General features: G+C 42.6%; 1 pseudogene; it reads left to right on the top strand.

The window, feature by feature from the left end:
• The first annotated feature begins 17,015 nt into the window (after positions 1-17,015).
• LOC121437515 lies at positions 17,016-70,149 on the top strand (annotated as a pseudogene).
• The last annotated feature ends 1,940 nt before the right edge of the window (positions 70,150-72,089 follow it).

Below are 72,089 nucleotides of genomic sequence, written 5' to 3'. Positions count from 1 at the left end.
GGCAAGAACTTGTTCCCTTCGACCCCCACATATGTGGTTGTACTCTAATCTCCACACATGCAAGCTTGCGCATGCGCGCACACACACACACACACACACACACACACACACACACACGTAAACAATAGTATTGAGATATATATTAGGTCTCAAACTTAAGTTGGCTGGAGGACTAACATAAATTTCTGGGTTCATTCTTAAGATGTTGTGATTGGGTAGGAATGGGAAGTGTTTGGAAAATCTGAATTTCTAACCATGTCTTAGCCAATGCTAATGGCTCACTATTACAATTTTAAGCCTTGAGATAGCTACCCAATTATTCTGAACTGACTGCCTGCTCTTTAGAATGACCAGCTGAGTCAGGCGGTGGAGGTGCTGCCTTTAATCCCAGCACTTGGAGAGGCAAAGACGGGTGGGTCTCTGAGTTCAAGGCCAGCCTGGTCTATAGAGTGAGTTCTAGGACAGCCAGGGCTGTTACATAGAGAAACCCTGTCTTGAAAAAAAACAAGCAAACAACAGTTGGTAAAGAATGAAACCAGTCACAAGAAGCTACATATTATGTAACTCTAATCAGAACTAGTACTTAGGGCTGATGAAGTTTGGGGAAATGGGGAGGTATAATAGCTAAAGAATTCCTTTGGGAGGAGTGAAATGTTCTGAAATTAGAGACTGTGATGGTTGGATAATATGTTATAAACATACTCTATACAACAGGATTGTAGCCTTTAAAATGGTTGACTTTCTGGGCTGGGGATTAACTCAGTTCTGCTATTTGCCTTGTGTGCCTAAGGCCCTGGATTCAATTCCTAGAACAGCAAAGCAATTTTAAAAAATTAAAAGGATGGATTTTTATGGTCTGTGCATTCTGTCAATAAAAACCCTCACCAGGTAATAGCCAACCCAATCTAGTAACTGGCACTATAATTGTGTCTGCTGCGTTTTCTTGTAGCATTACCTGAAGTGACTATGATAGTCAAGAAATTTAGAAAACAGCCTCAGGTGATAAGGAACAACTAAAGTTTTCCTCGGTGTATTAAAAAATATGCCCCCCCCACTATGGAAGTTCCTCAATACATTAAAAATAGTACTGTCGTATGACTCAGCTGTCACTCCTGCGCATATAGTCAAAGGGCTCTGTTCTGTCACAGAAATGCTTGAGTACCCATGTTTATAACAACATGCGTTATTTGCAATGGCAAGGGAATAGGAATGGCCAAGTAACCCATCAACAGAAGAGAGGCTAATGAAAATGTGGCATATGTACACAATGAGATATTATTCAACCATAAAGAAAAAAATAAGCTTATGAAATTTGCGGGGAAATGAATGGATCTGAAAAGGGAGATGACCTAGACTCACAAAGACAAATTCCATATTCTCTCTCATAGGCAGACCTTAATTTTGTTTTATTTCTTGACTATTGCACACTCCTGAACAGCGCAATTTGATTATATTCACTCCATTACCCTCTGTTATGCCTCTTCTTTTCCCTATGAAACCCTTCTCACCTACCCTGACTCTTGGTGGTTACATTAGAAAGTGGCATCCTATCCTCCAGTAACCATTAACGGTTGCTAGCCCCTCACCACTGGATGGAGCTTCTTAGGCATCTTCTGTACTTTGATGGAAAAATGGGCAGACCCTAACCTTCAGAGTTTCTATCTACGTAAATAAGAGGTCGCAAGAGGGTATAGATTATTAAACTAGATGGAGGCCATGCAAGGGGAACAAGAAGTGATGAGGAGAGGGAGAAGGGCAAAAGGAACCTGAGACATGAAAGTGGAACTGTTATTGGGAGGGAGAAGGGTAGGGAGAAAGGGGGAAGGACACAGCTAAAATAAGTTTTGTTTGAAAAATACCATCATGAAACCTAATTCTCCGTACGCTAATAAAATAAAATAAAACAAACGCTATTTCCTGAAATGTTTGGGTGTCTTATTAGAACACATTTAATTTAATCAGAATCTTCATTTATTGTGTTTTTCAAGCAGCAATTAACTGTTCACATGTCTGATCTGCTTTAAACAGTAAGAAATGGTCTGCCTACTTGGTTTTTATGCTTTGTGTTGTGAGGATTTTATTTGTCTGTTTGTTTTGAGATAGGGCCTCACACTATAGCCCTCTCTGGCCTGGAACTTGCAATGCAAACCAGGGTAACCTGGAACTTTGTGGTGAGTAACCTGCTCTGTTTCCTCAGTGCTGGAATTAAAGGTCTGCAATCTCCATACTCAGCTAAGAGTTGTAAACTGCATTTGATGTTAGGTCTAGTTATGGATCCATAGTCCTTGTGGTTAGCGGATGGGAATTTATGTGCAATGCACATGTCTAAATGCTGTCTCATTGTTTGCCCCATTCTATTCCTTTTCCCTTAATACCCGTGGAGCACATTCCTGACATTTAAATCATTTTCTTGGCCTTATCCAATATCAACATCTGTTGACACTATGGAACGTGCATTTTCACACATTTTTTGATACAGATGCACAAAAATTGAACACCAAATGTCTCTTCTATCTCTTTCCACATAAAATGGTGAATACTTTTTATTTCAGTCCTACCTTATCCTAGCTAACAACTAAATGATACTTCTTTTTCATGTATAAAATATAATTTATAGCATGCCTTCTTTTGAAAAACTTAAGTTGTAATCCACCTTTCTCCCATTTTTTGCCTTTGGAATACAGATACAAACATTAAAAAACAAAACTATGAATGTACTAAGAGAAACTATTTAATGCATTTATGACACCAAATTAGGGAGAGCTTTTAACTTCTGACAAGAAATTCAGAAGCCATAATGAATATGAGAACCAAACTTAATGGGAGAAAAATTAAAAATTGTTGCTGGCATTATAAGCAAAGTTAAAACATGTATTAATAAATTGGATTAGATCGTTACAACATACAGGAACAATAGTGTTACTGTATAACAAGCTCATGGAAAATATTTTTAAAATTCAAACTTCAATGGGAAAATGAATAAAGGATATGGGTTACTTTACAGGAAATGAAATAGAAGTAGCCCATAAACTTATGCAAGCTGTTTGGCTACACTAATTAAATAAATACAAATTAAAATAACGATGTAGCAACTTGAACTTTGCATATTAGCTTTGAAAAAATTAAAAATAATTAATGGTACCTTGTTTGGGCTTAATTGTGGGAAGAGAGTTCAGACGCTGTCACTCCAATGAATTTGATACATCAAAAGGAGAATTTTGGAGCCAGGTGTGAATCTTGTAAGCTTCAAAACTTCCTGAGACTTATTACTTTATTTTCTGATCCTTCGTGAGCCTCCTTCCAAAAGGGAACGTTTCTATTTGTAGGATATAGCTATATAACGTTTCCAAGACTTTAGCCTAAATGAGTAAGTCAGTCAAGATATTGGAGGCTCCATTATTCAAGGGTGGGGAAGTTTTGTATTAACTTCTCTCAGGGAAAATGTAAACCAATGTCTATATACTCACCTCAGATAGAGAACAAACTAATAGCTCCATGTGGATCTATCTGGGTGAAACGCTGTTTACTGAATTTGCTACAGAGTGTGCATGATTTCCTAAACAGTCACATTGAGTCTCTCCCTACTATAGGTGACAATTTCCCCAATGGCCATGTAGATGGCGCCTTCCCTTCAGTTAACCTTGTACACTGTACACCCTAGCACCCCCTGAGACCTTAAGATCATGAGCAGCTTGGGCAGAATTATAGTCAACTGGGAGGGAGGTGTAGGAACACACGACTGGAATCTCCAATGGGTGTCTAATGACTCTCCTGTTCCTCTCTCAGGTCTGACTTAGTAGAATGTCAATAGGCCTGATCTCGAGGGTCGCTTGTGAGTAGAGCAGCTACTCTGATTAAGATGGCAGTGGCCCTTACAGTCCCTAGGATAATGTCCCAGAACAGGAGGCTGCATCAGCAATAGTGAGGGGTGTGGTTTCCAAATGCATGCTCTAGCTCTTAAAGACTCAGTTTGTTTTTTTTAAAAGGAAACTTTAAACAACTCAAATGGTTTAAGACCAGGCTGGCCTCAAACTCAGAGATTTGCCTGCCTCTGCCTCCTGAGTGCTGGGACTAAAGGCATGTGCCACCATTGCCCCACTAGGTTTATCTTTTTGTATGGGGACTAGAGTGAGTTGATACAGGGTCTCTCATGTAGCTCAGGCTGGCCTCACACTCACTATGTAGCTTAGACCGATCTTTCTGTATCTCCTGAATGCTGGGGTTCCAGGCACATATAATATATAGTATATATAATATATAATCACACACAGTTTAGTGCATAGTAGGCATGATCAGCTGAGCCAGGGTGCCTTTGCTTGCATGTTTCCTTAACTGAAAGTAGATTCTTCTCTCAGACAAACATCCCAACCACAGTTTTCTCTTCCTTTTGCTCCTCTCAGCCTTCCTGTATCTCTCCTTTCCCTCAGACCTACTTCCCGTTTCCCTTCAGAAAAGAGCAGGCCTCCAAGAGACAATAAGAAAACAAGATATAATGAGACAAGGCAAAAGCCCTCTTATTAAGGCTTGACAAAGCAACCCAATAGAAGGAAAACAGGCCAGAGAGAGTCAGAGACACACCTGTTCCTACTGTTAGGCGTCCCACAAGAAGACCAAGCTAACAGCCATAACGTACAGAGAAGACTGGTTCAGACCCATGCAGGCCCTGTGCCTGCTGCTTCAGTCTCTGTGAGCCCATGTGAGCCTTGCTTAGTTGATGTGGTAGGCCGTGTAGTCTTTGTGTCCTCCATCTCCTCTGACTCCTACAGTCTTTTCTCGCCCTCTTCCATGGGGTTCCCATATCTCTGAGGGGAGGGACCCAATGGAGACCTCCAGTTCACACTTTCTCCACATTATGTCTATGAGTCTCTGTACCTGCTCCCATCCACTGCTGGGGGAAGTCTCTCTGATGACAACTGGACAAGGCACTGATCTACGAGTGCAGCAGAATAGCATTAGGAATTATTTCCTTGACTACTTTGCCAGTCATGTTTGGTTTTACCCTAGCTCTGGGTCTCTGGGCTATCCAGTCTCCTGTACCCAGCCATCCAGGCCATATCCAGTATGGGCGCCCTCTCAAGGCATGGGCCTCAAGTTAAACCAAACATTGGCTGACCACTCCCACAAGTTCTCTGCCACCATCTCCCAGGTCGAGGGTTTTGTGTCTAGGACGCTATCCAGGTTTCTCTTTCCATAGCCTGCAGAGTATCTTCTTACATGAAAGAGACCAGAACATAGGGGTGAAGGCTCCATGCAGGTACCAGCTTGACCTCTGTACATTCAATGAGCTGTGAGGATGTTGTCCTTGTCATTTGGGCCCCACTGTTAGTTTTCAGAGAGCAACCCTATGTCCCAGCATCAGCCTGGGTTTAGTGATCTCCATGGGACCCCATCAGCCAATAAAACAACCAAATGCAACCCAGTCTCTCCACTGGAAGCCGTGCGTGGCTACAAAATAGTGCTAGTTCAGATTCTGTATCCTCCATTCCTAGGAGTCCTCATTAGGGTCACCTTCATAGATTCCAGAAAGTTCCCACTGCACTAAGTTTCCACACTGCCCCCCCATGTCCCCCAATTTCAACTGTCTCTCCCTGCACTCTCTCCTCCAAGTCCCTCATCTGACCTCTCTTACTCCCATCCCCACCTGCCCACAGTCCAGCGACAAAATCTATACTATTTCCCCTCACCAGGGAGGGCCATGCATCTCCCTAGAGCCCTCTTACCTAACTTCCCCTAGTCTGTGGATTGTAGCTTGATTATTATTTGCTTAACCACTAATATCCACTTATGAGTGAGTACACACCATGTTTGTCTTTCTGGGTCTGGGTTACCTCACTCGGGATGATTTTTTTCTAGCTCCATCCATTTGCCTTCAGATTTCATGATGTCATTGTTTTTAACATCTGATTAGTACTCCATTGTGTAAATGTACCATATTTTCTTTAACCGTTCTTTGATTGAAGGACATCCAGGGTCAGGGCTTTTATACTCTGGCTTTTGCCTGATCCCTGGATTTAATCTCCCATCTAGTCTTTGACTCACCTCGATTTCAAGGTATGTTAAGTGCACAGACGTTTAGTAAACACACTAGCTTCTCTACAAGCAAAGCTCAAGTTAGGGATTTGGCTTTTAAAAATTTGCTACAGAAGAGCCTTCAGGAAGAATGGGGTAAAGGGAGAAGAATAGGGCAGGGGAGAGAGCTGAGCAAGAATGTAGGTCTCAGCTGAATGGCAAAAGCAGATTAATACCACAAAAGCAAAGGGGCCTTGCTAGGCTGTCATTGCCTTCAGGTTGGGTGGGAGGATGTGGCAGGCTGCTGATGTAATAATGCTTAATGATCTCCGTGCAAGGCAGTTACCAGTCCTCCGAGCAATTTTCCAGAGAAGGGGATTCAGGCCACCTTCCCAGCAGCTGTGGGAGGGCGGGTCCCCTGGTTAGGAAAGGAAAGGGCAATTTCATAGCCTAAGACCTTGACTCCTCCTACTATTTCTTTCTTCCTGGGAGATGTTTATCTCTTTGGTCTGTTCCAAATTCTCCTTTGTCTTAGGACAGGTTCAGGTACCACTTCTTTCAGAGGCTTTGCATGAAAATGGTCAACTAAGTCCTACCTTCATGTGCCTCGTTTGGTTGGAAGTGTCATCTCAGCCCCTAACATCCTTGTCAAAAAAAAAAAAAGTCTGGAGTGACACTTTCAACCAAACATCCCAGACTTTTTTTTTTTTTTTAGGGGCTGAGATGACACTTCCAACCAAACGGGGCACATGAAGGTAGGACTTAGTTGACCTGTCTCGAAAAACCAAAAAAAAAAAAGTGTCACTCCAGCCCCTGACATCCATTTTGGAATGTTGGTTGGGAAGTTCCATTTCAAGCCCCCTCCCCTGGGATTTGCCACAGTCCAGACTCCACCTCCAAGAAAGCCTGCCAAATGGCGACCCCTCCGCAGAGAGGGTCAAGACCACTCCCACAGGCTATTTAAACTGTCCCCCAGAGTCCAAACATGTGGTCTCTCTCTGGTTCTCCTCCCCCCCTTCATGGTTTCCTGGTCTTCCTGGGGCGGAGGGGGGAGGGGGGCCTGAAGGTTTAATTTGGTCTGATTTGGATTATTGTGTGGGCAGAGAGGTTTGTTGGGCTGAAAAACTTATTACCCCTCAGTATGTATTTATGTACCCCTTCCAACATTTACCATTTGATCTGGAAAATGATCTGCCCAGCCTTCTCCCGTGGAGTAGGAGCTTCCCAAGACATGAATCATGTCTTGTTTGCCCCTTACCCTGAGCATGTAGCACATGCCAAGGAGAGCAGTCCTAAAGAAATATCTGATGAACCAAACACAAAGTAAGTAACTTCCTGGGTGGCCATGGAAAGACAAGCAACTCTATTGCCAAGTGCACTTCTGTCTCCAAGTGACAAGCGAGAAAACAGAAAGACTACATTTGAGACAAAGTAAGTGACTTGTGACAAACTGGCCAAGTCACAATTCTGTTCTTGTCCCATTTAAAGCACATACCATGCACTTTAACATAACAAGGAGTCAGAGCTGTTGATCTTTAGAGTAGCCACAAGGAAGAGAAAAGAATGATAAAAGAAGCAAAGTGAGCTGGGCGGTGGTGGTGCACGCCTTTAATCCCAGCACTTGTGAGGCAGAGCCAGGCGGATCTCTGTGAGTTTGAGGCCATCATGGTCTACAAGAGCTAGTTCCAGGACAGGTTCCAAAGCAACACAGAGAAACCCTGTCTCGAAAAGCAAAAAAAAAAAAAAAAGAAAAGAAAAGAAAGAGAAAGAAAGGAAGGAAGAGGAGGAGGAGGAAGAGGGGGAGGAGGAGGAGGAGGAGGAGGAGGAGGAGGAGGAGGAGGAGGAGGAGGAGGAGGAAGAAGAGGAGAAAAGTGAGCCAGGTGGTGGGGCACACCTTTAATCCCAGCACTTGGGAGGCGGAGACAGGCCTGTGAGTTTGAGGCCAGCCTGGTCTACAGAGTGAGTTCCAGAACAGGCTCCAAAGCTATAGAGAAACCCTGTCTCAAAAAAACCCCACAGTGATTAGTGGAAATACTTTGGTGTAAGAGTTGGTTAAGAACTTTTCACACCAGTGATTTTTTTTCCCCCCAGAAGTTAAAGAGGAAAGCAACGCTGTGTCAACACCAGGAGCTCAAAAACAGCAATCAGAGGCAGGGCCTTTGGAAGGTGGTCACAGAATGAATGAATGAATTCATCTATGAATTCATAGCATACTTAGCCATAGGGGAAGGACTTGGTTATAACGCCCCCCCACAACACTTGTGCTTCCTGTCCACCACGTGACGAGGCTTTTCCTCGCTACATCCTCCACCATCATGTACTGCCTCCACAGGCTTAAACCCGAGTAGACCGAGGAGCCCCTGATGGACCAGGTGGGACAGAAACCTCAGTCAGCGCCCAGACTGACACCTGTAACCACTAACCAAATGAATGTTTCCTCCTTGTGAGTGCGTTTCTTCCACACATTTTGCCACAACAATGCAAATCTGTCCCAGCAGCTTTGTCTCTTATGAGGCGATGCGAACAAATGTGTATTCACCTCTGACAGCGTACCAGTGGCAGACCAAAGGTAGAACTCTATCCAGATCCGGCATAGTGAACCAGTGAAGCTATTAGGGCTCCTTAGAACAGTGTGGACACACACAAAGGCAGCTGCATCACCAGAGAAGCCCGCTCCAGTGTGAGTGACATTCTTCGAGCTCTCTGCATGACTTGCACGTAGCTCAACTGGTCAGAGATCAGCTGTTCAGAAACCAGAGGACAGAAGACGTTCCTCTGCCAGCAAGCATTGCTAGTTGTAAAACTTTGGGGCGGGGTGCTTTGTGAATCTCCAGAATCTGTGGTTCCCAAGCCTCATCAGCATCTTTTCAGTCTCCCAACTCTCCCTAGGAGGGAATGTTTCATGCCGAGTATATTGCTGCCCAGCACTCAACACTCCAAGGATGCAGCTTTCTCGGGTGGTTACCCATGCTGGGGTGGCCTATTGGTGTCTCATGTTCCTTTAAGTAACTCCTCACTGAGACTTCTGTAAGGAACCTGATAAACTCGCTGGGTCACTAAGACTTGGGTGGGCTCATTTTTTTGGCCTGTTGCCAGAACCTTATCTGGGGTGAGTGGACTTTTGGTTCATATCTCTCCAGGAAATGTCATCCAGCAGAGGCTGACTAAAGCAGGGGGCGGGGGGAGGAGAGCGAGCGACAGAAAGGAGATGAAGTTGAAAAATATCTAAAAGGCAAACATCTGGCAGGATTTGATAGCCTTGTGCACCAGGGGCAAGAAAGAACCGAAAGAAAGTTCTGGGTTTCTGGAAGCAGGAAAGCCCAAGGCTGTCTGGGCCAGGCCTCCCCACCAGGACTTAGACTGCCAGGTGTATCCTGGTGCCATCACCCACAGAGTAGGATTCTTTTCCCTTCTGTGTTCCTGTCCCTACGGACCACAGGGGGCATGCTGCCACTGCCTCTGGGTATGAGCTAGAAAGAGAATGCCAGAGTAGGTAGGAAGAGGCAAGATGGAGATTTCAAGGGTTTTGCCCAGGGGCTCCTAAACCGTACTTGTGACAGGAAGTTACCCAAGTGGCAGAACCCGCTGGGAAGCTTGTGTCGGGACTGCACTGGGCCAGCTTTCATCACCAGCTATTTTTATTTTTAGCCTATGCCACATCTTAGAGCAATCAGGTCTATAAATGTCCATACAGCTTGCCATGCCTGGGCCCCAGGCAGAAGGGAGTAGCTAAAAAGGGATTATGCTAGGCCTTGTCATGGGCTCTTAAATGCACTTGATCAGCAAATGCCTGGATCTTGCTTCAAATTTCCGGGCTTCCCGTCACCATCCCCAGCCAGCTTCCCATCGGGTTTCAGAAAAGAGGGTCCTAGGGGAAGGAGTAGATGGACAGGTGTCTACAAGCAAGTGAAACCAAAGCCAGGTCCCAGTGGCCTACAGCTCCAGGGCCTGTTACTCTGACTTTCCTGGACTACTTCTCTTTGGAGCTTCTTGGGCTGCATTTTGACTCTTCCCGGCTATTTGTCCTATTGCTATTATTAAAGAGAAGGGACACTTGGGTTCTGAGAGAGACAGCTAGCTAATCAGCTTAGGGGCCTCAAGTCTCCTCACCTTTACCTAAGAGGAAGGACAGGCCTTATCCGACAGGACTATGGAACTGAGCTAAAATACACAGACACGGAGGGCAAGTGCCTTGACTTGCGTGTGCTTAAGAGATGGAGCACTTTCCACCAGTTTGATCCCGCCAGGCGCTTTATTCATTTTCTGAATCTTATCTTTACACTTTGCTATTCTAACTCGTTTCCCGGTTATTTCTACTTAATTGGCTAACAGAGAACTCAAACACACCTTGCCCACCTCACACAGACTAGCCCTCTCTACCTTACCCAGCTTTTCCTACAGTTTTTATCTCCAACTAATAAACGAGAGATCTCCTTGTTTTATACTATCTGGCCCCAAAGGCTTTGACCTGTTTTATCTGTCGATGAATGTCTATCTAAGTTGTAAAACAGTTCAGGGAGGGGGCCCTGGAGAGATTACTCGGTGGTTATGAACATTTGCTGCTCTTTCAGAGGACCTGCTTCCAATTTTCGGCACCCAAGTGGTGGCTCACAACTGTCTGTAACTCCAGTTCCTGGGGGATCCAATGCTCTCTTCTGGCCTCCTTGGGCACCAGGCACTCACATGATGCAAGCATACATGCAGGCAAAACACCCGCTCACATTAAATAAATAAACAAACAAATAAATAAACACCCCAATGCTGGGCACATAGATGTTGCTAAATGTTTGCTGAATAAATCCATTTATTGCCTTAGTCCCCACTTTAGCCCATTTGTTCCTATTGCCCAAGCCAAACTACTGTTTGTCCTTCATCCCAAGTTTTTTTTCACACCCACGTTCAATCCAGAGTTAAGACTTTATCATATTCTCCTGCTCCAGTGCACCCGGCACCCACTCGCTCCTCTCTAATCCTTAGTCATAAATCTATTGCACCTACATTACAGAAGTAATGCTTAAGTCTCCTGGATCCCGCTTCTGTTCCCATACAGCTCAGTCACCATACTGCAAATATAATGATATTACCAAACCGTAATCCGCGGATCACTCTTCAGTAGGCCCTTCACGCCTCTAGGACAGCAGTCAACTCCTAACCAGGCCAGCTAAGCCCTACCTCACCTAGGTCCTGCTTAGTTTTCCAAGTTCATTTCTACTTCCTTTCTCCCTGCTTCCTCAATCCAGGCTCCCCTACTCTGCAGCCACACAGAACTCTCGTGTTTTCTAGATGTCCATTTGAGTCTCTCGTACCATCTTACTCCTCTCCCCCTTTTCTACCTGGAATCCTATCCTTCCCTTCTCTGCCTCCAGTGGCCTTCCTTCATGGTCTATGTTCATGTCAGTGACAAAGTCAGATTCTTCAGGAAACCTCTGCTCCCCACTGCCACTTCTAGAGTATAGGCTCCTCCTCAGTGCTTCTAGAACATCTGTACTTCTTCTCATACAGCACTTGCTATAAAAGTGCATCTGTGCTTTTGCTTATTCCTCCACTAGAATGTAAGCTTTATAAAGACACGGACTATATCTATTCTTGCTTTTATTGAATCTGTACATAGTATAAACTTTTTATTATTTTTCCAGTACTGGCAACTGAACCCAGTGTCTACTGCATGGTAGTTCTCGATTACTGAACTATATTCCCAGCCCATTTTGTGTTTACATAATTTTGAAAAAGGCTCTCATTAAATTACACAGGCAAACTTAAAACTCTTTCTGTAGACCTACAAGGCCTTGTATGTGCGGTCATCTGCCTCAGACTCCCAAGTAGCTGGAATTACAGACCTGAACCATTAGATCCAGCTATAAAACCTTTTATAAATATTAATTCATAAATCTCATATGAGGTGCTATTATGATTAGCATTATATAGATGATGAAGCTGGAACAGACCAAAGCCACATATTCCAAAAAGTTGGAATAATAACTCAAAAATCCAAGCTCTTATAGCTACAGTTCTTCCATTGCCTTTCATATAGAAGGCCCATTCAAGAAATTTTAAGTAAAACAAAGAAATAATGACTACGTGAATAAAGATAACAGGAATAACACAGTTGTGTGGGGGGGGCAGTGGGAAGAAAAGATGTAGGACAGAATAAGGGAGACAGATTATGTTTATGTGTCAGCCATGGCAGAAAACCAAACAAACAACTTAGTCAATAGCACAGGATGACGGTAGAAGAAATGGAAGGTGATGGATCAGGAGATATCTCAATGGTATAGTACTGCCCCCGCATTTACTACTATGTCTACTCACTAGTTCAACCCCAAAGTACATTCACGAGCCAGGTGGGGAGGGGAGGGGAGCTCAGAAAGGCAACGGGAAAATAGTAATGTCACCAACGTAGGACAAACCACTGGACTTGTTCAGAAACAGGCCCCTGAGGACAGCTAAGCAGTTTCCCATGGAGTTCTAGAGAAAGGAAGCAGACACTATGGGCTTAAGGAATGTGAGGATATAGAGAAAGCATGTAGGGAGACTTTATTCCTCTCTGAGCCATGAAAAGCAGACTTTGGAGAGGTGAACTCAAATCTTCCCAAGATGTGATGACTAGGGCATGCTTAATGGCATGGAAAGTGAGAGGTGAAACAGGCTTATACTGGACCAAGCCAACACTTCTAGGGGGCAGCACACATACTGTGCCCAAGCTTGTAAAATGTAAGTGTGCCACAGGTCAGCTAGCTTTTCCGTAAAGGGAACAAGCAGTATTGAGTCAGGAATTCCTTCCTAGGACGCATCTGGTGGTACCAGACATGAGCCAGGAAGATCTAGAACGAGGACGTATGAGAGCCTATTAGCAACTAAAGAGCACACAATGAACGGAGATGTGAGGAAATAGGAAATGATTTTCAAGAGTGCACGAGTTCAAAGAGCACGAGAAGACTGAGAAGACTGGACGGGCAATACAGTTCTCAGAGACACAATGGAAAAGATCTGTTTAGTTTCCGGAAGGCCGGCAATTAAAACAAACCTGAAATTGGTAAAATAGTAAATATTTGACAGAGGAAGATAACCAGTGTGCTATTGACTCCTCAGAACGACTTTGTAAGAGACAGAAGGCCAGCTGCCAAGGTAACAATTGAAGGGTTTGGTCTGCAGACGCCTTACTGGGGCCCAAATGCACAAGGTTCTAGATCATAAGGACACCCCCCTCAGGTGGAGGGTGGAGGGGAGAGGACAGTGATACAGGGCTGGATGGCCCTAGGAAAGGATATGGCAATAGTGCCCAAGCACTTGAGAAGACAAAGAAAGAATGAAAACTAAGAGGAATTTTATAATTTATTTTAAAACAAGCATTTATTGAGCAAGTACTTTGCACCAGGTGGCAGTCTTAGGCTTTGAGTGTTCTCAAAATGTTTATGCTCTGACAGGAGGGACAAGTCCATCCTAGGCACTTAAAGTGCAGCCTAGGAGTGGATGGCCTGTAGCAAGGAAAGATGCGGAAAGGACCTCTAGGGGCTTAGCACTGATGTGCCGCACAGAGGTCTGCACAGCAATAGGGTTCATACTGAGAAAGCCAGTTGAGGTTTTGGCTTCTCAAATCTGAGTAAGTACATCAACCCACTAAGCTGCTACTGTTTGTGTGTTGCACTTCTGCATTTTAGAATGTGATGTGCATGGTTTTCAGAGTTTTAGGTTTGCATCACCGCAGTTAAAGTTGGGCTTATGCCAAAAAAGAATACATAACATGCCCTGTTTGAAGGGAAGCAAACACATTATAAGGAGTTTGCCTGTGAGGGAAGACTCTCTACCCTGCAGGACCTGCATGTCCTCAACTGCTGGGAAATTGTGTGACTGAAGCTGTTTGCGCTTTGCTAATGTTGGCAAGTCACTTTCGAAAGATCCCGCAGCATTCACATCCGAAGCCCTTTTTGTAAGACTAAATGTGTGATATTTTAAAGAGAGATCCTTTGTTGATTAGAAAAGTAAGGCATAAGCAAAGCTGGGAGAAATGCAGAAGAGATCTTTTAAGACTTATTTTTATTTTGAATTTCGTGTATGTGTGTGTTTCTGCATGTGGGTGTATGCATATGCGTACAGCCGCCAGATTCCCAGTAACTGGAGTTACAGGGGCTTATAGGCCTGGACTGAGTGCTAGAAACTGAACCCAGCTATTCTGCAAGAGCAATAGAAGCTCTTACCACTGAGTCATCTCTCCAGCCCTGAGGAGATTTTCTCAAAGTCATCTTTAAATGCCATATGTGCACTAGTACACATTATGCCTCAATAGTCCTATATAAAAATGAATAAATAATGTCACAGTAAAATGTAAACTCCTCATGAGTAGGACTGTAATTTATTCAATCAAAAGATGATAAATCAACCCAATACATTTATTCGGCTAGATGAGAGTGACTTATTAATTATTATTAATTATTATCATTATTTATAAATGACTTTAATGAAAATACTAAATCAGACAAAACTAGTTCCTAGGTCGTGTTCCGTCTTTGCCCAAAGTTGTGCAGAATTCTCAGATGAGCCCTAGGATCTGCACCCGTTCAGTATAAACTCTTTCCCTCGGACCCGTGCCTCGCTTCTAGTCAACAGAAATGATAATGAATGTCACTGTTATGATTATGTTACATTATATAAGGTTCTGTGTCAGCAGATTGGAGAGAGAGCTTTCTCTGCTGGCCCCGAAGAAGCAGCTGCGTTGTGAACAGGTGATGGAGAGGGCTGTGTGGCAGGGGACATTAGCAGCAGGCAGATCTGTGGGTGGCCCTCAGCCTATATGCGTACAGTCATAACGAGATGAATGCTGCCAACAGCCTTCCTGAGCTTTACCAAGCTGATTCTTTCCCAGTTGAGCTCCCAGATGAAATGTGGCCTGGCCAATACCCTGCCCACAGCTCTGAGACGGAGCAGGAAATCCAGCTAAATCAGACTATGAGATAACACTTTAAGTATGTGTTAAGCTGCTGAATTTGTGAAAATTTACTACACAGCAATACAAAAACTAGCACACAGGCATCCACTGGCCATAAACTTTTATGTGCACCCTAGCCCATGTAGACACTTTCTTCAGCAATACTTAATGATTTGTTTTTATTTTCAATTACATGCGCACATGTGCATGCCTGTGTGTGTATGTATGTCTGTATGTATGTGTGTGTGTGTGTGTGTGCGCGCGCACATGTGCATGCTCCCCATGAAGGCCAGAAAAAGATGTCGGATTCCCCAGACCTTGACTAGGTAGTTGTGAGTCACTCCACGTGTGTGCTGGGAACCAAACTGGGTCCTCTGCAAGAGCAGTAAGCATTCCTATCCAATGAACAATGTCCCCAGCCCCCTTTCCAATATTAATTAAAACAATGAAAATGGGGGCTATTCGTATCTTTCCACTCTTATTTCCCCAATAATTCTCTGTATTTCAACACATTGGCCTGAAATATGTCATGCATAGTATGGCCTCTGGTTCACTTTTGTCGACCCCATTCTGTCTAACCCAGAATCCCTCCTTTACACCTTGTTCTTTGTCCATGAAACCCGAACTTCTAGACCAAGGACAATTGTTTACACAGTGTTTTTACTTGCATTACTTTTTTTTGCAAGTGGATTATAAACTATCACGAAATCAGTTCTGAAATCCTCTTTCTCAGAAAACATGATATAAATATATGTATATATATATATATATATATATATAGAGAGAGAGAGAGAGAGAGAGAGAGAACATATACATAGGATGGTTACAAGCAATATAGGAAACATTTGCAGATATGTGTGTGGCCTTCTCATTAAAATTGTACACTCAGCCGGGTGGTGGTGGCCCATGCCTTTAATCCCAGCACTAGGGAGGCAGAGGCAGGAGGGTCTCTGTGAGTTCAAGGCCAGCCTGGTCTATAGGAGCTAATTCCAGGACAGGCTCTAAAACTACAGCGAAACCCTGTCTCGAAAAACCAAAAAAAAAAAAATTGTGCACTCATTGAATCCCAAGATTCCAACGTTTACAGCACATCGCTAGACATCCTTTGCATCATCATCACCATTATTATCATCATCGGTGCTGGGGAATCAAACCCGGGCCTCACATGTTCTACTGTGATTCAGCCCTACCCAAAAATAGTCATAGTAAAAATAATGTCACAGAAGTGGTTGAAGTATCACAGGCTGGCCAATGTTTCAAAGCCTGAGAAAGCCCGTCTTTACAAAAAGACAGCTTAGTGGAACCGTTCCAGCGGTAGTATCCTTTTTAAGTAGCTACATGCCGAATACAGCTGAGAAAGCGACACATAAACACTGATCAGGAATAGGACTAAGCTAAAGGAATTCGAGCAAGTCTGGCCAGGAACGAAGTTTGCTGCTACTGAAATGTTTTGGTCTTAGCCACTGGCAGGATTGATTGATTGTAGTTAGCACAACGTTTCTGTGCAGCCTGCCTAAACATCTGTTTCTGTACAATTGTTGCTCAATTCTCTCTTCCTTTCGAATCACCATCTTTGAAGCACAAAAGAAAATCCATCCAAACGACCAAACAAATTACCCTTAACGGCTTCCCAATCCTTTAAAGGAGAATCTGTGCTTAAAGAGGGTCATTTACTCCCCGCCCCTTACCTCCAGCAAGGGTTCAAACTTCAGCTCAGAGGCTTGACCCAAGTCCCTCCCCTTACCCTGTCATCTAATGAATATGCAAATTAAACATAATTGGCAGCCAATGGCGTGGGTCCTGGTCACATGGTACTGATGGTAGGTGAGCAGACAGAAGTTGTGTCAGTGCACAGAGAGGGCTCTCAGTCTGGGGCGAGCGCTCTAGTGAGCGTGGACGGATGCTTTGGCAGTAGTCCTGGCAGCGGCAGCGGCAGGCAGTGGTGGTGGCAGAAGAGGGGAAGAGGGACGGCCCCGAGACCTACACACACTCACACTTTCAAGTTCCCTTGGAGGGAGAGGAGTTGGGGCTGCAGAAAGAGGAGGCCAGGAGCGGTCCCATCTATCCCATTCCATCCCCCCCTTCCTCTTGCTCCCTGGCTCTGCGAGAGTTCAGGATTTGGGTAGCCATACGTGGCAGCGAGGGCAAAGGGACCGGGAGAGTGGGGACCAGAACCAAAGGTGTAGTGGAAGATGCCCATCCTGCTGTTCCTCATAGATACGTCCGCCTCCATGAACCAGCGCACTGACCTGGGCACCTCCTACTTGGACATTGCCAAAGGCGCTGTGGAGTTATTCTTGAAGGTAAAAGGAGGGGAGAGGAGAGATGGGGGGTCGCTCCTGCGGGATGGGGGGGTTGGACTGAGGTGCTTCTGTAACGTTTGTATCGCTTCCCCTCGTTTCCTACGCGATCCCTCCGTCATCCCTCGCCCCGCAGCTGCGAGCCCGGGACCCAGCCAGCCGCGGAGATAGGTACATGCTGGTCACCTATGATGAGCCTCCGTACTGCATCAAGGTAAACAGGCCAGCGGGGGAGCGGCGGGCGGGAAGAGTGTGCGCGTCCGCCAGCCTGAGCTGCTGATCCCCTTTTGCCTCCGCCCGTGGCGATTCTGCGTCGCCCTGCGGGACAGGCTTGGGTGCCGGGCGCCAAAGGCCAGGGGGCACAGGGGCGGTCAGAGGCGGCCAGGGGGTCGCAGAGAGGGGCTCGAGAATGGGCAGCCCGTGCAGAGAAGGCACAGGAGGGCCGAGCTCCTAGAGCGACGGCCGCGGAAGATGGCGGACATTTTGCTTTTGTATGAGGCAGCCGGAGGCAGGGTGAGGGCGCTGCTGAGATGGAAAGGAGGGAGGGGAGGAGGCCAAGGAAGGAGGGCTCAAGGCCCTTGGTAAGGCTGTGGCCCCTTCGCCTGGGACTCCGCCCCAACGTGCTCCTAGCCCAGCGCGGGCTTTCCTGCTGCCCGGGCTCCTCCTCTGGACCCTCCTTCCATCCCTCGGCCCGCCCTGCCTGGGCTTCCTCTCCCTCCTCCCGCTCTCGTCCGCTTCTCCTCCACCCCATCTTCCCCTCCTCTTCCTGCCCAGCGCAGGGTGGCACTAGAGCGGGCCTCTGGGAGCTGCTCCTTTGCATTCGAGCCCGTGGACCCCGCCCCCGCCCCTTCTACCCCTCCCGCTCCCCGGCCCCTCCCGCTCCTCCTGCGCCCCCACCCGTTTGGAAATGGTAAGCCTATGCTGCTCCCAGCTCCCAGACCCTGCCTGCTCCTTTCTGCTCTCAGCTCAGTCAGGTTTAGTCCGGCTCTCAGTTACCTTAGCGACCGTTGCTGTTTCATTGGAAATTCCTGCAAAGAAACCACCAAATGTGTGTGTGTGTGGGGGGGGGGTGTCTGCGCAGAACCTTCTTAGGGAACTGGTTTAACAGGGGCCAGAGGTTCAGGGAGCTGGCCTACCTATTTGCATCCGAAATTAGGTTTGCTCTTAGCTGCATAGGGATTTGCCAAGGGCACGATTGGACTCAGAGCAGATGCACTAGTCAAATTCGATGATTTGATTCGCAGGGGCTGACCCTTAGCCTCCGTCGGGTAGTTTTTTGTGTTCCCATAATGAAGAGATAAAGAACGGGTTTGCCTGTAGTGGCTTGATAAGAGGGACTCAAACTGTTAAATCATCCTGCATGAGGATTGAGCTCGCATGTTGAAATTTTAGAAGGTTGTTACCATTATCCCTGATGTCTTTTGCCAGTGCGTGTGTCCTCTCTCTCCATCCCAAATCATCTCAGTAAATTAAGAGGATGTTCAGTCTGGATGTGTTGTAAGCCTTGGTCTAGTGGGTTGTTCTAATGAAAAATACCTCTCAAGGTGAGTAAGTTAGTCAAAGAATATTCTTTCAGACATAATGAAAGCCAAGAGACTTATTTGGTAAGTCTCAGCTTTGATTAAAAGTTTAATTTGTAGGCTCCTCCTAACCCTATTCTGGCTTTATTGCTTTGTTTTCAATTTTTGTTTAGCTACCCCCCCCCCAAATCGAGCTACTAGACATCTTGCAAAATGCCATATGTCTTTAGAAAATGGCAGCTTTCCAGGCCAGTCTGGGCTAACATAATTGCAAGCATAGGGTTGGAGACCTAAGTTTCAGTGACGGAGGGAGCACTTACAAATAGGAAGCTTTGCAAACATTCTGTCGTCACCAGAGAAAAATAAAATCTGATCAGAGTCCGAATGTTTCCATCTTTTGACAACAGTAAGAGCCTATGCCATTTGTAGTGTGCCTATTTGAAGATATACTCAGTAATTTGAAGCAGTGGAGGGGCTAAGCTACAAAACTGTGGACCTATCTTTTTCTTTTTGTTTTATTTGTCAAGACAGGGTTTCTCTAGCTTTGGAGCCTGTCCTGGAACTAGCTCTTGTAGACCAGGCTGGTCTAGAACTCCCTATCTTTTTCTTTAAAGGTACAACTTACTGAGCATTTTGTGAGGCCTCATAACAGTTCCTAAAACAGTTTTGGAGTTATAGGAATGACATGACTGCCTGTCATGGTATTGCATGCCTTTAATCACAGCACTCAGAAGGCAGAGGAAGACAGATCTTTATGAGTTTGAGGCCAGTGTAGTCAGTGTAGTCCACACAGGAAGTTCTAGGTCAGCCATGGTTATATAGTGAGACACTTCGAGAGAGAGAGAGAGAGAGAGAGAGAGAGAGAGAGAGAGAGAGAAAAGAATTACATCACAGTTTACAGTCTTTCCTTCCCTTGAAAGGAATAGACTGTTTTGCTCCACTTTGACAGCCATTCTTGTATCTTGTTAAGTCTAGCAGTGGAATCCCGTGGTCCTACTAGTTTCTTCAGTGTGAGGGACACAACTCAGGCCCTTCTGAGTGCTAGGCAAGTGTTCTGCCCTGAGCTACATTCCCAGCCAGTGTGCTTAGTTATACTCTGCTTTCCCTACTTCTTTTATGTAGTGAATTATACTGAGTTGCCACATACTTTGTTTGTTTTTTGGTTTTTCGAGACAGGGTTTCTCTGTGACTTTGGAGCCTGTCCTGGAACTAGCTCTTGTAGACCAGGCTGGTCTCGAACTCACGGAGATCCACCTGCCTCTGCCTCCCGAGCGCTGGGATTAAAGGCGTACACCACCACCGCCTGGTTTACGATGTACTTTTCAATAGCTGTGTATCTTAGGCACTTGTTTATCAGTATTTGTATATGGAACAGAAGAAATTGTTCAATATTATTTTAGTGAAAATTTCTCTTTAGCTCTTTTTATCCTACCACTTTTCATTTTCATTTTTTGCCTTAAACAAGAAGCATTCTCTGTAGACCAGGCTGGCCTCAAACTCACAGAGATCCCCCCGCCTCTGGCTCCCTAGTGCTGGGATTAAAGGCATGAGCCACCATTGCCCAGCTCTCCTTTGATATCTTTTCCCTGTAGGTCAAATGTGAGAAGATACTTAGTATACTATGTTTAATTATTAATCACTTCATCTTAGTCTTTATGCCTTCCCGAGCCTTTTCAGGGTCTTCATTTTATCCGGGTGAAAGGAAAGGTTAAGAATCTAATAATATTCTTGTCCTTCACCAACATTACTATTGATAAATCATATCTGGGTAAGAGTTTTCTGAATTTCTCTTTTGGACACTACCTCCTGCCTAGCCCACCTCTCTCCTCTGCCTGTAAGAACTTAGCTCTTTTGCTTTTTAGGGTTGTAGCTGGCTTAGAAATTCATAAACCTCAGAGCTTCTGGTGATATTTTCTTTGCAAAGTTCAGTATAGATTTTCACTTGCTAGTGCCTGAGAACCCTGTAGGTCTGTTTTCTCTCACACCTGCTAACAAACAGGTCCTTCTCTGATTGTCAGCAGGCATTTTAGTTCCTCCTTGAAACTTCACTGTTTGCTAGGGGCCGGAGGCCCGTGCAGCAAAGTGATGGTTTGCTAGTGTTTTATTGGTAGCAAATTGTTCTGCAGAATAGATGGAGTGAGTCTTATTTTCACGGTCTCCGAGGCTGCAGAAACAGTGTAACAGTTTACTTCTCAGATCTGGATTATATCCAGCTTTGAATGCCTCCAAATGACTTTTATTCTGCTAGCAGGCCCTCTTCTGTTGCAGCTGTAATAGGCATGAATGGTGCATTTGCTTGGGAGATTTCTTTTTAACAGGCATGCAACTCTTCCCAGTATATCCACTTACAAGCTTTGAGACCAAATCTGTGGGAGAAATTATTGCAAGAGTAGTTTTTCACTAACGTGTGCTGTTGGGTATGTAATATATAGCATTTCACCAAAGACGTAGTAACTTTGCATTGCATACCTCTTGGCACATAGCTGTCGGCTCTTTTAATATTGCTCATACCTGTTCCTTTTGCAGCACTCTGTCTGTGGGTGGAATTAAGCTTGGTTTAGGGACCACATAGAATTGAAAATATCGTGTGTTAAATCTGTGTTAGTGTTGCTTTGTAGACATGTTTCATACATTGTGTTACAAGTATTAACACTATATATATATATATATATATATATATATATAATGTGCAGTATATTTTCAGTGTACATCGCTAGGATACCACTGTTTAGTATTTCGTAATTTCCAGTGTGTCCTTAGAAGAAGAATATAGTACAGGGCTGTAAAAATGTTGTGTGAGGGGTTTTGTGGCATAGTTCTTAATGGTCTTGGCTGAGATTCTGCTGTCTTGTATGTTTTGTTTTGTTATGAATCATAATTTCTGTTTATTCTGTGACCGAGAGAGGCGGGCTTGTCAGAGGCAAGCAAGCCATTAGCCTGAGCTCTCTCCTACTAAAAGTATTCAAAGTGGTTTCATATTGGAAGCTACTTTATTAAAATTATTTTTATTTATAGGAAATTATTTTTAACATAACCCAGAATCGCTTTTCCCGAAATAGTTGAAATACATGTATAAATAGTGGTCAGAAGTATGTTATAAATAAGAGGAGGTAATGTTTCAAAGAAGCCCTCTAAAGCAGTAATTAGAAAACATACCCCATTGAAAAACGTGAGCGACTGTCTTGGGTGTCGCTCTCTAATGCATTGGGTAGCTACTTTTGCGTATTGGTGTCTGCATGCCTTTGTCAATAGGAACTGGAAAGCAGAAGAATTCTGGCCTATAGACTAAGGAAGTAAACTAAAGTTTTTAAGAAATGATACCTGTAACAGACATTTCTTAGGATTTTAAGTAGGTGATTACAGGATCAACTCTTTTTTTTTTTGCGGGGGGAGTCAATATGGAGTTTCTTTGTATAACAGTCCTGGCTGTCCTGGAACTCGCTTTGGAGACCAGGCTGGCCTTAGAATTCAAGAGATCCATTTGCTTCTGACTCTCAAGTGCTGGGATTAAAGACGTGCAGCACCGTGGCCTGCCTAAAGGGGCATCTTTTAAGGGAGTCCTCTATTATGATGACTAAGACTCTGTAGAAATGTTTTTGGGGGTGAAATAGCAGCAACCTAACCTGTGAGAGCCATCTTAGGTAATAATGCAAGACACTTTTCAAACTCAAAATCCCCAAATGCTCAAAAGCAGCACACACTCACTTTGGTGATGAATTGTTGGCCCCATGATTTTGTTTGCCCCTCCCCTTTGGAATAACATCTTTCTCTATGTTGCCCTGGCTACCTGGAAACTCTTTATGCAAGACCAGGCTAGTTTGGAACTCACAGAGATTAGCCTGCCTTTGCCTCCCAGGTGCTGGGATGAACTGTATGTACCACCATGCCTAGCTTGATTTTGGCTTTCTGTCTCACTTTCCTTCCTCACTAGCCATGTGAAACATTTGACAGTAGTTATTGTGAAACAAGAAAAAGAGAGAAAAAGACTTAACTGTAGAAGACTACATCTCTGGCAAAGGTGTAATTTTTAAAACACAGCGTTCAGATTATGGATCAGCTGGAAGATTCTAGGAGAAAATGGTGACATTGTACTAATTCATCTGCATTGTATCCCAAGCCTTTCTTGTGTCCATTCATTGCCAGCACTTGTCACCTGGGTCACTGTGGTAGCTAGTCGTTCTTCCCCTTTATTGCTAAGTTTGTTGGTCTTTAAAGAAAATGAGCTAGTCATTCTCCTATGAGAAATCCGACAGACATTGGACATGGTGGCTCATGCTTGTAATCACAGCCTGACCTACGTATTGATACCTTTTCTCCAAACCCAAACCAAACCCAGCATGGTGGCATACTCCTGTGAATCCAGCATTTGGAAGGCTGAGGCAGAAGGATTTACATGAGCTCTCAGCTGTCTTGGATTGCATAGTGAATTCCAAGATAGCCTGGGCTACAAAGTGAGATACTGTTTCCAAAAACTTGAATAAAATAAGAGAAAAAAAGTGTTTTCAAATCCTTCAGGATTCTATATTAGATGTCAGAATAAAGCACATAAACCTTGAGCTAGATACTAGCAATGGCCTTGATCTGGACCTGTGTTGCTTTTCCAACAGTGTCTCTCCGTTTTCTTCTTTTCAAACCAACCCAGGCTCCAGTCACCAGGAGAAAGGAAGCTCTCGTCCCCAAGCTCACTTAGCTCTCACTTCCATGTCATTGCCCATGTCATTCTCTGTAACTTGGACATATTTCAACTTCATTTAGTTCTGTTTGATCCAGGGTATCGCTAGGTAGCCCAGACTGACTTTGAATTTTGAACAGTCCTCCTGCCTCAGCTTCCTGAGTGCTGAGATTACAGGCTTGAGGCACCTTATTGGGCTCTGTTTTTCTCTCTCTTCTGTCTGCCTCAGCCTCCTGAGTGCTAGAATTAAAGGCATGTCTGCTGCCTGCCACTCCCAGTCAATGTCCACCCTTCAATGTACATTCTCCAAAGTGATCTGGCTCCTCTTTCCCACTCCCTCTCCAGGCACTCTAGCAACTCCCCTTGTGATTCCCTAACTCTGCTCCCTTAATACTTTCTCCTTAGCTGCCTTCTGCATTTAGCACTGTATTACTATATGTGTGTATGTGTGTGTATGTGTGTGGTGTGTGTGTGTGTGTGTGTGTGTGTGTGTGTGGTACGTGGTGCTGTGTTGGTTTTGGAGGTAGAATCCAAGGCTTCATGCATGCTAGGCAAACGTTTTGCTGCCAAGATACATCCACATCTCCTAGCATGTTAACTGTGTTAGTGTTCATCTTGAGCTCCCTAATACGAGCATTTTAAAGGCGTGTATTCGAACACAGGGATATTTGTACCTCTAGTACTAGAGAGGCCCTAGGTCTTAGTAGGTACTCAAACAGGAAAGAATATTTCTGGCAATGTGTATACACAAAAGCCTCCTCCTCCCCTCACCCCCATCTTTGAGACTTCTCTCTAGATAGTAATCACCATTAACAATGCTAATTTCCCCTCACTGCCCGCAGTCCCTCTTTCTTCAGGGAAATGCAACTTTTATCACTGCTGTGATACCATCAAAATGGTGCTTCCCAAGGATGGTCTGACAGTGCCTCCCCACTTCTGCAGTCTCTGCGTGCATTTAGAGTTATTGAACAACCTCTGTGCACCGGGCTTTGTTGTACAGACCTAGGGTAATACCAAGAAACAGCCAGCTCAAGGGGAGAGCGGGAGTCCTAGAGTGCTGGACTCAACCAAAGGGCTGGAGGTGAAGGAGTGAGGGTGTGTAATTCTCTGAGAACTCAGGTGGTCTCATCCGAATTCTGACTCGTGCAGACGGAAGGCATGCGAATTTTAAAAACTGACAAGCGACTGTTTGTATATTTCTCCTGAGAAGAAGGTGTCTGGGGGGGATTTGGAGAAAAGACGGGCAGCTGTGTTGTCTGCCTCTGTTTGCTTAGTATTTCACAGCACTTGTCGAAGCAGGGCCAGCGTGGAGAGGAAGTGGCAAGGTGCTGTCATGCAGGAGGTTTAGTTGAAGTTGCCTGCTTTTCAGTTAGTGCTGGCTACTGGAAAGTATTTGATCTCGGCACTGGGATCGGGGATGCAGGGGCCAGGTGCAGGTAAGAAGGCAAATATTTTCCTTTTCAGTTTGTCTTCGCTTCTGGAAGAGAATCCGAACTGCCGAGAACACAGGGTTCTTAGTTCCATAGTAGCCAAACAAGGCATCTGTTCTATGTCGTGGGGGAGAAATGTGCTTTCTAGGGAAGGGCCAGATTGAAGGGGCCTCTGTGGGGGTGGGGGTGGGATCGGAATAAAGAAAACATAACTCCTTTCATTTAGATCTTTAAACGGGAGTCTCCTGTTCCCTTAGAGATCTAGTCCAAGCCCACGGGTAGTTGTTGGAAGCCTGGTATACTTATCTCTTGACTACAGGGTTGCCTGTGATGGTTGACTTCCCAGAGCTTCCTCCCCAGGAAAGCCTTTTAACCCATAGAGGTCTCTCGGCCATAGAACTATTGTATTTATTCTTCTTTCTTTTGGTAAATGAGTTTGGGTTTCCAGCTTGATTTGTTAAAAACACATCCATTGCTCCACTCCCCCTTTCTTCCTCAGAGCTTTCTGTCAGGGCTTGGCTCTTCCAGTGCTGGGTGAGGATTTGGAAAAGGCTCCAATAGAGACAGCAAGGGGCTGAGATGGCAGAGGCGTCGGCATGTCTTTTTCAAATATGCCAGCTAGTCCTACTTTTTACAGTGGCTTATGTGTTTTTCTGTTGGCCTTGTTCTCATTGGCATAGGCCACCCTGGTGCATGTGTGGAGGTCAGAAGGTGTTGGGTCTCCCCTTCCACTGTGTGGAGGCAGGGGTAGGACTGTGGTCGGCAGGCTGGGAATAAGTATTGACCCATGTCAGTGGCCCAAGATTTTATATTTTTCTGTTGTTCAGCATAGCGTCCACAAGCCATGTGATTGCTGAGCCCTTCAAAAGGGATGGTTTATAAGTGTGCTGGACAATGCAAATATATTTTTCTTCTATTTTTTGTTAAATAAATTCCATAATAATCCAGTTATTTTTTTCTTTTTTGGTGTGTGTCTCAGTGTGTGTATGTATGTGTGTGTGTTCTTACCATGTTGCTTAGGCTGGCCTCGAACCCCTGGGATCAAGTGATTTTTCCTGCTGCTAACTACCTGTTTAGAGGCCTTTAGAGACTGATGTATAGGCACATATCACCATCCTTAGCTTTCACTTTTTTTAAAAAAAAAAAGTGGCTGCCTGGAAATATAAAGTGACGTACATGACTTACACTGCATTTCCGTGAGCAGGGCCGCTCTGTCCTTTTTCTGAATGTAGTTTCTGGTGTTCAGGCCCTGGAAATTGTTCTGAAGGGGAGGATCCTTTCTCTCAGAGTCCTGTTTAAAATGAACACCATCATAAAGGCCTCATTTATACATGAAAGGTTGTCTTACAGTTCAGAGTTGACGGCTCGATAACCCTCAGCCCTGGGGCAAAATATGAAAGCATCCTATTCTTGGCTGTACCAAAAGCTAGTTTGGTTGCTTAGGTTTTTGGATGCAGTTGCTGACCCAACTGGTTGGGTTAGAATTTTTTTCCTGGGCTAAGTATAATGTAGTACACATGTGAACGAATCTAACTGTGATAATTCAGGATTCCATTTGCAACATGTTTTCGTTGGTGTCACTAAACGTTTCAGGCTTTCAGTGCTGTTAAAGTATTTATTAAGGTCTTTACTGTGCCCCTTATTAGAGTTCCCTAGCTACTTGGCTTCAGATTCCCCGGGAAAAGTATGATAAAGAATCCACTTTTCAGCTCAGCATAGTGCAAACCTAAAAAACCAAAGGGAGCTTGAATTGTTTTCTCACGGAGGTTTTAATGCTCCTTGCACAGCCCTGTCTTCTCATGGGAAGTCATCAGAGGTCTGAAAGGGGAGTGATTCCTAGTGGTGGGGTGGTCCACCTGGCAAGAAAGTACCTAGGAGTTTTGCCTCCTGGGGATTCGACTTCCTAATGGGGTTTCCAGGGCCATCTGATTGCATTGTTTCTATAAAGGCTCCAATTTGAAGGATAAATGTGTAATTATGAGCCCGCAAGTACAGATAAGCCTGCTAATAACATGCAAAAGATGTGGGAGGAGCTAGAGTGGGGCTCAGTGCTGGATTAATTGAGTGTGTGAGGCCCGGCACTAGAAGGAAGAGTTTAGAGCCAAGGTTTAGGTCCTCCTAAATCCTATCTTATGGTCAAATGTGTTGTTTAGACCGTATGGCATGCCATATAGTTTAGATATGAATTGACTTGTATCTGCTTCCTTGGAAAAGTGAGCACTCAAACTCTTGCTTTCTAATAATAGCAGCTGATGCCTACTGAGCAAGGCTTATATACAGGGCAGTTTGCCAGTGAATATAAGGTGTTTATTTAGTTTATCTCCCCTGTCAGCCTGTGTCAAAGGTATTATTATCAGCACTTAGTTGATAAGTCAGAGACGTTTATCTGGGGCCCAGAGAGGCTAGGCAACACAGCTGATAGCCGCGTGCCTCCAGTCCAGAGACTCTTCTAAGATGATAGAGCGTAGGAACCACCCAGCCAGGGGAAATGACTGCGGCAAATGTTATTTTTATTGGCTGGCTGGTTGGCTACTTCTAGGTGACTATTAGTGTACATATTCTGCCTTTGCTATCTCCCAGCTGGACCCCTCTTTAGCACAGATGTGGAGTCATTCGGATGCAGAGCGGATGGAGCTTGAGATAGGGTACATTATGTCTATTCTGGCAAGTGGGGAAGCTGAGGAGGCCCGGTAAGAACAGCAGCAGGTTGGCAAACTGGCTTACTCAGAGATGGCTAGAAATGACTGTTTCTTTGCTTTACCAGTAATGATAAACATTACTGTTGTGAGGGAAGAAAAGCATTTAGTGCCCTCCACAGAAGACGCTTGGTAGACGTCTTCTAATCTGTAACCTGTAGTTGAAGCAGGATTTTTGTTGTTGTTTTGCTTTTAAAATTTATTTAGTTATTATGGATACAGCTTCTGCCTGCATGTATGCCTGCACACTAGAAGAGGGCACCAGATCTCATTACAGATGGTTGTGAGCCACCATGTGGGTGCTGGGAATTGATCTCAGGACTTCTGGGAAAAGCAGCCAGTGCTCTTAGCCTCTGAACCATCTCTCTCCAACCCCAGACACTTGTCACTCTGCCTCCCCTGCTGGTCCTCCTTTCATCCAGATCTCCCATGCTCCTCAAAGCGTGCACCAGACACAGCTCTCTCTTACTTATTTAGATGACCTGCAATGGAGAGGAGGGTTTCAAAGAAGAACCAACGTGGCAGAATGACCACTGAGGTCTTGACTGGGAAAACACTACATGCAGACTTTTGTGGTAGTGTGCCACAGGCTCACAGAAAAAGCAGAGCTTTGTATAAATTCTCCTGATTCTACAATTCGTTACTACTTGCCATGTTTTAATTCAGCGGTTCTCAACCTGTGGGTCTCAGCCCCTTGGGCAGAGAGGGGGCGAGGGGGGCAGCAGTGAGTTCACTGGGCTCGTTTATCAGATATCCTGCATATCAGATATTTATATTGATTCATAATAGTAGCAAAATTACGGTTATGAAGTAGCAATGAAAATAATGTTAGGGTTGGAGGTCAGCACAGCATGAGGAACTGTATTAAAGGGTCACAGCATCGGGAACCACTGTTCTAATTACTCACATCCTGCCCCTTGGCTTGAATAACCAGGTAAACTTAGTACCCACAGCCAAACTCTGGGATGTGAATGCTCTTGAACAAAAGACTCAGCAGTTTTATTTGTGCAGCCAAGAAATACTACTGTTGAGAAAATATGGTTTATTAAAGCCTTAGGGTTTCTTTCCTTTAGAACTACTTGGGCAGGGCTGATGAGATTTTATTGGGCAAAACCACTGACGTCACAGGCCTGGCAACCTGAGTGTGAGCCTCAGAAGCCACTGAAGGTGGAGGGAAAGAACTGACTTCACAAAGTTGTCCTCTGACCTCTGCATTTGTACCGGGTCACATGGTCTCACACACATGCACAGTAATAAGAAATACAAATTAAAAAAGAATGCCTTGGGGGCTGGAGAGATGGCTCAGTGGTTAGAGCACTGCCTGCTCTTCCAAAGGTCCTGAGTTCAATTCCCAGCAACCACATGGTGGCTCACAGCCATCTGTAATGGGGTCTGGTGCCCTCTTCATACACACAGACAGAATATTGTATACATAATAAATAAATAAATAAATAAATAAATAAATAAATATTACAAAAAAAGAATGCCTTGGGCTTTTGCATTACTTCCCAAGGAGTTTACTAATGTTTCTTCCCCTTGCCCTTAGCTAAATTTAAAAGTAGCTGCCTCTTCTTTCCAGAAACTTGTCACTTCCTCTAGTCTGCTTCTCTGCTTTTCTATCTTAGCTCCTAAGTTTTTTCTTTGTGGAATGAATGCATCCTGCTCTTTCTTTCTTTCTTTCTTTCTTTCCTTCCTTTCTTCCTTCCTTTCTTTCTGTTTTTTTTTTTTGTAGACCTGGCTGACTTTGAACTCACAGTTCAAAGTCAGCCAGGTCTCCTCCTGAGTGCTGGAATTAAAGGCACGCGCCACCACCGCCTGGCGAACATCCTGCACTTTTCATAGTTTCAGCCATTCTGTCTGTACGGATGCTTCCCACTTTCTGTTTTTCACCCAGGTCTCTCAGCTGACTCTGATATGTCTTCCGTCACGGGTAGAGCATCCACAGATCTAAACCTTCTGTACTCCCACTTTTTAATCACTTAGGATTGACAGCAAACCGTGATGCAGCTTTGATTCTTTCTTTCCATCTTTTTTCCTGTGACCTAGCTGGCATCCCTTTGAAATACCTCCTACACGCCTGTCTTAAACTAGGTTTTGCTGTCATTACTTCAGTCCAAGCGCTCAATGTTTGAATGCTTTGAACATTATACCAACCGTCGGATTGGTCCACCAGGGGCCTCCCATGGTCCTTCTCTCCACTCACACCGAATGTTAGCTTTCTTTTAGATTTCATTTCATCACATCACCCTCCCCAAGAACCTTCAAAGACTCTCCATGCCTACAGGGTCACGTCTAGCTTGCTTGGTTTTTTAGAGCTCCCTGGTAACTGCTCCGTGTGTCTGTCTATAAATTTATACGTCACCATTTTGGGTCTAACACGCAGCCAGAACATCTCTTAGACCTGCTGAGTGTGATTTGCCCCTCTGCTCACAACTCTTAGCTTCTCACTTAACAAAGGAGCTAGAGATTCACAGCCAGGCAACTGGAGGCCTGGGGTGGGGGAGGGAGAGGGAAGGAAGTGAACTGAAAGTATCCCATTAAGGGTGTGACTTGGGGGGGGATGATGTGACAAAAGGTGCTTTTAAACTGCTCTTCTAATGATGGGGGAGAGAGGCTGCTGAGGGAATGGGGGAGGGAGTGGAGTATGACCTGTAATGGTTTGTTAGCCTGAACCAGACCAAGATGGTTTGCTTTATATTGGCCCCCGAAGTTGCCTAGAAGCACATTTGTTTAGTGAGAAGCCCCAGTCTCTGCATTTCTGTCTCCATGGAAGAGAGCCTGCATAACTAGGCAATAGACTGTGGGATTCTTGGGACAGTATCAAACATTTAATTCAGCCATGGCATTGGACGGTAAGGAATCCCTTCTGCCTATTTCTCAAACAGGGATGCCAGTGATGCACAAAGCAGATCTTTCATTCCCATGAGAACTTTTCCACAGGTATATTAACGCTGTAAATTTCATTTTTTTTTGAGATAGCCTCTCTCTATAGTCCTGACTGTCCTGGAACTTGCTACCCAGACAAGGCTGGCCTTGAACACAGAGATACTAACCTACCCCTCCCTTCCAGGTGCTAGACTTAAGTGTGCCACCATGCCCTGCGTAAACTGCATTTCAATGTGATGCTTTTACATTATATGTTAAAAGTAGATTCAGTACCTAGGTATCTTTATATAAAGCAAATTTCAAAACCTGGCCATAGTACATCCGGCCTGGAAAGCAACGTTTTCCACTGCCACGATTTCCTGCAGTTCGTGCCATTTTAGTCGTGTGAACATTGCTGGGCGGGAAGGCATGAGACCTAGGTTTTTAACTTGAGTCTGCTACTAATTACACCCATGATCCCTGGGCAAGTCACTTAACCTTTTATGGTGTCAGTTTTTTCATCTGTTAAATGAAAGGATCTGACTGGATTATTTCCATGGTTCCTTCCTGAGAAGGCCTGGAGAAAACTGTAGGACTGGATGGCAGGAAATGGAGTAATTGAGGAATTCCAGGTGATTTAGAAATTACTTGAAGTTTTGGAAAGTAGCTCCTTGGGGTGCTTAATGTGTTCCACTGCACACTTGTTTAAGTTGGCAAGTGGCACCCCAATTTATACTGTTTCTGTTTGCTGCTACAAAGTTTGGTTTTCACACGACTCCTATCAACGATTACTTCAGAATCCAGGTGGTGAAGGTCGATTGAACAGACTCGTTTTCTTTTTATGTGTGGATTTTCAACAATGAAGACATGTTGCTTTTATTTTGTGCAAATCAGTTTATAACTTTTTTGTTATATATTTAAAAACAAGTAGTCCATTGGGAAGAGATGATGTGTAATATTATAAAGTCATAAATGACCGTTCTGTTCTGGGCAGCTGTTTTGTTATGTTTGCTCAGTCTCATTCCTGACCATGTGTGTTTTCCCCTAGGCCATTGTGCATTTTTATTATGTATATGTGTTCCATAAAAATGTCACTGTAGCTAGGCTGGATGTCACATAATTGGCTTTCTAGTAGTCAGAAGGCTAAGGCATATGGATTGTGAGTTTGAAACTAGCCTGAGCTATATAGTGAGACTCCTTGGAAAACAAGTCTAATATTGAAAGCAATATTGAAACAAAAGTACATGCAATTTGCACAGTAGTTTTTAAAAATGTTTACTGATTTGTTTCTTTGTGTGTGTGTGTGTGTGTGTGTTTGTGTATCTAAGTGCAACTGCCCACAGAGGTCAAAAGAGGGTGCTCGATCTCCTCAGCTGGAGTTGCAAGGGGTTGTGAGCTACCTGATGTGAGTTCTGGGAACCAAATTCACATCCTCTTCCCAAGACAGGGTTTCTCTGTGTAACAGCCCTGGCTGTACTGGAACTCGCTTTGTAGATAAGGCTGGCCTCGAATTCACAGAGATCCTCTGCCTGCTGAGTGCTGGGATTAAAGGTGAGTGCCGCCGCCATCTGTTTTTTTTTTTTTGTCTTGTCTGAAGCACGTGGATGGACATCAGTAGTCGTACCCATGAAATGATAGCATTCTGTGTTCTCAAGCAGAGAAGTCATTTAGTGAATTAGAATGAACTTTTCACATTTTAGCAAGTTCGAAGACACAGAGGCCGTCAAGAAGTAATTCAAACAAAAAGGAATCCAAGAGAATTGCACAGTCCGTCCTTAAACAAGTATGTTGTAAGAAAGAGCTATACTAATCAAAGAGTAACCAAATGCACTCTTTGAGCCTCCTAAAAGTATCAGTACCTTGAGTCAAATGCAAGAGCCAAAGACTGCTTCTCTGTGACTTTGAGGCTAGCTTCTTCTACATAGCAGGTTCCAGGCTAAAATCGAATAAGAAAAAAAAATGAAAATCTTCACAAAGAAAACCAAGTTAAATAGCTCAGTGTTGAAGGAAATAATGTGTCACAGAGGGTGGCAGAATGTCACGTGAAATGAGACTTTTAGGAGGAGGTAGGTTCACAAAGTGACAATTCCGTTCTCGTGATGATCTTGTGTCTTCCCAATATGGGCTTCCTAAGTTTAACACCTCCCTTCATGGGTAGCTTAGATGAAAACAATTCAAGTGGCTATTTTAGTGATTTCAGCTGCCATGGTGTTCAGTTATCGATACATCTCCTATATAGAGACTGGAGTCCAAAAACAGTTCTGGGTCTGTCTAGAAACTTCATGCGCTTCAGAAGCTGAGGCTGGAGGACTGCCATGAGTTTAAGACCAGCCCACTCTATATATTGAGTTCCAGAGCAGTTTGGGCTATAGAATGAGACCCTGCCTCATAAAAAAAAGCTAAAAGTGGAGCTGGAGAAATGACTCAGCAATTTAAGAGTACTTGTTGCTGTTACAGAGGACCAGAGTTCAGTTCCCAGCACTCACAGGGCAGCTCCCAACCATCTGTGTAACTCCAGTTCTAAGGGATCTGAAGCCCTCTTCTGGCCTCCCTGGACACCACATGTGCATATGGTACCCTACACACCAGCACGCAAAACATGAATAAGATGAAACAAATCATTTTCCTTTTGGGTTTATCGAGACAGCGTTTCTTTGTGTAGCTTCTGGAACTTGTTCTGTAGATCAGGCTGGCCTCGAATTAACAGAGATCCGCCTGCCTCTGCCTCCCGAATGAGCGCTGGGATTAATGGCACATGCTGCCATCACCAAGTGCAAATCAATATTTTTACAAAAAGGACTTTGAACGCCCCCGAAAACAAACCAAAACAAGCCCCCAAAGTGGGGGTGTGTGAGTGGAGAATTGAAGTGTTAGAATCTATTTTAATGATGAGGAGAAAATTCTTGACACTGAAAGTTGAAGTATTTGGCATAAAGCTAAGGGCAGGGACCAAGAGAGAATCCATTTGTCTTCTGGAGAGAGAAGGTTGCTTGGAGAAGCTGGGCAGATCATTTTTTACATCAATCCATCCTTCTCATCAGTTCACTGACACCGAAACTGTTCGTGATGACAAAGATGATATAATATCAAATTGAAGAAGAAAGTGAATTGGTTAAAAAATACTGTTGCAATTGATTTACTCCAATTGTCTGGGTTGCTGCAGAGCAGCTTTCCCTAAACTTATGGAGAGCAGATGGAAAAAAGGAAAACTGTTTATCTTTCAACAAGAGAATTGATGGCCCTGCTATATTTAGACTCTGTGGCTTTAACTTGGGACATCTGGGAAAATACTCAAATCCGTTAATCATCTAGTTTGTAACCATCTACAAAGACGCACAAAGTCTAGAATAGCTCTTTAGCATACCCTTGTGAAGAACAAATACTAGCAGGCTGATTTCATTTCCTTTCATGCAAAACAAAATGTGCGCCTAGGAGGGAAAGCACCGTGTATTGTCTCCCTGGTGTCAACAGCAGCTCTTGTTGTTCGGTCTCTATGAAGGGCTCCCCTCAGCTGGGGAGTCTTGGACCGGACCAGCAGGAGAATGTCAAGATAGGTTGAGGAACGAATGTGCCCCCACATGAGTCAGTGCCGTGGCCCAGCATTAAGCTGGGGGTCATTGGAAGCTGTGCTATTCTAGAGAGATCACTGCCTGCTGTGTGACAGAACTGTAACACGTAAGGGTTTTTTCTTCTCTCTGAAAAGTTTCACTGCGGGTACCTTTCAATAGCTAACCATACTAGAGAATCTCAATAATCTATTTTTATCTTTATAGCTGCTCAGTTTACGCACAGTCTGTAAGGGACACTTCCTACATGGACATTTAAGTGTAGCTGGCTTAACAATCTTTATACATTACTTTGGATGGGAATGTTAACAGTGTTGATTAAACTTATGAATTATGCTAAGTCAAGCAAGGTCACCGATATTTTGGAAAAGGCTTACAAATGACCTTTAGAAATGGAACAGACGCTTTGAGACAGGGCTCTAATGCCACTCCCTCATCCCTCCCCTTCAAGCACAGTTGATCTTCTAACTCCTTCACTTGGTTATACTTGCTGGCATGGTTTAACAGAGGGCAGAGTTCCTCTATTACAAACAACGCTACCTGAGAGAAATGGACTCTGAGAAGTGGGATGCAGTTCTGGATGGGGAGATTTGAGGGTGGGAGGTGAAGGCTGGTAAATGTTTCTTTTTCCTCCTCCATTCGAAGCCAGTAGAGAAGTAGACACAAGAACCAGTGAGAGTCCCTTGGTTGTTTGTTTTTGAGACAGGGTCTGGCTAGCCTCCAGCTAAGTGTCCTCTTGCCTCAGCCTTCCCAAGTGCGGGGATTACAGACATCAGCCATGACAATCAGCTCTGAGTTCTAAGTAACACCTTTATTCCTGATTCAAATATTACATAATGATACCCCCTCCCCTGTTGTTCTGTTTAGGACTCCCTCATAAGTATATCATATCAGAGAACAAAGAAGGCAATTAAAAGAGGCTTTAGCATATCTGGGAAAGACAGTACTGGTTGCTGGGTGGTAAACCCAGCAGTTAGGTTAGAAGGCAGAGAAGATGTCGGTGAGAAACCTCTTAGGCTTTCCAACTCTAAGGAGATTCTCTCTGCTGTGTACTGGTGTAACTGGGAATAGGTGGCTAGTGACCAGTCAGGCAGAGCTGAGAACAGAACCGAGGTCACTGATATGCAGAAATTTTCTATTGATATAAAAAGATATTTTGAGTTGGCTATGCAAATTTAAATTAAATGCCTAAATTAGCATACTTTATAAGACAGCAGGTATTTTCCTTCTATTGGTCAGTTTTACTTAAATGATTATTATAAGACATAGAACTATAGGGTTAATAAATGTTTATAAGGATTGTTATGGGGCGTGATATTATTGGATATGAAAATCAGAAGGGATGTTAGTTTTTTTGTTTTGTTTTTTGTTTTTTATTTAAGACAGGGTCTCACTGTGTAGCCCTGGCTGGCCGGGAATTCTCTGTGTAGACCAGACTGACTTCAGACTCACTGCCTAGATGTCTCTTCCTCTCGAGTGCTGGGGTTAAAGGCGTGTATTATCATGCCTGGCTTAGCAGTGGTTTTATAGCCCTTTCATTTCTTGGATGAAGAAACAGTGCCCCAGACACTTATTCTGGACCATGCCAGGTTAGTCAATGACAGGCTAGACCAAGGTCATATACTTTTGAATTTACTGCCCCCACCTCAAGTGTTATGTACTTAGCCATTAGGGAAAATGAAATTTGAAAACTCTACTAACCCTGAACTTAGAAGTTCATCTAGCAGAGCCTGTCTATGGGGTCGCATATAGAATATGTGAAAGAGTATGTAGTGGCTTCTATGGAGGGAGATGCTCTAAGGTTAGGCTGTCTTGCTTCAAATCCTGGCTTAGCCTGGATGAACCTCAGTGTCTTCATCTAGAAAATGGACATAATGATACCACTCACTGGCCGGGCGGTGGTGGCGCACGCCTTTAATTCCAGCACTCGAAAGGCAGAGGCAGGTGGATCTCTGTGAGTTGGAGGCCAGCCTGGTCTACAAGAGCTAGTTCCAGGACAGGCTCCAAAGCTACAGAGAAACCCTGTCTCGAAAAAAAAATAATAATACCACTTGCCTTGTGTGTGCTTCTGAGGCTAAGCTAAGAATGATATGTATATATGTATCATATTCTACACTTTGCATTTGTGTGTTTCTAGAGAATAAATACTGGTAAATATTATCTGCCATTATCCACTGTAATTATCTCTGAGACAACTTTAAAACTTGATCTGTGAAGACTAGGAATTCTTAATTTTGGATTTCATCATCCCAGGTTACTTCTTTACCCGAAGCCTCCGTTCTCTAGGTCTCCCAGGATAGGAACGCTGTGGTCCTCTTCCTTCCCCTTTTAGGCCTGGCCTCCATTACTGAGTCATGGCTTGTGCATTTGGTATGGTTTTTCAATTTACTCTGCCTCTATCCTGTTCTGCTTCTGTCCCTGATTGTGCCAGGCCTGGATTGCTATATAGTTTCTTTTTCTGACTTCCATTTTCCTTTCCTTTGGTCTGTTTTGGTTGTTGCTACCAGACTGGTCTTTCAGAGGCATTGTTTTATCTGGTTTCTCCTGGCCCTGCAACCTGTAATGACTCCATTGTTTGTTCTCTCAAAGGCCAGTCCTTATGTCTGACCTCCAAGTCCCTGGCAGATCGTCGGTGACCAAAAGTAATAATACATTGCCTGCCGTATAAAATTTAAAATAGTCAAGTAGCAGCATTTAAAAAAAATCCCTTTGTGGTGGCATGTACATTTAGTTCTAACACTTGGGAGGCTAAGACAGAAAGAACAGGAGCTTACCTGGATTATATTAGACTATGTCCTATTAGCTTTGCTAGTACATTTGAAAATATTTTATTCTTCAATTACATAAACGTGTGTCTATATGTGGATATGTGCCTATGAGCCCATATGCCCTCAGAAGCCAGAGGGGGACGAGCCTGCGGAGCTGGAGTTACAGGTGGTTGTGCACATGGCTGTTGGAATCCAGCTTGTATCCTCTACAAAAGCAGTATGCGCTCCTAACCACTGAGTCATTTCTCCAACCCTTTATTAGTTTATTTTAACCGAATGTGTCTCAGAGGGTATCATTTTAATACAATCAGCATAAAATGAATACTGAGATTTTGCATTATTTGCTGGCGGAGGCGCTGTTCTCAAAACCGCGTGTGTAGAGCTGGGGAAGTAAGTCTGTGGTAGATTCCTTGCCTGGCATGGGAAGATCCCTGGGTTCTGACCGCGACACCACGCAAAGCTCCTATATGGATTCCGTTCTTATGCCACATCTTGATTTTGACTCTGCGCATTTCAAGTGCTCCATAGAGTAGCCACATGAGGCTCTACTTGTCATCATTGCTCCTTCCACAAAAAAGAACCAAATCTCACCTCTTCCTTGCTTGTTTGAACAAAATAGAATGATAATGTACCTATTTGGGTGGATTGTTCTGAGCCATTATGAAGCATGAATGTACTTTGTAAGCATAGTTCTGCAAGAATATGGAAGTGCTGGGCAGTGGTGGAGCACACCTTTAATCCCAGCACTCGGGAAACAGGCAGGTGGATCTCTGTGAGTTTGAGGCCAGCCTGGTTTGCAGAGTGAGTTTCAGGACAGCAAGCTCCAAAGCTATAGAGAAACCCAGTCTTGAAAAACCATATATATAATTTCACACAAGAGTAGAATGTCTTAGAAGTAGAGTCATTTGAAAGAAATGCCTGGTTGGGGATACAGCTTGGTGGTATACTGCTTGTCTAGCATGCATGATGCCATAGGTTCAGTTCCCAGTCCAGATAAAAGAAACATTAGGGGTTGTGGCTCAGTGGTAGAGTGTGGACTTAGTATTCAAGAGACCCGAGTTTGAATATCTGTACTTTGAAAAGAAAAAGACACATTAGCTGTCCTGGATTGAACTGTAAAAGCTATAACCTCGAGCAATGAATGGAGAATATTAACATGTACTTTCTCCTGCTGTTTCTTTATAATGGCTTTTTAGAAAGGAATTAGTTATATTGTTAGTGTTTTCTAAATTTTAAAATTCTTATCTTCTAGCCCTTCTTCTTTATGGAAAACAGATATAGGGCCATTTACTTTTTTTTTTTCTTGAAGTAGGATCCAGGCAGCTATCAAGAAACCCCTTGCTTTCAACACATTGTAGCACTCAAGTATGAAATGACATTAAAATTTTTTCATATTGTTCAATTCAATATAAAGGCTAAAAATTGACCTAAAACAGATGTTAGATATTTAGACATTGAAACCATTTGTACAATGCTTTCAAGCTGTGCTATGGAAGGAAATGTTAAGGAGTAAGTATCCCGACAAATAGGTGTGTGAGTGGTAAAAGCAGGAGGCGTGCAATTTTTTAAGTGCCAGAGAGTTGGTCCCCTCTGTCAACTCCTTTCTTAACCCGCTGCTGGTGATCAAACCCAGTGCCTCGTGCAAGCTAGGCGAACAGTACCATGGCCCTACATCCCTGTTGGTTTGTCTCCCTATTTTGTTTCTTGTTTGACTGTTTTTGAGACAAGCCCTCAGTTTGTAGATTAAGCTGGCTTCAAGCTTTCAGCCCTGCCTCAGTCTCCTGAGTGCTGAATTACAACGGTGCACTAGTAAGCCCAGCTGCCCATTGAAATTGGTAATAGCTATTGGTTTATTTATGTATTTAGCCGTGTACCTGCGGGGCGGGATGTGAGCATGCCACAGAGTACGTGTAGAGGTCAAAGGGCAGCTTTTAGGAGGTGTTTCTCACCCCACCATGTGGGTCTTAAAGATTAGACTCAGGTCATCGGGCTTGGCAGAAGGTGCCTTTAGCAGCAGAGCCTTCCCCCTCCCATATTTTGTTTATTTATTCATTTGTGTGTGTGTGTGTGTGTGTGTGTGTGTGTGTGTCATGGCACGCATACGCAGGTAATAGGACAACGTCGGTCGTGGGACTTGAGCTCAAGCCGCGAGGCTTGATGGCAAACACTTTTCCTCTCAGAGCCATCTTGCTCCCTCCTTTTGAGCTAAGTCCAGCTTGGCCTTTGGTTTCATTTGTAGTCTGGCTGCACTGTCTCCTCCATATGAGTGCTGGGCTTCTAAAGCATGTCCTACCACATTGGACAATATTGGTGAGTTTTGAAATGATTTCCAAATTAGGACAGTCATTTCTCTTTAGTCACGCCTGTCCTCTGGCCTTTTCCGAGTTCAACACTCAATATAGGTAGAAAGGTAAATTTGTAGTGTTACTAAGACTACTGACTGAAATAAAGATTCCATTGTTCGTGTTTTCCCAAGCTGGAAACCCAAACCTAACGCATGACATCTTTGCTCTCATCCATCCCAGTAAATTCAGCACTGAATCCGTCCAACTCCACCACCTCTTGAAGTCCTTCACTAGTCTGTGATCCCCTCTCCTCCTCGCCGCCCTAGCCCAGGCTGCCGCCCTGGCTCAGGCTTTCCTCACTTCTGCTCTTAGCTGCTGCAACAGCCTCCAAACCAGTTTTCCTGCCTCAAGTTCCAGTCTTCCCTCCACCCCTCAATTTAGTCTCCAGCTCCTAGCAGACCGATCTTGCTAAAATGCAGATCTGATCAAACCACTCCCCTAATTAAAAAGAACACTGAGTTCCTCTTCCCAGGGCTGCAGATGCAATCCAAAGTCCTGAGTGTGCTGTGCAAAGCATTTAATAGTCAGAGCCCAAATTATCCCATTAGCCTTGACTTCAGCCGTATAGCCTCTCCAGAGCACTAATAATGTTATTAGTGCTTCTCCAGCAAGATCATCCTTTTAAGAACTGTTCTCTTCTTTTGATGGTCCTTTCGACTTCTCACATCAATGAGACATGTCATCTTCAGGCTTGTCCTAATGTCCTTTTTTCCCTTCACACTGTGCTCATTTGTTCTTTTAGCTTCTGTGTCTTATTGTGCTTTCAGAGACGATGAGACTAGAACAGTGTTTGCTGTAGTTGTATTGATAATGGGCATTATGACTTTAGCTAAATAGTAAATATAAATTACCGGGTTCATCCCTGTATTGCTTCCTCTTTGTGACTAACTGTGACTGCCCTGGTTAGTGTAACTTCAGGGTTCAGCTTATCATCCTTGTCCTCGGTATCCTCCAGACACAAGTGACTGACATTTGCTCTTCCATGTGGCCAGGCTGCGCCATCTGCATTCACCTTCGCTGACACACTCCTCTGTGACTTACTAAAAGCTGCCACCGCCGTCTTTTGACTTCTCTTCTTGGACTTCACTGTTGCTTTGTTTTATAGTCACTGCTGACCGGGCAGTACAATCCTTTCCTTCCTCCAATTCTGCCGACTAATTAATCACAGCAACAGTTGACTGTTGACCTTGAGGTTTTGGCTCTCTGCTGCTATTTATAGCTTTTGGGGGTGTCTAGAAGCCGTTACTTCATTGCAAAACCTTTTCTTTTCCTTCTTATTCTAGATTCGGGACTTTCTGAATCTTTAATTGTGCCAACGGGATTGTCTCCCAATAAATATGGCTGTTTTATTTATTTGCCGATCGATTGGTTTTTAACTATGTGTGTTTATGTGTGCTTGCTTGTCTGTACATGTGCCACACATGTGTGCAGGTGCCCCCAGAAACCAGAAGAGGATGTTGGTCTCTAGGAACTGGAGTTACAGTGAGCTGATAGCCCCCCAGTATATGTGCTGGGAACCAAACCTGAGTTTTCTGCAGGAGCAGCAGGTGCTCTTAATCACTGAGCCATCTCTCAAGCCACTCTATGTGTATAGTTCTGTACTGTCATTTAAAAGGGAAGCTTGCTCAAGAAGAGTATTAGTTATCACAATTCCGGTAGCTCAGACCCTCAATGACCTCCCCCTCCATCAAAGACAGTGCATTTACTAAATAATTGGTGCTTACTCTGCCCTTACCCCAGGCTTGAGATGAGGGGGTTGATGTGTGTCAGTAGGTTTGGCTGAGCCTCAATATAGATTACCTTCTTGAAACAAAGCCCTCCTGCTTGTTATCATGAATGAATGTATTGTTTGCTTGACTTCTTGCTTTTGATCATTAAAGTTAGTAGAACTTTTGCAAAGTGACTGCTTACTTTGCTTCCACTTGAATAGTTGAGATATATAATGGAATTAGTTTAAAGAGGGATTAATTTGTCAGAGGCTTGATACTGTGTTATTTAGTCCTTATTTGCGCTCTATCTTAATGGTTGCATAATTGAGGATTTCTTTGTCAATGTTTGCTTTTCAGGCTGGTTGAAAGGAAAATCATGCCACATTCATGAACGAACTGAAAAATCTTCAGGCTTCTGGACTGACCACTCTTGGTCAGGCTCTAAGATCCTCATTCGATTTGCTAAATCTCAATAGATTAATATCTGGAATAGACAATTATGGACAGGTAACAATTTTTGAGTGAGTACAGCTAATTTATTTTGATGACTTAGGGTACGAGTGCAAAATTTAGGCAAGACTTGTGCTATCTGTAGTGTCAACCAAAAAGAGGTTCATGCGCCTTTTAGATGTACATTTCATAAGAATCACAAAGCAAATGCAACTTTTTTGGTTCCTTTTTTTTCTTCATTTTTCTTTTGCCCTGGCTGTCCTGAAACTTGCTGGGTAGACCAGGTTGGTCTCGCACTCACAGAAAACCACCCGCCTCTGCCTCCTGAGTGCTGGGCTTAAAGGTGTGCGCCACCACAGCCCAGCCCCGGTCAACTTTTTTTGGTTCTTAAACATCAACTCATCAATAGATTTTATAATAAATACAATTTCTTGTCATTTGATCATCAGAAATCTGAGACTATGCTCAGGTGCTGCAAAATGCTGGAAGGTGTCAGATGGAGACAGACTCTTCTGTCTCTACTTCTCCCTTCCTCCCTGCACACCCCAGACCTAATATAAGACTTTTAAAGCTCTAGATAAAAGAAGAGGTCAGCGAAGCACTTGCTGCTGCCACCTTTGTTCTTTTCTATCCTAAACGCTCTGCTCAGTATATCCCCAGACATGAAGTCCAGGCTGCAGAGCCTATACCACAGGTGTCCCCTAATCTGTGCCAAGATTTGAACTCAGGTGAATGGGTTGACGGGTATGGGTGAGGCTTTTATTTCTTATTTATCAAGGAAAACGTTGTAATGTTTGAGGGATCATTGGCCAGGCAACTGTCTTAGTACAGTTGTATGGCATTACCCGGCTCTAACGCTTTCTAAATGTGTTTTAGGGGAGAAATCCGTTTTTCTTGGAGCCGTCTATTTTAATTACCATCACAGATGGAAACAAGCTAACAAGTACTTCTAGCGTTCAAGAAGAGGTGAGATATAATTTTTTTTAATTTTATCTAAATAGCACAGAACATAGAGCTATTTCTGTGGGAGGCATGTATTTCCAGTTAAGAATAAAGTTTGCCCAAATCTATCTTGGTACTCCTTGAGAGATGGCTTAATTCTATAGCATTCCATGAAAGCAAAGTGAACCCTTTAACTCTTAACTCTTTCTTCTTCTTTTTTTTTTTTGTACGGGTTGTTATGATGAACCTTTCCAAATTTTGCCTTATCAGCTTCATCTTCCTTTGAATTCTCCTCTGCCTGGAAGTGAACTAACCAAAGAACCTTTTCGTTGGGATCAAAGGTTATTTGCCCTGGTGTTGCGCTTGCCTGGAGTGGCTTCCACCGAACCAGAGCAACTAGGGAGTGTACCAACTGATGAATCGGCCATCACACAGATGTGTGAAGTCACAGGAGGTAACGGCTGTTGTTTCAGGTTTCCAAAGGAAGAATTTGGGGTAGGAGAGTATAGCCCTTATTAAATGCCATAGCTAGTCTTGGGTTGTTTGCCTTTACAGTCTGTGAACCCTGCTGCTTAGGGTCATTGTTCATACCACATTCCTGCTAATGTAGTTACGATTGTTCTAAATCCTATTTTAGGCTTTCAAATACTTGTATTATGGACCACTGTTTGATTTGATGAAACTTGTGCTCTTTATTTTTCTCTCTGGCATAGGTCGCTCCTACTGTGTAAGAACACAAAGAATGTTGAATCAGTGTTTAGAATCACTAGTTCAAAAAGTGCAGAGTGGTGTAGTTATTAATTTTGAAAAAACAGGGCCAGATCCGCTTCCTGTTGGAGAAGGTACAGTAATCATTTTTCAGCAACTATACTTTTTTACCATAATATATTGTGTGGAAGAATAAAGATATTAAACACGTGGCAGTGGAATCTTCAGTACCCTTGTGCATCCCAGTCCTTATGAGCATACATCTAAACAACCAATGTTTGATCTTCACCCATGCATGTGTTAGGTGGGCAAATTCTCGCAACGTCCACCTCATGGCAAACATTGTCCTAAGAAAATTAGTACTTTTTCTAGCCCTAGTTTTTAGTTAAAACTGATTCATTTGTCAATCTCCTCCCAGAATATTTGGATATCTAGTATGGTATGTCACTTGAGTAGTGATCTGATTTGGCTCTTGTGATCACTAAATATGTTAAAGTATCTTCATGAAATCTCTGTTAAGCCAGGTTGTGATGGCACACACCTTTAATCCCATCTATGGGAGGCAGAGGCAGGCGGATCTTTGTGAGTTCGAAGCCAATCTGGTCTAGAGTGAGCTCCAGGACAGGCTCTGAAGCTACACAGAGAAAAACAAACTGTCTTGAAAAAAACAAAACAAAACAAAAAAAGAAACGTAGAAATCTCTGTTAATTACCATTCCACAGCAAAAGAGTGTGAATGTGTATTCAGGAACTTACAGTATTCTGTAAGGTTGTATATTGGTATTTTCTTGACCATTCTTTAATTGCAGAATGTTTTGTTTTCTCTTCAAATGAGATCTTACAGAAAATATGGCATCTAAAAGTGCAGAATCATTGGCTAATTTTGCATAAGGAAGTTAAACCATAGTGAAGCTCCAGATGGTTTGTCAAATGGATGTTTCTGAATGGGTTTCAGAAGGATCAGGGGGTTACTAAATGACATTATGGTGATACCGTCCAGGACTTCCTTAAAGCGCTCTTCTTTGTTATTGCTTCTCCATTGTCTTAGCATGGGTGTGTGCACACACACAGTACACCATACCACACCACACACATAGCACGCCATACCATACGACACACACACAGCACACCATGTTATAACACACATATATACAAACACACACACACACACACACCATACTGTACCACATCACACACATATACACAAACACATACACCACATCACACACACAAGCTCACAGCACATCATACACACACACCACACTGTACCACAACACAGACAAACACACATATACACACCAGACTGTACCACACCACACATACACACAAACACACAGATAGCACACCATACCACACCACACGCATGCACACAAACATACGCAGCACACCATATCACCTTGCACAGATACATACAAACATACACTCCACACACAAACACACATATACACACCACACTGTAACACACCACACACAAACACACAGATAGCACACCATACCACACCACACGCATGCACACAAACATATGCAGCACACCATATCACCTTGCACAGCTACATACAAACATAGACTCCCCACAAAAACACACATATACACACTACACTGTAACACCACACACACAAACACTATACCACACACACACACACAAACACTATACCACATACACACACACAAACACATATCCACACAGAGCACACCATACCACACCACACATACACACACAGACCAAGAGACTGAGAGAGAGACCTAGAGACCAAAAAACTAAGATTTCATTATTACCATGCATGGTGTTTTGTTGCCCTGATTGCCTTTGGTAAGACCAAAGGGATTCACTATCCATGGCAAAAAGGGATACAGTTTTCTTTACTTGTTTTACTCTTTAGGCTTTGTATCCCTTTGAAAAACTGTTGGAAAAATCTAGATTCCTTTCCCTGGAGAAAAGGGCTTAAGTCACACACATAATGTTTTATGCCTAATTTCAGGAGTTTCCTGGATTCTTAAGATAAGACTATCTTAATAGCCAGGCAGTGGTGGCACACGCCTTTAATCCCAGCAGTCGGGAGGTAGAGTGGATCTCTGAGTTTGGGGCCAGCCTGGTCTACAGAGCTAGTTTCAGGACAGGCTACAAAGCAACACAGAGAAAACCCTGTCTTGAAAATACCAAAAAAAAAAAAAAGGACTATCTGCCAAAGGAGACTGGGGCCTCACAGCGTATATTGAACCAACCATACAGGGAAGGGTGTGCTGTAGCGCTGGCAACCGACTGCCCACCCATCATTTTCTGTTTACTGCCTTAACATGAACAGGAACGGAAATACTAGCTGCATTTGCTGTCACATAAGTAGCTCAGATTTTCTTTCTGTTGCCAGTTTTTCCTTTGTCCAAAGTTCTGTAGACTCAAAGAATCCGATAAAAGGAAGTAATACTTACTCAGAAAGATGGACATCCCTAGCCTTGTGTGCCCAACTTCAGAGGGATTCTCAAATGTATTTCTATGTTTTTGCTAGAGCCTGGTGAATCCCTGAAAAATCTCCTGATCTGAAGTAATTACTTTTTTAAAATAGTGCAAAAATAAGTAAATCAGATCTTCTGGTATTTAAGAAAATTGGCACCCAAGTAACTAAAATGTCCTCCTAATTGTAATTTAGACTAGCAAATCATGGCATAAGGGTTTTTTTTTTCCAAAAAAGCAAGCAAATTTAAATAATTAAAATGCATTAACGGTGTATTCCTCTGCATTATATGTGGTCAGATTACATAGAATTTTGATGGTGCATGGAAAAAATGGGGTGAATTTTTTCATAACAACCTTGATCCGTTTGTTTTATATTCCCCACTTCCATGTACACACAGATTATACCACCAACATAGTCTCGAGTTTCGAGGACATTTAGAAAGCGTATGTTTTGTTTTGGGGGTCATTGAGTGTAGAGCAAAAATGGAATTCATGATCTATTTTGCGGGATCCCAAAGATGTGAAGACTACCCCAGAGAACAAATGATTTCAGTTGCCTAACTTGGTAAATAAGTTCTTGAAAAATGACCGTTGTATTGTGATGTGCTTAGTTTTTGTGCCCAGGTCTCAAAAAAATATAAAACTAGTTTTGCACTTGTTTTCCACACGACTTCATATTTTCATAGCACATTAAGAATAGTGAGAGGCATGGAGTTCAAGGGCAAATTAGATTAACATTCTCTCTCTCTCTCTCTCTCTCTCTGTCTCTGCCTTTTCCTTCTTTCATTTTTCCTAAGCCATATTTTTTATTTCAGTTTGTCCTTTGCCTGAAACTGAAAGTTGTGCACAAGAAGATGAGAAACTGTAAAAACAGTCATGCCTTCTGTCCCGTGTTTCTCTTGCAGACGGACTGATGGATCTGTGTAGGCCAAGCAACTTATTTGCTGCCCAGCCATGGCATAGCTGCCATAAACTCATCTATGTGCGACCTAATTCGAAAACTGGTGTTCCTGTTGGACACTGGCCAATTCCAGAATCTTTTTGGCCAGAACAGAATTTACCTTCACTAGTAAGTATTATAAACAAAAAGGGTAAGCACCGATCTGGCTTTTTAATTTTAGTACAATGAAGCTTTTGAAACAGCTCGAGGCTTTTACGCTGTGCCACAGACCAGTAGACTGCAGTCTTTTGGTTCCCATCTTTTATTGAACAGCTAGTTCTATGCCTTAAAGCAAAGGAGGAAGATCTCCTTTATTTTGTCATACTTTTTAGTCTTTTGTACTGCTACCTTTGCCATGTGGTTATTAAAGCATTGCTTTTATTTATATTTTTGTACATTTACTTGGTGTGTGTGTGTGTAATCAAAGTTTGAAATATTTTTATTTATTTTTATAGTTTATATAAGAAGCTATTTTTGGATATGGCTATTTTGATGCATTTGAAAGCAAATTAGGAGAGCATGATTTTAATGTCTTCTTCCTCCTAAAAGATACATTTTTCCAAGTAACATTCACACTGTTTTTTTTGTTTGTTTGTTTGGTTGGTTTTTTTTTTTGAGACAGGTTTCTCTGTGGTTCACACTATTTATTTATTTGTTATTTGCTTTGCTTGTTTTGTTTTTTCATGGCAATGTTGGGAGCTGAACCTAGGGCTTCACACATTCTAAGAGGCTATAGCCCTATACTGAATACGTCATCGTGTTTACTGTGGACAGTATGATGAAAAATAATGGAAGACTGGTTTGTGCAGTTAATGTTGCTTCAAAGCATGAAAATGTAAAAATGGGCAGTTGGCAGCTGCTCTCAATGATGAGAGCAAGAGAAAAATGTGAACAAACAGCTGTCTTCTGTCCTTGAAGGGAAGTGCAGATAAAAATATGTGGGCTTCCATTTAGATGCACTTTCATTTCTTCCTCGCTGGTTCCTTTCGGTTACCTTAGAGTATTATTCATTTTTCAAAATTCGCTTGCAAAGTAACAGGCTTCCTTATGCTGTTTGCACACACGCTTCATTTTGGTTGAGGGTCCTGTGTTCCTCTTTAACAGCCCTTTGCCCTGTCCCCATGTTAGCCTTTTGCTCCCAGAGTTCCCCCTTCTATTTTAATAGCTCGTGTATTCTGTTGCCTTCGCCACCTTGCTTCTTTAAGGCCTCTTCTTTCCCCATCTGATGGGCTTCCTAGTTTCCTGGCCCTTACCTACCTAGCTCTCCTATCTAGACATGCATATTTAACCATTAAAAACTGGGATTCACTGTGAGAGAGAGCATATGTCTTTCTGAGCCTGCGTTACCTTGCTTAATAAAGTGTTTTCCAGTTGCACCCATTATCCTACAAATTGGACAGATTCATTTTTGAGGGGTGTTTTGAGACAGGGTTTCTATGTATAGCCCCAGCTGTCCTGGAGCACACTCTGTAGACCAGGCTGGGCTCAAATTCACAGAGAGCCACCTGCTTCTGCCTTCTAAGTTCTGGGATTAAAGGCGTATGCTAGCACACCTAGCGACAGTTTCATTTTTATGGCTGAAATTCCATTATGTATCATTTATCCATCTATTGATAGACAACTCTATTGATTCCATGTTATTAATCGAAGCACTTTGCTTTCATATGAATTCACATTTGTTTTTTTAACTTAAGAAGGGCTCTCACATTGTAGTCCAGGCTGACTTTGAACTCACAGCTGCTCTTACTCAGTTTCCCAAGTACCCTGGTGAGCCATTTACTTTTCAATGATTAGTAATTATGTAATGCTTAGAAAATTATCTATAAGCAAAGGTTTGTCTTCTTGTAACTGCATTTGGTAGAAGAGAATTGAATGTCATAGTTATTCTTAGTACCAGTTGAATTGACTATTTTTCAGGGATAGTGTTTAGGAAAACACTCTGCTCCATGTCCTCAAGGAAAGAAGGCCTGAGCAGTTCCTGTGTGGTCCCTGGCTAAGGATGGGGAATACAACCCTAGCATTGCTCCTCTAGTGCGCGACTTGCCTGATTCAGGTTAATTTGCATTTTAGGTTCTAACAATTTCCACAGTGACTTGTATTTTCTCCCAGGCTACTGGTTTGGGCTTTTAGATTTTCAGAAGTCATACAAGGCTTGAGGAACAGACAGCTTTTAATCGACTTGTATGGGTGAGGGAAACTATTCCTCTTCTCTCCCCCAGGGCTCTGAGGTGGTAAACCTGTCAGCCCATCGCCCTTTCAAACCCCTTTAGTGGCAGATTTGTTTCATTGTTGCTAGCAAGGGAATTTCATCCAGGTGTTTGTCTATTTTTTTTAAAGATATTCAGATCTAAGAAATCAGAGACAGTTCACAAGACTGACTAAAACTGAAAGAAGGGAATGCTAAAATCATAGAAATTTCCAGTAACTTATACACAGTTTGTGTTACCATACCCCTGCATGTAGTTCACTCAAGAGCCGTTTTTGTCAACTCTCAAGCATTTATAAGTTTATAAATGATAAAGCCAAATGCATTCGTTTCCCCTTTGCATAAAGGAAGGCAAGCCACTTTCATCATGCTTGTACTGGCCTCCCACCTTTCTGAGCCCTTGCCCCCCCTTTCTCTACTTAGACAAACCTGGTGATAAAATCACTTCTCCCTTAGTCTACTGTGGTGCCCCAAACACACAGACCTTTGAAGTTTCACCCAAAGCACCCTCAGTTTCAGCTATTCAAAACAAACCTGTGGGTATGAGCAGTGCTACAAAATCCCTTTGAGGCCCTGAAGTTGTGACCAGGGCATCTGAGTATTATCATTGTGTATGTTGTCCTTCCGTACCTTTGCTGTTTTTCCATTTGCTTCTTAGTAGCCTAAACTCATTAGAAAAGTCCAGAGGTTCTCCTTGTCCAGTGGTATCTCAATTATCTAACCTCCTGATATCGAAGACCGACACTCATGAATGCTTAAAGCTCACAAAATGGGTTTGAACGTGAGAGTCCATCATATGGACCATAAGGGTTACTTTAACACAATCAATGCAGTTATTACGTCACTGCAATTCTAGCTCTGCTTTAGCTCATCTTCCCTCTTCCAATCCCAAGTAGGAGTCAGAGGGGAAGAAAGTTGTAGAAACTCTTAAAATACTAATCTGTATCTTAGTGATGGTTTGCCAAAAATGTAACCGGGCTTTCAGAATGGTTACAATTGTGCATTTGCTTGATATCTGATCGTATTTCCTCCTTTTTTTTTAGCCTCCACGAACATCTCATCCTGTTGTGAGGTTTTCTTGTGTCGATTGTGAACCAATGGTTATAGATAAACTGCCCTTTGACAAATATGAACTTGAACCTTCTCCCTTAACTCAGTACATTCTGGAAAGAAAATCTCCTCATACTTGCTGGCAGGGAGCTATCATTACCTACTATCCAAATGTCTATACTCATTCTGGAAATTGGTTATAAATTGTGTGTGGGGGGGGGGCGTCTAGAGAGATAACGCAGTAGTTAAGAATGCATACTGGCCAGGCGTGGTAGCCCAAGCCTTTAGTCTTAGCACTTGGAAGTCAGAGGCAGGCAGATCCCTGAGTTCAAGGCCAGCCTGGTTTACAGAGTAAATTCCAGGACAGCCAGGACTAATAAGGGTCTGGTGAGATGGCCCAGTGGTTAACAACACTTAATGCTCTTGCAGAGGATCCAGGTTCAGGACTCAGCACCCACGTGGCGTGGCGTGGCATGTGGTAGCTCACAGCCATCTCTAACTCCAGTTCCTGGGATCTGATGTTCTCTTCTTGCCTCCATGAGCACCAGGCATGCATGTGGTATACATACATACATACATACATACATACATACATACATGCAAAATACACATACACATAAAAATAAATAAAATCTTTAAAAAATAAGAACTGTAAAATCTTTACAAAAATTATTTTAAAATGTTTTAAATTTGGTAATAATTACATTGTATTTTTTAAAGGCTATCAAACAACATAGCCAAGAGAATAATTTTAGAAAGGTATGAACCATTAACATACTGTACATTGCCATTTATGGAAGTAGAATCTGACGAACCCATGCATTCAAGGAGCTGGGGTTGGGTAGACCCATTCTTATCTGTTCCCCAGGTTACGAATCATTAAGCTATGGGGTGTGATTCGATTAAGGTATGAGCAAGACTCTCTGGCTCTTATTTTGAACTTGAGAAATGAGAAGTCCTGTATATTTGGGGCCAAGAACCAGAAACTCGACATTCCTTTATGCATGAGTATAATGCAGTGAGACAGTAGTGTGGTTAGTAGAAGCCTCACTGATGGGTTGGTCAACTGGGATTTTCTGAGATGAGCAAGTGCAGGGTACCATACGCTCGCTCTTCCAAGTGCTGTGTTGCAGTCAGAAGGATCTGCTCATGGCTTCGTAGATTTGTCCATGGGTTTGACTTGTAAAATTCTAGACTTTTGAAATCGTGGCTTTTTTATTTAGATACAAAAAAGCTCCACATTACAAGGATGTTCATTCTATGACTGAGCTACAGGACCAGTCAGTTATTTTTAGGTTCTCTTGACACAGGGAACACTTTCAGAAACTTACCTGTTTTGTTCTAAAATGTGAGACCACTGATGCACTGTATCTATAAGCTACTTTAATTCTCTTAAGATACTAAGGCTAGTTCAAAAGAAAAGGAACAAGTTTGAGTCAAGGATGTGAAGGGGTAAGAAACAAAATTTCAAAACTACAGGGTGGTGGTGGCATGTGCCTTTAATCCCAGCACTCAAGAGACTGAGGCAGGCAAGTTTCATGGACAGCCGGGATTGTTACACAGAGAAAATCTGGTTCAAAAAGAAAAAGAAATTTAAAAAGTATCAGAACTACAATACTGAACAGAAGCCAAACAAAAAAGATTACCCATTGTATACTTGTACTTTTCTCTATTCAGACAGCTGAAATGAACTTCTCTGTCAGAAGGCAGAGTAGTGTTTCCTCCTGAGGGTTGCAGGGTAGTGGCCAGAAAGGGAAGGAAGGAGTTGCCAGTCTTGCTGGGTTTCTTGACGTAGGTCGTTTTTCTGGAATATTCACCAAGCCATGTACTTGCTTACCCCTAAAATTCTAGAAATGTAGACAATAGAAGACTAACTTCTTCTTTTCAATACTTTGGTTTGAATTTCTACAACAGAATTAAATAAAATTACAAATCACATCTTTTCTCTCAAATAAACTTTCATTCTATATAGCATACTCCTTCTAAATCTTCTTCAAAGAAACCCGAGAGGGGCTTGAGAGATTGTTCAGTGGTTAAGAGCACTGACTGCTCTTCCAGAGGACCTGGGTTCAATTCCCAGCACCAACATGGCAACTCACACTTGTCTGTGACTCCAGTTCCTGGGCTTCTGATACCCTCATATAGATAGATATACATGTAGGCAATGAACACAAAATAAAAAATAAATTATAAAAAAAAATTAAAAAAAGAAACCTGAGAAATCTGTCCTGACTCCTCCACAGCCTCTCAAATGTCATAGTCTTTGTCCTGATCTTGTAGTAATCTGATCTGATTGATCAGTGGGACTGAATAAGAACAAACCAGGAGCGAGGACGTTTCCTAAGACCTTAGTAGAGAAGGTATTCTCTAGAGCTGGGAGAAGGCTCGCTCAGGGGCTTGCCCACATCTGCTAGGACTGCAGTTCAATCCCCAGCACTCATTTAAATGCTCATCAAGAACATGTAGCTGTCATTCCAGCCTAGAGAGCTAGAGACAGGGCACTTGGAGTTCTCTGGCCAGCCTGGCCAGCTGAATTGTTGAGCTTCAGGTTCACCGAGAGATCGTGTCTCAGAACATAAGGCAGAGAGCAATTGAAGACAACGCACAGCGTAACTTCTAGGCCTCTACACACGTCCATACATGTGCACTTATAAATACATATGCACCTGCACTTACACACACACACATTTGGTTTTTTCTTTACTTTGCATGATGCATCATTTCTCCTTCTTAGGAAACAAAAGACACTCTATTTTATTATAGTTGTCTGTTTAAAGTTTGAATTGCAACAAAAATCTAGGAATCACATTTAGCACTAATGTTTTATAGAGTCATCAATTACATAAGAGGGGTTTTTTTGTTTTGTTTTGTTTTTTGCTTTTTTGTTTTGATTTTCATTCAGCGTTTCTCTGTAGCTTTGGAGCCTGTCCTGGAACTAGCTCTTGTAGACCAGGCTGGTCTCGAACTCACAGAGATCCACCGCCCAGCTGAGATTTTTTTTTCTTTTTCTTTCTCTTATTTTTGTTTTGTTTTTTTGTTTGTTTGGTTGTTTTTTTTGGGGGGGTTTGGTTAGTTCTTTGTTTTTTAAGACAGGATCTCACTATGTAGCCCAGGTTGTCCTGAAACTCACTCTGTTGACCAGACTATTCTCGAACTTGCAGAGATCTGCTTGCCTCTGCCTCCCAAGTGCTGGAATTAAAGATATGTGCCACAATACCTGGCACATTTTCATAATAACTAGCTTTAAGAAGAATTTCCTGAGCGGTAGGTTATATAGCCATTACAAAAAAACTAGCATGGCAAATTGCTGTCATTAAGGAATCCTACCAAAGGTCTTTGGGAAGCATAGACCCGGGCCTCTAAAAGCTTATACTGGGTGTCCTCATTTGAGTCAGGGTCTACACAGGGAACACAGAGAAAGCATGGTGACTGGAGGACTCTGGCACAGCTTATCAAGTGTATGGAAGCTTACAAATAGTACATACCAACTCAGGAGTACCAGTAAATAAATCAAAAAATGGTTATGTGAGTATAATCCATGTTCCAGTCTTTTAAGTTGATGTAGCCAAGAAAATGCATTTGGGATTGAAGCGAAGCATCTCCTTTCTGCCTCAGAAAGATTGCAATAGTTTCTGTCTTGTAATACGTTATAATTACTTATTGAGTGAAAAATGACTAAATAAGGAAACAGCAAGATTTAATAAGCAGTACACATGAGGACTCTTTATGCAGTCTTTTAAATGGTCTTTCTTTTTGGAATGTATGCTTTAGGCATGGAACCATAGTCCCTTTGTTCTAGGTCTCCTGTAATCATGCCTCGTTCTTTCGGGAAGCTGGCATTCTTAATACTATTTCAGCATCATTTTTCATTACACTACCAAGTGAATTTCTGGGTATTGTTGATGTGTCCTGTGGCTATTGTATCACCTGCTTTAATTTGTAATATAATTGAATGGCTGTATTTTGAATATGCCCATTTAACATGTTATTTTTACATAACCCTATGCAAAAATACCTAGTCTATTTTCTGAATTGCTGGGCCACAGATGTTGCTGTGGAGTGTTGCCGTAAGTTTGGCTTTACAGAAAATAATGACTGTATAACTGTACATTGCTCCCTGTTCTTCTTAGGTGATTGTCACCAGCAGTGGAAAAGACAATGAGCTTGGATATCCATTTGGTTATTTAAAAGCTAGTACGACTTTAACTTGTGTAAACCTCTTTGTGATGCCTTACAACTACCCAGTTTTACTTCCTCTTTTAGGTGAGTAAAATATGTGCTACTTAGTCACTTTTAAAATATGGCAAAAAAAAAAATACCCGGTAGATAAGAAATTAACGAGCAGTTAAAATTCCATCGCAGAATAACCAATACTAGCATAATAAATGTATGAAAACTAATTTGGAAAGCTAGAACTTCGTTTTCTTTGACTTTCTTCTTGTTTTGCTTATAACTGAAATAGATGAGATACCTGACCTTAACTGCTCCTCACGTTTGCAAACTCCATTATTCACCCTCTTTTCTCCAGTTTTGAGAATCTTGGCTTTTCTGTAGATGAGTTCGAATGCCCCCAGAAAACTAGATGGGGTGTGTGTGTGCATGCACGCGTGTGCACACTTAATGTAAGTGTGTGTGAAGGCCATAGGTCGATGTCAGATGGGTTTGTGAATCGCCTTCCACTTTGGTTTTTGAAACCCAGTGTCTTGGTCTATCTGGAACTTGCTGAATGACTATCTGGAACTGTAAACACAGCACTTTCCCAAATGTCTCTCTAGCTCTAAAACTAGGGCTTTTGTTGGAGAGGAATTGGATGGCTTTCGTTAGAAGCCAGGGCTTCTGTGAGGCTACTGACTGTACTACACTCCTTTCTCCACAGAATATTACATACTTTAAAAACAGAGTGAAGAAGAAAGAGAGGCACAAGAGTCAATTCAACTAAGCAGGTTTAGAAGTTATGGATTGATTTCATGACAAAATTCTAAAGGAACAACTTAAGTAGCCATTACTCGATGCTGTTAAAAATGTGTACTCTTTATTTGGAGAGCGGTATCTTTTTAGAGTAATATACTTCATTACACCCTCCTAGTTGTAAAGTTTTGAGGATCTTTTGGGGGGATGTGAGGGTTTCTAAGTTTCTGCTTAAAAGATGAAACCTTTAAAAAATTTGATCACAGTACTATTAATGTACGATGAATTTAAAAGGCAGTATTTAAGTTCCTATTTAAGAAATTTGAAAGTAGCAATCAGCATGATTGCTTTGTATATTTAAGTTATTTTCTTTCTTAGTCCAGCCTGAACATACGTTCTTTCTAAGAGTATAGGCTGTATGTTAGAGGACGGTAAGATTACAATAAAGGGGCAGGGGAGGTGGCCCAGCCTTTAAGAGCCCTTGCTGCTCTTCCAGAAGACACAGGTTCACCAATTTACAACTACCTTGACCTCCAGTTCCAAGGAATCTGACATCCTCTACTGGCCTCTGAGAGCACTGCATGAACGAGATGCACAGACATACATGTTGGCAAAACAGCCAGATGCCTAAAATAGAAATAAATAAGTCCTTCTTAAATTACTAATATATCTCTATTTTATGTATTAATCTATCCTTTTTTTCAAATATGTCCTCAATTTCCACGAATACATAGTAAAGACAATAGAGTAATCTTCATTTAGACTGTTGTTATTTTTCTATTTTTCAGTGTCCTTTTGATCCACTTTATTGCACTGGGATTGGCATACAAAAAGCTACACATATTTAATCTCCAGTATTTGTGAGTGTACAGCAATGAAACATCACTCCAATTTTTGCCCTAAACACGCCCTATTCATGTCTTTCAAAAAGCTTCCCTTTTGTTGTTATTTTTATAATGAAAGTATATGCCGTAAGATCTATTCCCCGAGTAAAATATTTATGTACAAACCACTCTTGCTAACTATTGGCACTGTGCTGGAGAATGTCATGCTAGGAAACCAAGGAGACTCAGAAAGACAAATAATACATGATAGTGTTTACATCTCTAGCTTCTTCTCTGTCTTATGGTACTGCTTATTGCCAGCGGGCCTCAAGCTCTCTATGCGGACAAGGATGGAAATAGTAGAGACTTTTAGATGTAAACAGATCAGATAAACAGAATAAGTAATACCTTTAGTTTTTATTTTCTTTTTAAGAATTTATTATTTGCAGCTGGAGGGGCGGTACTGGAGAGATGGCTCAGAGGTTAAGAGCGCTGACTGCTCTTCCAGAGGTCCTGAGTTCAATTCCTAGCAACTACATGATAGTTCACAACCATCTGTAATGAGATGAGATCTGGTGCCCTCTTCTGCTCTGCAGGCATATATGCAGACAGAACACTGCATCCTAAATAAATAAATAAACAAACAAATGAGATTTTCTTACTTTATGTATAGAGGTGTTTTGTCTGAATGTCTGGTGCCCTCTTCTGTCTTGCAGGCATACATGCAAACAGAACACTGCATACATAATAAATAAATAAATTAGAAAAAGAGAATTTATTTTCTGTATAAGAGGTGTTTTGCCTGCATGTTTGTCTATGTACCACATGCATGCGTAATATCTACAGAAGCCAAAAAGAGAACTTCAGATTCCCCTAGAACAGCAGGTATAGAAAGTTGTGTGCTCTTCTGAGCTGAGACTCAAACCCGGATCCTTTGGAAGAGGAGCGAGTTAGTGTTCTTTATCACTGAGCAACGGCAAATGCTTTGCCTCGAAGCTGATGTAGTCTATGTCTTGTCTCATTTTTTTTCCAGTGCTGGGGATCAAAAACAAGCCATTTCATAGACTAGACAAGTGGTATACCCCTGAGCTACAGCCCAGCTCTTGTAGACTTTTCAAACCTCCACAGAATTCCCAAAAGACTTAAGAACCAGCACAGGATAGCAGGGACTTTCTGTAGCTTTCTGTCAAGACAAGAGTTGTGTGTCAAAAGCCTGAGGGCTTCCATCAAGGACACCTTCTGATTTCTTTTGCTTTCTACTGCCAAAAAATAAAAAGAACAAAATACCTACTTTTTATTACTGTAAATTTATTAAAATTTGTTTCACAGGGAGTAAATAATTTATTAGGGTAATAAAAAGAAGAAAATATCCGGTTGCTTTTCTTAACCAAAGTACTTTTTAAAGAATAGACCTATTTGGAGAGAACATATGCATTTTTTCCCTCTGTAAGTAAAATATTTGCCTAATGGAGCTTAGAGGAACAATACAGGATGACCTGATACTATCTGCTGTCTTTACAGTACGGATGGATGGCAGGTAGATTTGATAGCTGGGGATACCAGTTTGAATTAGTAAGGTAGAAATCTTTTTCTCACACTTGGAAGGAAATAAAGAGGGTGTTTGTAAGTTTTCATGCCATATGTATAATATGTATTTTTAGAGCACTAAAATAATTATATTTATATTTTAAGAGATAGGCAATGTCTGCATATTTAAGGGAAATATCTAGAGTTATATTGGTGCCCATGGTGTTCAAGAGTCATATTAAGCCAGCTGTGGTGGTGCCCCATGATCTTTTTTTTTCAAACATTTTATTTTTTGCTTTATAAGTAATACCATTCAAAATTTCCACCTCCTCCATTTCCCTCCCACTCCCCCACTCACCCTCCCCCTTCCCCCTCCAGTCCTAAGAGAGGGCAGGGTACCCCACGATCTTTAAGTTTAAAAGAGTCTTCAATTGAACTATTGTAACTTGAAGACCATCTATCTATATGGAACTTTGGTAGCTACAACGACCAGGAAAGACAGCCAGATAAATTGCGATGAATGTTCATCTGGCCTGAATCAGCTCCTATTTCTACATGTTAGTTGCTTGATTTTAGATCTTGTAAGCTGGCTCTGGACTAACATGATCCCTTGGTTTTTTTATTTTTATTATTTTTTTTTTTTTGGTTTTTCGAGACAGGGTTTCTCTGTGGCTTTGGAGCCTGTCCTGGAACTCGCTCTGTAGACCAGGCTGGTCTCGAACTCACAGAGATCCGCCTGCCTCTGCCTCCCGAGTGCTGGGGATCCCTTGGTTTTGTGTTACAGATGAATTGTTTAAAATTCACAAGCTTAAGCCAAATGTGAAGTGGCGACAGGCTTTTGACGGCTACTTAAAAACCCTGCCTCCGTACTACTTAATAGTATGTATTTGTGTGTGTACATATATATTAACTGGCCCTGATGATTCTTGTCGTAAGAAATAAGGAGTCCAAAGTTTTACCCCTGCAAGAAGATTAACTCTTCTTACTTTACGAATATTTGTGTTGCCACTGTCTTCTCGAGCCATATGAAAGAGTTTGGAGATGAAGTGGCCGCACAAAAAAGCATTCATTGTGCTTCTGTTTCCTTTAGTTTTAACTGCCATGGTCATTGTTATGAGCACATCTATGTTTCTCTTATTAAAAACTAACCTTATAAAACTGTAGTTCTGGAATGTAACAGCAAATATGTCTCAATTCATGTTACATCACCTTCCCTTTTGAGCTCTAGAAACTCAATGTGGCTTTTCAGTACATAAACAAAACCTGGAAGAAATTAAATTACATCCTGACACCACATGATGGGGGGGGGCATTGGCGATAGAGAAGAAAGCATGACGTGGCCTCATTCTGGCTTTTATACTTTGAGAAAATGATCTGAACTCGTCATGTAATCCTAATGGAGATGATCGAGGCTGTTTCAGGGGTTGCTGTCCTAACTTAATGCCAAGTTTCTAGAGGTGAAAAGGCAGAGTCTTCGAGGGGACCATTGGTGTTGCTGGGAGGGGAAAGTGGGCTGTGTTGCTTTTTATCATGGCAAGTGTGGGCTCTGCAATCATATGCTATGGGAAGTGAGTCGATGTTGGGGGTTAAGACCGAAAGCAATGTACTTGTTTGAATTGGCTGCTAGTTGCTCTTCTTATCCATTTTCTTCTGATTTTTTTTTCTGCTCCTTACTTCTCTGCTATTTTCATTGCCACTTTTTAATGTTCCATGTTTGGTTTTATGTGCAGCACCTTGACTTCTAAGAAATGAATCATGTCCCCTTGCCCCTTATAACTGAACTTTTGAGTATTTAAGATTTATTCTATTCTTACTGTTGTGTATTTTGTTTCCTTATAGCCATTAAAGAAAGCACTAAGGATGATGGGAGCTCCAAATCTGATATCAGATAATTTAGATTGTGGACTTAGTTACAGTGTTATCTCTTACCTTAAAAAACTCAGCCAACAGGTAGTATTGGTAAAAACGAACAAACCAAACTCCTTTGCCCTCAGAAGTGCATTTCCTTATTCTTTAGTGTAATTGTAACTTTTCAACTTAAATGTGTATATATCTCTACACTTTATGGATTAGTAATAATGTGATTCTCTATGGCTTCTAGCTTCACCATTAAATGCAGTTAAGGGTCTGTCAGTATCATTTGATGCTGTGCCATTTCTCCTTCTGCCTGCCAGTTTCATATGCTGGCTGATACTTTGTGGCCGAAGAGGGGCAGAGGCTTCATAGGGTTCTCTTGTGGGTCATATTTTGTCTGTTCTCCAACTAGTTTCTCCTCAATTCACTTGCCTAGAGCCTCCCCCTTTTGTGAGTCAGCACACCAAGGTCTGGTGTGGTTCAATATGCCTTGCCTGAAATCGCTTTCAGGCAGCATGTTAAGTTCTTAAACTCACATGCTAGCCCTTAAATAAACAACTGCCTGCTTTTCCCTGGAGAAGCGGCAGGGCGGACATGAGACCAGTGTTCTTCAACCTGGAGGGTGATAGGCCCCGAGGGGAGCAGAAGAGTGGAGTTCTTCCTCCTCTCTTGCCCTTGTCTATTCCTTTAGACCCCACCCCATTCACCATTATTCACCTTGTCCCTTGCCTGACCCTCTCTATTAGTACCTCATCTTCCACTCAGCCCTCCTTATCATATTTCTCACTTGTACCTAGACCATTCTTGTAGGATGGAGATAATTGGAAACTACCGAGTTAGAGCGCTGCTGCATACAGTTGTGTTCTGCGATAAATTAATGCAGCAGTGTAACGCTCTTATTCACACGTACATTTTTTTTTAAGTAGGAAGTAGCATTTGCAGCAACTACAGCATTTCCAGCTGAGTCTGTTTGCAAGTTTGGCCTTTAGAAAACTGAATATTACACAAAGTATCTCAAATTTTTCTAAGGGACCTATAGGCCTACATAGTTGGGATGCTGACAGGCCTTGCTAGGAATGACCAAAACCTTAAAGCACCTTCTAAAGCTTACAGAAGCATACTAGTCCAGTGTGCTCATAAGTGCAAAAGAAAATAAAGACAAGCCCAGATTTTTGACCTAACAAGTCCCCCTAACCCGCATTCCTCTCTGCTAATAGATTTTTGTTGTTGTTGTTGTTGTAAAGACCTTGGTTATTTATCTTTCTATTGATCTATTGATTTTTTTTAATTTGATGTTTATGTTTGGCCTTTAAGGCTTTGTCAGGGTATGGCCACAAAGGAATAAAAGTGGACAGAGTTGAAATTAATCCAAGTGCTGGGACCTTCTGGGACAACTGTATTCTTTTATTGAATGAGCTTTCAAAGTCATTCAAGGAAACAGACCCTGTATCTACTATTGTCTCATATTTCATGACTTAAGAATTTGCTGAAGCATATATATTCCAAATAATGACTTAGGAAAATAAATATCTCTGGCCAATACATAAGAAATAAAAAAATTATTAAGCTTATTGAACATTGATGGAATTTTGTCTTTTAGAAAAAGAAAAGATTATTGCTAATTTCTGTTTCTCTTATTGCTAATTTAATATCTATATCACTGGTGTTCCTTGAACCATCTCAGATGTATCTAAAACACAAAATATACCAAATGCTCTGCTTTAACTTATTCAAGGAAAATTAATTGATACAATGTCTATTAAGGGGATTTCCCAGTGTTTGTGAATGATAAACTTGCTGAGTAGACATTAAAAATATTTGCTTAGTAACATTTGTTAAATTAAGCTTTATTTTTATAAGATTTATTGGATAATATAATTTGTTTAAAAAACATTTTTAATGTTTTCAAATACAATGCCAGTCTATATGATCTGAATTTAAGCGATAAGTTACATGTATGAATATAGAGTTTTAAACCTTTGTGTCTGGATGCAAACCAAATGTGTTGAATTAGATTAGATTTTGCAGTAACAATATGTGCTTTTTCATGTCTATGAATGAAATTCTTGCCCATGGTTTCTATTTACTCCATGATTCGTTCATAGTTTTGACACTAGCAAAGACAATTTGCATGAAGTCATTTGTCTTTCCAGTCCCCTCTGTGTTTGCCGTGGTAGAACAGAGAAGCATAGGGAACTGTGATTCGCACATGAAAAGTGTTCAGGGTGGTTCTTAAAGTATTTTTCTTAAATAATAAAATGGTGATGATGTGGTAGATATTTGGATAACATGTTCTGTCCTTTCATTTTAGACCAAAATAGAGTCCGAGCGAATACTAGCATCAGTGGGGAAGAAACCCCCCCAGGAGATTGGTATCAAAGTGAAAAATTATTCTGCAAGTGGCCTGGCCTTGGCTCACAATAAAAACTTTAGAAAACTGTTGAAAGAAATCATAGGGGAAAATGCACCGAGACTGATGGAACTGACTACCAAAGAATTTGCTGGCTTCCAAATAGGGCTCTTCAACAAGGTAACTTGTGCCACTAAAAGGCATCCTTAATCTGACTTTGCCTGGTTTGTGTTGCTTTAGTTTGAAATAATGGCCTATTTCGGAGTTGTTATCATCATCATTAGTAGTAGTGGTTGTTTTGGTAGTTGTATTTTGCTTTATTGAGACAGGGTTTCTCTGTGTGTCCTGGGACTAGCTTTGTAGACCAGGCTGACCTTAAGCTCAGAGATCCGCCTGCCTCTGCCTCCGAGTTCTAGGATTAAAGGTGTGTGCTACCATGCACAACTTGGAATTAATGATTATTAGTGAAACTATCTTGAGATTATTCTGCCAGCAGATACCAAAATGAAATTAAACGTACTAGATATATTGGTTGGTAGGAATGGGAAGTAAGCAGCTATAAAAAGTAAACTAGAAAGGAAACTGCAATAGGCAGGCCGCCATGTAGATCTAGCACCTACGACAGACAGACTAGTAGCAAGTAGGTTCCGTGCAGCTTAGAGAATGCCTCAGCCAGACCGCAGGAAAACTCTGGCCCCGTGCATTCTCGCGGAGGAAGCATGCATGCATTCTTGCGGAGGAAGCGTGCATTCTCGCGGAGGAAGCGTGCATGCATTCTTGCGGAGGAAGCGTGCATTCTCGCGGAGGAAGCATGCATACATTCTTGCGGAGGAAGCGTGCATTCTCGCGGAGAAAGCGAGTGGGATCGGAGCTGGCCCTCCCTGCTGTACTTGTCAGGCCCTGGCCATCAGCACCCTGGCTCATGCTCAGGGATGCAGCAGACTCCAAAGGCACTGCAGCTGGGCCTGCAGCCAATGTCACTGGCTGTGCAGTCTGCAGTTGTCATCCTGCAGTGAGACTCTTGCAGCCTACCTCCCTGACTGCAGGGGGAATCAATCCAGGTGACAAGCAGCAGTCCTGCCAGACAGCTACAGACAGGCATATATAAACCTTGGGATTTGGAGTTTTAAATGATAGGCTTGAAAATTATTTCCCCAGTGATTTTAATGACTTCTGGATATGTTAGCATTCAGAACAAGAAACAGAAGGTTTTCTACTTGGAAAAATTAGCAATAATCGGCTGTATTAAATATCGTTCTCTTCAATAAGATTTTAAGAGGCTTAGGTATTACATTTTGTTATTTAAAAGCCTTAGGAGTAACTGAGATTGTTTCATTTAACATAGGATGTGAAACCTCAGACATATAGAAATGCTTATGATATTCCACGTAGAGGACTTTTAGACCAGTTGACCAGAATGAGATCCAATCTACTGAGAACACGGAAGTTCATTGTTGGACAAGATGAAGGTAACCTAACAGTGGAATGCTCTTAGGCTAATAGCAGACATGACTTGCATGACAGCGTTTATTGCAGAATTATTTTGTTAATGCTCACAGTATTCCCATTCACTCAAGCCCCCCCCCCCCATCTCCCTGGTTCTCTTCCCCTCAGGTGTGTATTAATCAGCATGCCATACCGCCATCGCCATTGTTCTGCGTGCTCGCTCTTGCAAGTCTCAAACTCTCAGCTAGACACTGACTTTATGCCCAGCTGATAGGCACTGACATGAAGAGCAAGAACTGTAGTAGCTTGCTCAGGCAGGGTTAGCCCATTGCAAAGTGGTGGAACCTAGGTCTGTCAGATTTCCAAACCTGTACACTCAGACATTGATCATGCCCAGCTGCCTCTGGAAAAAGTCAGCTGTGAATACCTACTCCCCTCAAAAGTCATGAACTCCAGATAAACAGGAATATTGTGATGGTTTGCAATTTTTCTTCATTTTATTTTGTTAATTTTGAATGGGTTTACTTATCCACAAAAAAAAAATGAGTTAACCCCCTAGCCAAGTCTCTGATATTATACTTTGTGTGTGTGTGTGTGTGTGTGTGTGTGTGTGTGTGTGTGTGAACAGAGGCTTCCTAGGAAGACAACTTTTATATTTAATCAAATCCTCAGAGGGTAACATTTTCTTTGTGACAAGAGAATACCATGAGGAGTTGGGCATGGTTGCTCAGTACTCAAGAGCCTGAGGCAGGAGGAGTCTATGGATTTGAGTCCAGCCTGGGCTAAAGAATGCAAACCTGCTCCAGAATACAGAGAGAGGGGCTGTAGCAGTGGCCCACTGTTGAAGAGACCTGGTTACTCTTACAAGAGACCCCGGTTCAGTTCCCAGCACCTACATGTTGGGTAGCTTTCAACTGTCCATGACTTCAGTTCCAGGGGATCTGGCACCTTCTTCTGGACTCTGCAGACACCAGGCCTGTGTGCAGTGCACATATGTACCTGAAAGCAAAACAGACACATAAAATGAACATGAATCTTTTTATAGAAAAAGAGAACACTAGAACACCATGGAGCCTCAGTGCTTCAGAGTGCAGAATGTCAACAGGGTTTTGAACTCAGATGATGGCATGCACGAGGCCAGCCCATTTTTATGCGGTGTTGGAAGGTAAAGGAGTTTCTAGTCCTTGTGAAGTGAGCCCGTAGGCAGTATAGTGACTGTAGACCACTGACTGGTATAAATGATGATGATGCTAGATCCTACAGGTGGTGGTAGATCCCGGGATACTGGATTGGAGATTTCAGACGATAATGCTAAACTACACATTGCTGAACCAGCTATGACAATGTCCTTTCAAAAGGACCATATACTTCAGCTCTAAGTATTCGTTTCTCTGCTGCTGATTTTGCAGATTCACTTCATAGTGTCCCAGTTGCACAAATGGGCAACTATCAGGAGTATCTAAAGATGCTGGCTTCACCACTCCGAGAGATTGATCCGGATCAACCAAAAAGACTGCATACTTTCGGCAATCCATTTAAGCAAGATAAAAAGGTAGTATACCCATTTCTGTGTCTGTGATACTTTCACTGTAACGCTATCCTTGTTAGCCAGATGTATACAAATCCGAGCTAAAAATGCCATCAGGACCTATGTGTAGATGGATCTCGCTTGTTTCCCATAATGATACTGTTGACTGTTCTGGAACATAGTCAGTAGAAGAGGCAAATGAGGCATTGGTGGGAAGCCCCCTGACTTATGCTGAGGCAGACTCTTTGAAGGTGGCATCCCAGGCCTACATGGCTCTTTCCATGAGTTGTTCGACTGTACCCAGTTGTGTTAGTTGAATACAATAATAACTGTCATTTGTTGAGTACATAGTAGACCTTGGTGTTTTGAATGAAATATGTTCATTGATTTTTTTTAAGGGAATGATGATTGATGAAGCAGATGAGTTTGTGGTAGGGCCACAAAACAAAGTGAAGCGTCCTGGAGAGCCCAACAGTCCTATGTCATCTAAGAGAAGGCGGAGCATGCCCCTGCTGTTGAAGAAACCACAAACACCTCCTCTTGTCATCAACCATCTGGGCGGAAAGGGACTACTCTCAGCCTCATGGTTCCCATCTTGTCCAACCTTCCTCAAACCCACCCTTGTACATCCAGGTACAGAGTAGTGGTTGTTTTTACTTTGTCTGTCTTCCTGGGTTCCTTTTTTGTTGTTGATTAAGTAAACCATAATTAGAGCATCTGTGGTAGGCACAACAGGCCTTCCAGGACACAGAGACCCTGACTCAGTGGTCTTAGCCATATGAATGGAGGAAGAAGATGAATAATTGTAGTAATTAACAAGTGGTATTAATGTCATAATTGGTGATTAATACATGTTGGTACAAAAATGTGGAGTTCTAAGCATGCCTGCAGTAACCATTTGGATCAACTTCAAAAGACAGGAAGATAAACTAAGTGTCTAAGTAGGTTCACTATTAAGAGCTCTCTGTGATGTTGCCCCCTGTTCGTGACTGAACTGGTAATTCTGGGGTCTCTCTCCTTGACCCCACTGAAACAATTCTCAAGATCACTCGTGTTTTCCGTTCATTGCCTTTCCCTCTCGGTTGTTTTGGGCTCAGTTGCTCATGCCCTCCTCTATTTCTATTTGAACAACTCCTAATATTCACACCTCTAGACTACAGTTCAGTTTGTTCCTCTGCTCTCAAGCCTGTATTTAACCACAGTGTCTAACAGACAGTACTGTTTGATGTCGTACAAGTAAACGCCTGCTTTGCATCTCTCTAGAGGAGCTCTGCTGGCATCCTTCTGCATGGCAGTTAGTGAAGTTATCCCTCGCTCTACTGGAAAAGCTATGTCATTTTTAAGGATTCGTAGGGTTGAAAAACCATATATTAGAATGTAGTGTTGCTCATACTGTTTTGTCAGTGTTGAGTGACTTAAAGTCACTGAGCCAGAGTCAGGAAGATCTGAGTATCACGTACTCTCATGCTGGCACCTGGACATACGACCATTAACAGGGTGAGGTAATCTGACATTCAATTCAATTCCTGCTTCTTACTATTTTTCTCCATTCCTTCACTCCATGCTTCCATGAAGTTTTACCAAGTTTTTCTTCTTAGATAGCCTCTCTGCATCTAATTCTTATTTAGTTCCTACCCATCTTCTCTCCCGATTTGAAATCCGAGTGAAGATGTCAACAGATAAATACAAGCATGCCACATCCATACAGAAAATGCATCCTTCGTATTTCTGAACCTTCAGGATACAGCCTGACTCTTCACCCTGGTCCACACAGCTCCACATAGCCTGACACCACCGTCCTCTCTTACCTCTAGTTCCAGAGCTTCACTCTGCTGCCCCTGGCTTACTCCTGCCCTCGCTACAACTTGGCATCCTTTCAGAAGATCCTGCCATCACCTGGCAGCCCTCTCTCGTGCCCTATTTCTGTCTTTCCTCAAATGAAAGCAGTTTTGAGGGTGCCGTGGCTCATTCTTAGTTCCTCTCCAATGGCCCCGTGACACTGTAGGTTCTGTAAAGGCAGGCAGGGTCAGTTCCTTTGTTTCTTGTTCACTGCAGATTCTCAGCTGCTGCCCTGGTGCCTGGCACAGTGGAAGATAAGCAAATGGCATAGAGGAATTGGCCTGAGAACGAACGGAAAAATAATTACTCTGCCGTCGAAAGGGAAACGGGCAGAATCATCTACAGATAGGCAGTTGCTTAGCAGATTGTAGTGTGGCTCTTGCACGGCTAGCTTTACCCGAAATAACAACATACAAATTGTATTCTTTTAAACACTGCTTGGCCCATTAGCTCTAGCCTCTTACTGGCTAACTCTCACATCTTGATTAACCCATATTTAATAATTTGTGTAGCACCACGAGATGGTGGCTTACCGGAAGATCTTAACCTGCGTCCATCTTGGAGAGGAGAGCTATGACGACTCCTTGATTCAGCTTTCTTTCTCCCAGCATTCTGTTCTGTCTACTCTGCCTACCTAATTTTCTGTCCTATTAAAGGCCAAGCAGTTTCTTTATTAATTAACCAATGAAAGCAACAGACAGATACAAGACCCACCTCCATCAGCAGATGAGGGCAGAGAATTTGTTCCGCCTTAGTAGGCATTTCCGTTTTCTCAGAATATTTGCTTTACCCAGGAAGCGCATGGTATGCACAATTCATAGGGGTTCAAACTCAGGGAAGGGTAGCAGTTTATATGTGACTTTGAATTCTCAGGTTGACATTAAGCCCTGAGCGCCGGGGACCTGTGAGTGCTTAGTTAGTGTCTTGATTTCTGTATGCATACATAGTGGGAAGAGTCTCAGAGCGCCGTCTGCTCTGTCCTCCTCATCATTTTCTTGAAGCTGAGGATCATGGAGGTGTACCTGTGGGACTGATATGATGTGCTCACTTCACAGCTCAACTTCTTAATTTGCTTTCCAGATGCCGCTGTCATTCATGATCTCCATGAAGAGAAGATGGAAAATGGGCAAAGCGCAGCCCATGGCTTCTTATTAAAATCTGCTCCGGCAGAGTTTATGAATGTGGCAGAAGATGGCCTTATATCCAACCAATTGGATTCACTGTCCGATGACTTTACTGGTCTCAGGAAAGACGGACTCATTCACAAACCTAGTAACAGTTTACTCCTAGGAGGAGACAAAAGCTGCGGTCTTTCTGTAGATGACAGAAAAATCGCCATGGCGTCTGCTTTGGAAACTGTGCCAAATTCAATGCAAATCACTCCTGCGATGGCACAAGGCATCAATGCCGACATCAAGCACCAGCTGATGAAGGAAGTTCGAAAGTTCGGACGGAGTAAGTGGCGATGGAATATCTCTAAGAAATGCAATGGGAGAATCCCTCTTGTATCATTCTCGAGAGATTTCTACTGTTGGTTTTGAGACAGGCTCTCATACAGCTCAGGCTGGCCTCGAACTCTCTACGTGGTCCAGACCGCTGATATTGCCTGATCTTCCTGTGTCTAACTCACTCTATAGTGCTCACACTACAGGGATATGCTGCCACAGTCAGTTAAGGCGGCGCTAAGGATTGGACCCAGAGTCTCATCCTTGTTAGGCAGGCGGTCTACCAACTGAGCTCTACCCTAAGTTCCAGAGTAGAGTCTGGCCATACAATTTTTGGTCAGTCTTGGGCTTTCACATGACTTAAAGTGATTCTTCTGGCCTTAACTTATAGTGGTTTCATTTTGCTGCTTTAACAAGTTACCAGATGCCCATCGCTTTGGACAGTACAAGCTGATTACTTCACAGCTCTGCATTTCAGACTATTTTTCCCTGGACTAAAGTGAAGGCAAGCTGGCAGGCCAGTGCTGCTTTTCAGGGATAAAGGCAGAGTCTGTTTCCTTGCCTTTTCTGGCTTCTGCCGGCTGGCTGCATTTGCTGGGCCCGTGGTCCCTTCCTGCATCAACTCAGCAGCAGAATACTTTTTTCCTTTGGCTTCCACTTCTGTTCTTAATGTCTTTTCTCTCTGACCTTTAAGATTCCATTTGTTAGCCAGGTGGTGGTGGCATACACCTTTAATCCTAGCACTGGGAAGATAGAGGCAGATAGATCTCTGAGTTCGAGGCCGGAGAGAATTCCAGTACAGCCAGGACTACACAAAGAAACCCTATCTTTAAAAAAAAGGAAGGAAAAAATTATAATCTTAGATTAATCTTTGAGATCTGTATACAATAGATTTTGATCATATTCATCCCCAACTCCTCTCTTCTAGATCCACCCCACCTCCCACTTTCTCAACTTCCTTTCCTCTATTTTTAGTAACTAGTTGAATCTACCATGCACTCCTGGGTGCAAGGTCGTCCACTACCATGGGCAATACTCTCAAACAAATTGATTCTCCCTCTTCCAGAAGCAATCAAATGTCTATACTATTCCATCTTAAAAGGATATTATGGCTACTTTAAACCCTGTGCGTAAACTGGGACAAACGCAATATCCATAATCTAATTCCATCAGCATATAAAGCATATATGGAAATAAATTCACAGGCTTCATGGGTTAGGGCAGTTTGGGGCAACCAGTGTTCAGTGTACCTCATTTGAGTACTGTTTATAAGAATTTCTCTCATGAATGTATGTAGACATTTTTATTTTAGTGTTTAACATACCAGCTGTGCTTATGACTTTCTACCTATGAGGAATGATTTCTGAGGACGCATGATTGAATTTTATTTCTCATTCATATTTTTATAATACTGAATTTTGTACTATCACCAGAGTATGAAAGGATTTTCATTTTGCTTGAAGAAGTGCAGGGACCTCTGGAGACGAAGAAACAGTTTGTTGAGTTCACGATCAAGGAAGCTGCAAGGTGGGTGTAAACGAAACTTCTAAAGGTTTTCTCATTGTTTTGGGTATTGTTTTTCTTTTCTTTTGTTTACTTTAGTTGTAGGATCCAAGGAAAGACAAAGAGGGGAATAGGCTCTGCCTTAATCTGTGAAAGAAAACACTTGTCCCCACTCAGAGTTAAAGCTGCTTCCTACCGTGTTCAGATGGAAAGACCAGAGTCCTGATTCATGGCTCCTAGCTTGTGTGTGTGTGTGTGTGTGTGTGTGTGTGTGTGTGTGTGTGTGTGTGTTAGAATGGCCCTCACATTTGCTAAGCCATACCTTTGCATGAGAGTGACTTACACTTCCTTTGGGTTGCACACTACACAGCACTCTGCACGCTGTCAAGTCTTCTATGATGGTCAATAATATTTCTTTTTATTTTCAGGTTTAAAAGAAGAGTCTTAATTCAGTACCTTGAGAAGGTACTAGAAAAAATAGATTCCCATCCCCTTCTTAACAATGTGAATCACATCAACAGCAGATCATCATGTTAATACCAAGACAAGTGAGGAAAAAGAAACGCCTTTTCTGTGCTGTAGGCTGGAATGGGACCTTCCTGAAGCCCTCTAGAATGTTTGAGTGAAGGGAATGAATGACCTAACTCAGGCTAAGAAAAGCGCTTGACTAGAGCTTTTAATGATTATCTGGAAGTAAAGCTGGGCTTCTGCCTTAAGAGTTATAATGGAAAGTATTTTTTTATTTCATTGTTTATTTTTCCAGTTAGGAAAAGCGATGTGAAATCACACAGCATTGCTGCTCCTGTTACAGCTAATAGAGTTCTCTCATTGGAGCGTTACCATTCCAGACGTTTTCTGAGTGGGCAGGGGCCACCCGCAAGGAGAGCACTGCCTAGTGTCCTCGTTGTGTCCAGTAGAACAAGTAGGTGTGTAGAATCAAAGTGGTCATCATGTGCTCAACAGAATTTTCCACAATTTCTAGCTGTGCCTTTTAAACCATGTAATATTCAGGATAGTTGGAATCAAAGAGTAAAAAGCTGCTATTTAGGTAACTTATTTGTCTCTGGGAAGGGGCAGGGAGAGTAACCAAGCAATCTACCTCCAGTGCTCTTCCATTGTGTCTAGAAAGATTGCAGAGTGCACCTGAGGCTTCACTGACCTCTGACACTTGTTCTTGCATGTGACAACAGAAAGTCTTCAGGTAGACTTGGACATTTTGTGCTTTGGAAGCACTAAAAGGAAAAATAATATGTATATTTTCTTTGATGTTTATATAAAAATTTATATGGAGCAGTATTGTTGTTTATTTGTAAAAATGTAAGTGATCAAAGAGATTTTCACTTTGCATATATGAAATAAAATCCTTTTATTGATTTTCAAAAGTTTATTGGTAATACATTTCTAGTATGTCTCTTGTCATGGCATTCCTTTTAGAAAAACAATTGTACATTATTGTAGTTAGAATTGTCTCTGGTACGCCAACCAGCTCCCAAATAAAGAGACTTATTAATTATGAATGCTCAGCCTTAGCTTAGGCTTATCCCACTCGCTCTTTTAACTTAGTTTAATCTGTTTCTATTAATCTACATTTTGCCTCGGGCCTTTTTACCGTTCTTTCATTATGTATGACTCGATTTTCTGCTTCCTCCAAGTCTAGCTGGTTGGTTCCTAGCCTTTTCCTGGTGTCTCTTTTTCTTTCTTCCTTTATGCCCTAAATTCCTCCTCCTACTTACTTTCCCTGCCCAGAAGTCCCACTTATACCTTCTCCCTCGCTATTGCCTAGTCAGCTTTTTATTAGATCAATCAGGTGTCTTAGGCAATTAAGGTAAAACAGCAACACATTTTTTTACATAGTTAAACAAATGCAACATATCTTTGCATACTTAAACAAATATTCCACAACACACTATCAAACAAATTAACATGTTAACAAGAGGGCCCATAAGATGGCTTAGCAGTAAAGGCTCTTGCCACCAAGCTTGGTCACTCAAATTTGATCCCTGGGACTCACATGGTAAAATGAGAGAGCCAATTCCCAAAAGTTGTCCACTGACTTTTTTAATGCACATTTTGGTACAAGCACATGTGTGTATTTACATAAATGAACGAATATTTGTTTTAAATGTTAAAGGAGTTGATCTTGGAAGCGTAACTCACAGGATTGAATGGTGATATCAGAAGGGTCTGGGGAGGCCAGGCCCTCCCAATTGCAAGTATCTGGGGAGAGAAAACTGCCAAAATCAAATTCATTGGAACTCTGAAATAAAGCCAAAGGGTTTTTCTCTTTTTTCCTTTGAAAATTTCATAAAATACAGTTTGAACATACTCACCCCTGCCAAGCCCTCCCATTCCTACCCTCTCCACCCCACATCTCTTCCCACCCAACTTTGAGATTTAGTTTTTTAATTCTTTACCCATCAAGTCCAGTATGTGTGGCCCAGATGGTCATGGGCGTGCAGCCTGACCTGGTGTGTGGTCAACTTACCCAGGAGTCCCATCCTTAAAGAAAACTGACTCTTCCTCTGCCAGCAACTATCAGATGCCCAGTAGCTCCTCAGCTAGTGGTAGAATTTCGTGTCTACCTTTCCCCCTCCGTGCTGGGATTTTGTCTGGTTGGAGCTTGCACAGGTCTTTTGTATGCTATTGCAATTGCTGTTAACTCATTTGTGTATCTGCCCTTTATGTCTGGAAGACAGTTTCCTTGGTGTTATTCTCTGGCTTTCATGGTCTTTCTTTCCCCAAAGATCCCTGAGCATTGTGGGGAGGGATATATATATATATATATATATATATATATATATATATATAATTTATCATTTAGGACTGAGTACTCCAGTCTCTTATTTTTTGCATGTTGAGCAGTGGAGTAGCTCTGTTAAGTACCATCTGCTGCAATAAACTTCTCTGATGAGAGGTGAGAGGGTGCACTGATCTACGGGTATAGCATGGCATTAGGAGGAAATTTTGTACTATGTCCATTGAGAAGAATAATAGTATTAGCTTCTTCCCTAGGACCTCTGACCTATCCAGTCATAGATCCTTGGCTACTTGCACAGTACTGGGCATGGGTTACTTCTCATGGAGTGGCCTTGGGTCCAGTCAGAAAGTGATTGACTACTCCCACAGTGTGCCACCATTACATAAGTGGGCACATCTTGTCACACCCATTGTTGTAGTTTGCAGGGTTCGCATCTAAGTGAGATTTGAGGATTACTTTCTGGCAACATGCATAGCATCTTCTAGCCCCATGGATGCTAGCTAATAGGGGTGAAGCTCCCAAGTAAGTACCAGGTTGATTTTTCCATGTTCTGTGAC

This window comes from Microtus oregoni, unplaced genomic scaffold (assembly GCF_018167655.1).
Source record: "Microtus oregoni isolate MIOR12 unplaced genomic scaffold, Mior012 000052F_ref0000163, whole genome shotgun sequence".
Lineage (NCBI taxonomy): Eukaryota > Metazoa > Chordata > Mammalia > Rodentia > Cricetidae > Microtus > Microtus oregoni.
This window is presented reverse-complemented; position numbering and strand designations above follow the sequence as displayed.